The sequence below is a fragment of the Neofelis nebulosa genome, chromosome X (genome assembly GCF_028018385.1).
Source record: "Neofelis nebulosa isolate mNeoNeb1 chromosome X, mNeoNeb1.pri, whole genome shotgun sequence".
Taxonomy (NCBI): Eukaryota; Metazoa; Chordata; class Mammalia; order Carnivora; family Felidae; genus Neofelis; species Neofelis nebulosa.
The window spans coordinates 121601661-121664007 of NC_080800.1; the positions used below are offsets into that span (position 1 = coordinate 121601661).

The 62347-nt window shown below is 41.5% G+C and overlaps 1 protein-coding gene across 14 annotated transcripts; it reads left to right on the plus strand.

The window, feature by feature from the left end:
- Window positions 1-2560: 2560 nt before the first annotated feature.
- FMR1 (fragile X messenger ribonucleoprotein 1) lies at window positions 2561-49241 on the plus strand. 14 transcript variants are annotated; one of them, XM_058714534.1, is made up of 17 exons: window positions 2565-2855; window positions 12850-12902; window positions 16021-16114; window positions 18639-18710; window positions 18981-19129; window positions 19809-19902; window positions 19988-20104; window positions 22319-22489; window positions 22580-22658; window positions 26267-26376; window positions 27348-27482; window positions 28014-28076; window positions 30390-30476; window positions 32982-33177; window positions 34719-34901; window positions 35612-35694; window positions 48923-49241. In XM_058714534.1, the coding sequence occupies exons 1-17, from the start codon at window positions 2805-2807 to the stop codon at window positions 48959-48961; spliced, it is 1776 nt and encodes a 591-aa protein (XP_058570517.1). In that variant the 5' UTR covers window positions 2565-2804; the 3' UTR covers window positions 48962-49241. The 14 variants fall into 14 exon arrangements, with proteins under 14 accessions (XP_058570524.1, XP_058570512.1, XP_058570521.1 ...); XM_058714527.1 differs by lacking the exon at window positions 48923-49241 and adding an exon at window positions 38304-40713 and having other exon boundaries at window positions 2566-2855; XM_058714528.1 differs by lacking the exon at window positions 48923-49241 and adding an exon at window positions 38304-40713 and having other exon boundaries at window positions 2566-2855; window positions 34755-34901.
- Window positions 49242-62347: the final 13106 nt, after the last annotated feature.

A 62347-nucleotide genomic window follows, 5' to 3' on the forward strand; every position in this document is an offset into this window, starting at 1 on the left:
CACGTACAGGAAGTGAGGCTAGGCAGGTATTCAGTCATCAAACATTTCCTAAAATCAACCACTTTGTGTCAGGAATACAAAGAAAACTAAGACATCTTCCCTTCCTGGAAGGAACTCACAGTCCAGTGAGGGAAACTGAAATACAAATAAGTGATCATAGTACATCAAGCATCCCAGGAGGGGTATTTCAACATTTACCGAATCCCTGCAATGTGCCAAGCAGTGTGGTGAGGAAGCAGGAGATATGTACAAAGTTCTGCGAGAGCACAGACACACACAAATTCTTGCAAAGGTTCGTACACACATTCACAAGGGTTTTCACCACAGTGTGACAGCAGGGAGTCGGCAGTAACCAAGATGCCCGGCACTAGGGAAATGTATCAGTAAAACCTATGGAATACTCAGCAGCAGGAAGAAGCAAAAAACTAGGTGTACACACAGCAATGTGGATATAATTCGAGAACACAGGGTTGAGCGAAAGCAGTGAGAAAAACATTTCCAGTCCAATACCATCTCTGTAAATGTAAAAGCATACACAAAACACTGCAGGTCTTAAACTATCAAGGAACTATACCAACACATTGCAGTTGGTATCTAGAGGAAGAATGAAAGTGGGTATTAAGACGAGGGAAAATAATAATATAAAATAATGTAAATGGGACAGGGGCCTGGCAGGGACTGATGATGATAATGTGCTGCGAATTGAGGAGCAAAGTTAACTGAATTCCCTGCACCTGAGGTAAAATAACTGGCTAATAGGAATCCATCTGAAAACCCTAAGGAGAAGGGTGGTTCTGGAAAAGCAGAAGTGTGTGAGTAGAGACATGGAGGCATGAAAGTGAATCATAGGTTCAGGGAACAGCACCAGGTTTAGCATGGCTTGTAGAGGTTGTGAAGAGCCGGTAGCATTTGAAACTCCTGGGTGAACTGAATAACACCCTACACGTGCAGGGTATGACCATTCTAATCAATCTGTCCCCTTTCACTACATCGGGGTGAAAGAGCATATGCTCTGCCCCCGTCCAGCCGTCCTGCGGTCTTCACATCTTGTGACTATTCCAATGGGTCACTCCTGTGTACTGTGGCCTCAAGGAATGTGGCCCTTGATCCGCTGCTGTAAAACTGGAGCTCCACCCCAGTGACACTGCTGCTCTGGCTAGGAGTGGGGTGCGAAGGGAACCGGAGGCCCAGGCGTGCCTCTAATTCTGGGGCATCTGCCTGGGGTCCGTTCACCCCACCTCCACCAGCTCAGGGCTGCCAGTTAACTCTCTCTGGTCACATTCTAGCTGGAGTCATTTCCCAGCTCTGACCACCCCTCCCCCACCCCAGACTGGGTCCTGTCCCACTATTCTAGGGGTATCTAGTTCTTCATAGCCCTTATCACAGTTGCAACTCGACATTTACTTTTCTGATAATTTAGTTATGTCCACCTATGCCTCTGGGTTCCCAGTTAAATGCTGGCAATCTTTTTTTGTTTTTCTCTTCACCAATTTCTCACTAGTACTTATCACAATGCCCGGTATGTGGTAGGGGCTCAATAAACTTCTCAGTTGGATAAAAGCCTTCCAAAAGAAACCTAGGTCAAAGTGGATACAAGGACAGTGCAGAAACAGAAATGAGAAAAAGCTGGGGTTTGTTGTACTGTGGGGTGGGGGGGGGCGGGTAAAAGGGGAGAGCTGCAAGGAAACAGGTGCGCTGTCCCTGGTAGACAGGTCACCTGACTGCTGTACAAACGCCCACCCCGCCGCCCTGTACAGGGTGGGTATACAGTAGGGGCAAAATAGGAAAATAAACTGTAAAGGAATTAACAAGTGCTTAAGACATTCTTTTTTTTTTCTTTTTTAAACGTATGTCAAGTAAAAGTATGAAAGTGAATTGACGGAAGGGAAGCACGTGGGTCAGTGCCGGGTCTGAGGGAGGGCTAACATTTGCAGAGGTCCTGACACAATCCGCTGTGTCTCAGAGGACACAGGATGTATCCACAGGACAGACCAAAATCTCTTGGGGGAGGGGGCGGCGTTATTCTCACCTTGTGCCTCTAAGGGCCACACAAGCCTGGGTCACCGTGGTTGCCACTGTAACTAGTTCAAAGTCGTCTTCGATCTAATTCTTCACCTTTAAGCTTGACCCGTACTCCACCTCCAGCTCAATTAGACTGTGCCCCACTTAAAAAAAAAAAAAAAAAAGCCTCCAACCCAAGCCAGCCGAGACTTCGAATAAGTCAATACACTTGATCACTACAGGAGGATCTTTCCCACGCCTCCACCTGACCCTCTACAGGAATAGGCGCTCTGGCCCTCGCCAGGCGCCACGAAGCGGCGCGACCTCAGCCCGCGGTGCGACCTGTCACCGCCCTTCCCGCCTTCCCGCCTCCAACGAGCCCGCGCACGCCTAGCCCGCGCGCAGTACGTGTGGCCCGGCCCCCAGCCTGTTTCCAAGCAGCGCGCATGCGCGCGCTCCTGGGCCCGCGGGGAGAAAGAGGGCGGGGCCGAGGGGGGCCAAGCCCGCGGGGGGAGGGGCGGTGTCGGTCACGTGACGCTGTTTCACTGTTTACACGCGGAGCGGCCGGAGCTTTCGGCCTCAGTCAGGCGCTCGGCTCCGTTTCGGTTTCACTTCCGGTGAGGGGCCGCCTCCGAGCGGGCGGTGAGCCGACGGCGAGCGCGGGTGGCGGCGGTGACGGCGGCGCCGCTGCCGGGGGGCGTGCGGGAGCGCGGCGGCGGCGGCGGCGGCGGCGGCTGGGCCTCTTGCGCCCGCAGCCCACCTCTCGGGGGCGGGCTCCCGGCGCGAGCAGGGCTTTCGAGAAGATGGAGGAGCTGGTGGTGGAAGTGCGGGGCTCCAATGGCGCTTTCTACAAGGTACTTGGCTCCAGGGCAGGCCCCATCTTCGTCCTTCTTTCCCTCCCTTTTCTTCTCGGCCTCGGCGGGAGGCAGGCCTGGGGCCCTCTTCCCGAGCGCGGCGCCCGGGGGTCACGGTGCGCTCGTTGGGATGTTTGGGAGAGAAGAACCGGACTTGGGGCCTGTAGGAAGCCCCTCGAGCCCCGCTGCCTCTCCTATAAGAGGCCCCGGCGCCTATCGGAATGAGAGCGGGCAAGGAGAAGAGCGTGTCCTCTCGGGGGCCGAGGGAGAGCTGGGGATGGGCCAGGGCCGGCGGCAGGTACAAGATCCCGGCGGGAAGGGCCGGTATCCGCGCGAAGTGACGGCGACGGCTTATTTCCCTTTCCTAAATATCCTCTCACCGTGGGATCCGGGCCTGACGTGTGGGTAGTTGCTGAGTAGCTGGGGGCGCTTCCGTCGAGCCGCCTCCTGCCTCTCACTGAGGGTTTGAGATCTCTTTTGGCTTGTCTTTTCCGGTGGTCCAGCGTTGGGACTTCGGAGAGCTCCACTGTTCTGGGCAAGGGGTGTGAAGAAAGAGGAGTAAGAAGCTGTAGTCGGTACCGAATCACAATGGCAACTGATTTTTAGTGGCCTCGCTTTGTGGATTTCAGAAGAGATTTTTGAGATCCAAAAGTTTCAGGAAGACCCTGACATATCCGAGTAATGCATTAGAGAAGTTTGTAATCTTGAATATTGGCGGCCCCCTCCCTTGTTATAAATGCGGCCAGATTCAGGAATACAGATGCTTCAGCGTCTGAAAACATTATTAGCAACTCTGCTACTTAAGGAAACAATTTTTAACCCTCCAAAGGCCTGAATATATGCCATGAAACTTCAGGAAATTAACTGAGAGTACATTATTACTAGAGAATTTCAATTCGCAAATAGAAATAATTGTTTTGTGCTCCAAATACTTGACTATCTTTTCTCAATGTGTAATGTTGCAGTGGACAGTATTGTTGAGGTTTTAAATAGGCATGCATAGTAGTAATGTGGGGTTTTCTCTTTTAAGTTACATCATTGCAGATCTAATATCTTACATTTTCAAAAGGAGGATTTAAAACATTCTTAATGTATCAGTAGGGCATCTGTTGGTAGTAGTCACTGTAGATCTATAAATTCTTGTTTTCTCTTGAATGTTTCTCTATAACTCCTATAAGTAAAATTCCACTTTGGTATTTTGGCAATAGAAGGTACATATGGAAGGAAGTGTGGAAATTAGCTATTGTCATTGTCTAACACATTTCTTAAATTTATTATAGCATAACTGAAACATTTCAGAGAAGACTCAGTTGTCTATGGGAAAATTAACAAGTGACTTCATACGTGTGTATTTACCAATTCTGTGGAGATATTTGGGATCAACGTATTTCATAAGTGCATAAAGTATGTAGACACTTTTAGCCAAAAGATAAAGCCCAACTATGAAAGGAAAGGAAAAACCCAACATTTATATTGTTAGTCTCACCAATATAAAATTATTTATGTTGACTGTAGTCAAAATGTTGGTTTGCATTTATTTTAGTGATCCATAATAATTTCTGCTAGTTAGTGTGGAATCAGTCTGGTTCCTAGATGGGTAGTTTTGCTCACCAGATTTGTGGTGCTGACTGTAGTCAATATAAGCCAGGGGTTAATGGTTGGGCAGTGTTCTAATAGATCTCTGATATTAGCTTAGATTGGACACCACTCTTTACCGTCTTTCAGTGGAGTTTGCCTGCTATGAGAAGGCAAGTAGCACATCCTGGTCTTGAAGGATTTATTGTTCCCTTCCAGCAACCTATCATTTGCTGCGGTGATTTTGCTTGCAAGCTGATTGGACTATAATAAGAAATGCCCTCTATCTTTGCTCTTAATCCTCCGTTTTAGTTGTGTGTGTGTTTTTTTTAACGAATTTGCTTAATATGAAGGTAAATAAAAAGAATGGATTGTCCCTTAGTTTCTTGAAGGGAAATGTGAAACATCAAATACGTGTAGAGAAATTGCTATTACGTTTCCTTAATTAAGGTTTATTTTTAAGAAAACTTCAAATGGTCTGTGCTGGTACAAAAATAGTTTCTATAATGAAGAGGTTTAACTTTTCATAGGACTCAAAATATTGTCAAGAATTGTAAAGCAAAAAGTAAATCGAGTTGCTTGTCCAGTAAGATGGACAGAAAAGATGGGAAATAAAAGACCAATAAAAAATGAACTATTACGGAGAAACGTTACATTTATGAAAAAGATAGGAACCTGGTTCATCAAGAAAAGCCTTTAAAAACTGAACAACTCCAACAACTTCAGTATAAGTGAATTCACACTTCTATTTGCCTAACACAACCACCATATTGCAAGGGATGATTCTCTATCTTCTGAGCACATGGTCCAAGTTTACAATATAAACTGGATAGAGTATAGCTGCAAATATTTGGATTCTTTTCTCTGCAAAACAACTAAAGTTCAAGATTCAGAATTAACAGAATCATGAAACCGAAACTCTAAGATTGGAGAATTCATTTCTATTTTTCCCTCTAGTGTTTATTCTTAAGAACTTGAAAGTTACATTTAGTAGTTGTCAGAGCCACTACTTTTATGCTTACTTATTCCTTTGACTTGGAAAAAGTCTCATGTACAACTTAGAGTCTTATGTTAAGACATGAGGACACATGAACAAATGTCACAAAATCTTTCCAAAGCATCTCCTAAACAAATAATTTTGAAATAGGTTCTTTATTCTAGGGGCATCTACCTAAAATAGTGTAGTGGTGGCTTTTGTTTTGTTTTGATGTTAAGGGTTTCTTTGGGTGGGGGGATGAGAGTTCTAATGTATTGAGAATATAGAACGTATGTCATTCTGATATGAATGTACTAGTATATCCTAAAGTTCTTAGGTTTTGGATACTAGTATGAATATTACTAAAGATGGATAAATCATGTGTTCGAAACATAGTTTTCTGAAACTATAGTGACATCTGATTCAATATTGTAATACGGTGTGAATATGCTAAATTGTGTTCTTATTTTTAGATTTTAATTTAATACATCTTATGTTTTTAAGTTTGGTATCTGAGGACAGACTTTAATGTGGTAAGTAATACTGTTGAACTAGCAGCTATCTTATGACAAAATGTACAATCAGGAAGAGGTATTTTTAATGAAGACATTAGTGGCCCAACATGTCATGTTAGCTACATACATAGCCTGCTAGAAATCAGTGTTTTACTACAAATAAACTTGCAGAAGGCATTATTCATGTTTATTCTGAAGTCTCTACATCTAACTTTGCATTATAGGTGTTCTATACTTCAAGGAAGTGGGTTTTTCAGGTCAACCACATTTTTTTTCTTCCCTGAGTCTAGCCTTTTTAGGGTTTGATGTCTTTGTGGAAGCACCATTTTTCCCCTTTCGAAGTGTGCATTTTCCAACTTCATGCTCACACATTCTAGAAACCTCCAAATTATTACTCAAATACAAAACTCAGTACTATAATAATTGGGTTTCTGGTTCCTGTCCACTGTGGGAATGTGTTTTCTGAGATGGCTGTGATCATGATCATGACTGTTGAGAGGTACTGAGAGCTTTCTAGGTGCCAGGCACTATTCTAGACACTTTATATCTGTGAATAATTTATTTAATCCTCTCCCACAATCCTGAGGTGCTATTGTTATTCCCATTTTGTAGATGAGGACAGAGATGTACAAAGAGGTTAGGTAAGTGGTTTACTACTGAGCCTCATAGCTAGTAAGGGTTCTCAGGTTCGTGATCTGAGATCAGATAGCATCATTTCTGAAATGATGAAATTTAGCTTGAAGAAATGAACTGGACTTGATTTCCTGCCCTTTTTAAAATTTCATTATAACCTTCCGATTGTATCTTGTTAGTGTAACACCTCCTTAGTACCATTGTAAGAGTTGCAAGGTGATGTTACCACTTTTTACTGTTCATACAAAGATGCCATGACATATGCAGCTTCTGTATCAGCTTTTTATTAAATTACCTCTTGCATCTTGATATTTTACTATGTAATTCTTCCTGTGAATTCCTACTAAGGAAAGAGAAAGTTGGAAATCTTTGACCTCACTATGAAATTGCTTTCGTCGTATGGAGCATATAAGAACTGAAGCATTAAAAATTTGAATACATACGCACACGGGAAAGTTAATACTATTCTCTCTACCTGTGTGCTATCTTAGAGTCAAGATGAATCAGAAAGAGTGCATTTTTCTCAGAATTTGTGGTAAGTGCCCAAGTAAAGTCAAGTAATCCTGGACATGTGCTGTGGTTGGAGAAGGGTTGTTGATGAGGTTAATTGTGCTTTTCCCTTTCTGTTCATTCCTTTATGTTGTTAGGGCCCACATTCAAAGGGTGACAAAATGATAACCCCACTCTATATGTGAAGCCTTGGGTTTGAATTCTATATCCCTATGCTCTGGTCCTGAGGGCTTTCTTTAGGAGGGACATTTTGCCGTGCTCTACATTTTCTCTAACGAGAATTACCATCGCACTACATGTGCTGTCTTCAGTGATGGTGTAGTAGCTGTCTTCTGTGGGGGTCAGGGGCTAGCACTGAAGTACATACAGGTTGTCTATATGATAACCTGTCTATATGTCTATATGATAACTCTTCTGACTAGTGACTAGTGAGTTTACCAAGCGAAGACGTGTGAGTTGGAGGGTAAGAGTTCACCCAAATAGGGATGGACTTCTTAGCTTCATCAGTCCTGGTAGTGTAATGTTTGAATTGTCATTGCACACTTTTGGTAAGTATGATTTCTGTTACTGCTTCTTTGATCTAGTTGCCAGTTAAGTTGGGGATCCCATAATGACTTTTTGATTTCTTGTTTCTTCTCCTGATGAGGAGCCTGTGTCTGTCTTTAGCACTGCACTTTAGCATCTTTCTCAAACCCTAAAGGTTTTCATTACATCTTTTCTTCTCAGAGTCTAAATAACCTTTCAGTATTTAGTATCTTTGAGGAAATAGTCTTTTCTTTCTGTATCCCAATTTTTAAATCTTTTTTCTTTAGTGTGCTTTTGTTGAGATGTAACTTTCTGAACTGCAAGAGTATTTATGGTTCTGCATCTTTTTTTTTAAATTTTTTAACGTTTTATTTATTTATTTATTTATTTTTTTTTTGAGAGAGAGCACGAGCAGGGGAGGGGCAGAGAGAGAGGGAGACACAGAATTCAAAGCAAGCTCTAGGCTCCGAGCTGTCAGCACAGAGCCCGACGTGGGGCTTGAACCCACAAACCGTGAGATCATGACCAGAGCCGAAGTCGGACGCTTAACCGACTGAGCTACCCAGACGCCCCTATGGTTCTGCATCTTTCATAAAATACACCCCTCTCTGCTTTACCTCTCATTTATTTAGTGCCAACTGTGTGCCAGGCAGGCATTGTGGTAGGCACTAGACATGTGCGATTTCATTACAACACCCTTATAAGGCAGATCCAGTTCCCCTGTATCCATTTGTTACTAGCAGTTGAGGAGTCTGAGGCACAAAGACCACTTGGAGACTTTCACAGCTTATCTGGTAGAACCAAAATTTGGAGCCTAGGTCTCCTTCACAGCAAAACTTTTTTTTTAATTTTTTTTTATGTTTTATTTAATTTTGAGAGAGAGAGAGAACACACAGGAGGGACAGAGAGAGAGAGAGGGAGACACAGAATCCGAAGCAGGCTCCAAGCTGTCAGCACAGAGCCCGATGCGGGGCTTGAACTCATGAGCTGTGACTGTGAGATCATGACCTGAGCCGAAGTCGGATGCTCAACCCACTGAGCTACCCAGGCGCGCCCTCTTCACGGCAAAACTCTTAACCACTAAGTTTCCTGAGTCCCGTAAGAGCCCTGGCTCTCAGTACAGTGCAGCTCCCTTTGTGCATTCTGTTCAAACCCCTTCCGTCTGTCGTCTTTGTAACCTCAGGGATCCCCCTGAACCTATCTTCTTCCCTGATACCAACTTTGTTTGGTGTAGATAGGTGAGGATTACTAGTTTTCCAGGTTGGTGGTGGGTAGGGTGGTAATGCTCCGGACGTGTCCACGGAACGAGGGTGTATGAGTGTTGGGGTAAGGGAAGGGTGGCCCAAAGAACGGTTACTGGAGAATGTTGAGCCGCAGGAAGATGGGACCCTGGTTGGACGTGAACAGGTTAGTAAAAGGCCTCAGAAGTCAAGGAGATGTTTCTCCTGGGTGTGAGAGCAGGCCAGATGCAACCAATAGTTTCTTCTATTCAGCTTGTTACAGCAGCAACAAGAAGGTATTCCGTGCCTTCTGTATTTACTTAATATGCAAACAATGACTAAAAATGACTGATTTTGGAATAATCCTACAAACATCCACATACAAATAAGCCTCATTAACTAGAAAGCCAAGGGCTAGTAGGCTGTGATGATTATTCAAATCATTTCTGACACTCTACATCCAGAATTGCTTTCAAAGCCTTTGAAAGCTTTTGGTTGTTAATAGTCACAACAGTTGCAGATCTTCCTGCTTTGAGGGAACGTTTGATTTTTAGGAACTAGGCACATGTGGTGAATGAGTATGATTAAACTGTGCAATAACTTTTTGGCAAAGAGAAAAATAAAAATAACAGCAATAAAGCAATGAGACTGACCTTTAGAGTCAGTAAGGTGGATTTGAAAACAGTCCCCAACATTTGTAAAAAAAATGCTTTTAAATCAGTGCCATCCAGTGGAATTTTCTGCGATGTCGGAACTGATGTCTACCTGTGCTGCTCACTACAACAGACACTAAGGCATGTGTGGCAATTGAGCATTTGAAATGTGGCAAGTATGACTGGGAGACTGATATTTTATTTTATTTAATTGTAATTAATTTAAATATAAATAGTCACATATGGCCTGTGGCTGCTATGGTAGACAGCATAGTTTTAGAATAGAGCAATGGTATTGGAAAGATGCCTAATTAAGTGAGAACAGTTTTTCATTCAGCTGTAACAAGGTTCTCTTGCCTGACTAAAGGACTTAACATTTTCTGCATAGTATACAGTAAGGAACTAATGTTAATTACTGCTGCGGCGACATGCAAACATAAAACTTGAGACAAGAATGAAAACAGAAGCAGGACACCTGGGTGGCTCAGTCAGTTGAATGTCTGAGTCTTTTTCTTTTTTTAAGTTTATTTATTTGAGAGAATGAGCGAGCAGGAGAGGAGCAGAGAGAGGGAAAGAGGAATCCCAAGCAGGCCCCGTGCTGTCTGCGCAGAGCCGGAATCGGGGCTTGATCCCACGAACCACAGGATCATGACCTGAAACGAAATCAGTAGTCATAGGCTTAACTGACTGAGCCACCCAGGTGCCTGGAGCATCCGACTCCTACTTTCGGCTCAGCTTATGATCCCAGGGTCATGGAATTGAGCCCCATATCGGGCTCCGCATGGAGCATCGAGCCTGTTTAAGAATCTCTTACTGTCCCTTTGCCCCTCTCCCCCAGCTCATGTGTGCTCATGCTCGCGCATTCTGTCACAAATAAAAAAAAACATTTTTTGTAAATGAAAACAAATCATGCCCCTTCTTGGTGAATAAGGGATCACCTCGTAATAAGAATCTTGATTTGAGTCTTTGATGGATTCCCTCCCCTCAAAAGTGGATTGTATTGACTATCAGGTAAAGAGAAAGCAGGAATGGGGGGGGGGTCTGCTATTCCCATTCTAAACTAAAACATCATGGTTAGTATTAAACTAGAGTTTTCAAAAGATGCTGTAGAAAGTGCTCATGATTTAAATATAGCTGAGGAAACATGATGGGAAGAAAATATGGATTCCTCCCCACCTTTAAATCAGCATCTATAGAAATATATGTGCATGCTGAATTTAGAAATAATAACTTAGCCATGTTGGGTATAGCAGAACACTTGGATTCCATTTTATAGTCCCTTTTGATCTTATAAGGGAACTTTTTTTTAGCATAGCTTTGCTTTTATTCTTTTCAACATAATTGCAGAAGACTGGTGTCTCTGTTTATGTAGCTTCCATATAAAAGTTTTTTAGGGCCCTGCTTCACCTGCCATTGTTTTTCTTAAGAGCAACTAATTGATACTTGACTGATACATTTTAATTTTGTATCTGGAGAAGTGTAAGTTTTTGATTAAGCCTTTAGCTGCAAGCCTTGGAAGACTTTTACCAAGACATTTGCCTTGGATCACTTGTTTGTTTATAGTTTTAGGTCTTACATTTTGGTTTCATACATTTTTAGTTTTTTGTATGTGGTCTAAGAGTCAAAAACTTATTGTTCTGCACATGGATATCCAGTTGTCCTGGCAGCGTTTGTTGAAAACGCTATTCTTTTTCCCTATTAAGTTGTGTTTGCTTCCATGTCCACAGAGGATTTCTTTCTATCACACCCCACGCTGTTTCTCCAGCTCAGAGTCTTTGTTCCTATTTTCCGTTAGGCCTGGCATGCTTCTTCCATCTTCCGCTCCCGCTCCCTTTTGTGTTGCGGAGTCTTCCTCAGTCTTCCAAGTTTGATAAGAAAACTCACCTTTACTTTGTCTTCCCTGATGAACACAACACACACACACACACACACACACACACACACACAATCTTTTCTCTATGGGTAGGATAGGAACATCTTGGGCAATGATCCATTTCATTGAGTTCTTAGTAGGTCCTCTGAAGTCTGAGAGTAAATAAAGTAAGACCTTAGGAAGCTTACCGTTAGTGGGGAGACGAGCAATAGTAATATAGTGGGGTGAGTTTATAGTAGGGGTGAGCATAGGATATGCTGTAAGAATACAAGGACGGAATGTAACCTAGTCTGGGTTTGCGCATAAGCGGTGGCATCTGAACCAAGACCTAAGAGACTAATAGAGGTAGCTAGATGAAAAGAGGGGAAGAACAGTGGGTAAGAAGGAACAGCATTTACTGAGAAGCCCAACTAGTTTCGCACTGCTGGATCCACAGCCTCCAGGGATGTGAAAGATGAAGCTTGGAGAGGTGAGGGGTGGGGCCAGGTCACGCAGGGCCTTTTACAGCCAAAAAAGGAGTTTGGCCATAATCCCACAGGCAGGGAGAAAGCATGGAAGGAGAGAAACGTGTACAGAACAAATTTGAGTAAGAAGCTTAAATCTCTCAAGCCATTATAAAATGAATTAAGATATAAAGCCCCTTTGGGTTTCTTTATGCTTTATCCTACTCCTCTAATGGTCAAAACAAAAACAACAACCTTTCCTGCACCTATTAAAAACTTAATTTTATAGAATTACGGACAGCATGCTGCTTAAAGAATTCTTGATAATTAGTTAGCTATTACTTTAGTTATGTCATTTTATAGAATTAAAGAACAGGCATGCTGATTAAAGAATTCTTGATAATTAGTTAGCTATTACTTTTGTTATGTCTTTCTGCAGATTACTAGCAATTGCGTCATCAGATTTAAAAGATTTAAACCTCTACTTTATATTACTGTGTTTCCTCCAAGTGCCTATGAGATTGAGAATTTAATTAAACTCTGGTAATTGGACTTTTTAGTGGCATTAGCAGCATATTGCCGTTCAGGAAAATTTAGTGTGCTTGTATATACCTAGATTTGAGATTATACTTAGTCATTTGCTATTGTAGTCTCCTAAAATTGTATTAAAGAGAAGAAGATAGGTTACAAGAGATCTATACTGGCTGGCATGTGGTGCTGGATCAAATTTCTTAGTTTTCAATAATTTTAGCCTGAAGTGCACCTCGAGGTACGTACTCAGTACCTGCATTGTAATTTCCAATTACTTCACTCCTTAGATGCTGACCTCTGGAAGAAGCAGTTTTGTTTTCATGTTTTGTTTTAACTAATCCATATTCCTAGGACCTAGCACATAGTAGGTGGCCAACTAATAGATGTGATCCATGAATGAGTCATCCTCACAAACTGAAGCTTTCATTTGAAGCTCCATTTTATTCTTAAACAGAAAATGTTTGGTATCTCTATAAAATTTAACTAAAAACAAATGATCTTTAAGCATACAAGTTAATGTAACTGGTGTCTTTCTTACAGGCTTTTGTAAAGGATGTTCATGAAGATTCAATAACAGTTGCATTTGAAAACAAGTAAGTGTCTTATTTTAAGGTTCAGGTTCCTTAATATTTCATACTAATTATTCTTTTTGCTCCTCATTTTAAAAAAATTTGAGTCTAGTTTGAGTGTTTTTCAGGAATGGATCTTCATGTTACTCACCAGGAAGATCCTGAACAACTCAATATTAAAACCAATGGAATGACTGTTCCTGCTGTTAACCTCAAAGATCCCTTTTGTTTAACCTTGATCCCTACATCCCAGTCCCCTTGAATGTAAGGAAAGAAACCAGATTCTTCTGTATTAGTAACTTTGAGTTTGGATAGAAATATTTGTGATTGTTACAACATGAAAATGGATTCATGGGTATTGGTAAAATTGATGAGGGTTTTATAAAGTTAAATGTAAAATCGATGGTCTAATTGTCTAGTATATGTTATGAGGAATAATCATGTTTACTCATGAACTTATATCTGTTTCATCATGTATTTATAATCAATAGTAGCAGTGACCAATCTTTTCTGCTAGAAGAGTAAACAGAAATACTTAGGGGCCTAGGAACATTAGCTATACGAAGGTAACTGTGGTATAGATGTTGGCATTTTATAGGAAGAGACAAGTCTCTTGACTGAGTTTTTTTTTAATACTAATAAAGGGTATTTTCAGAGTAGCCATTCAAGATTCTAAAGTACATATGAACTCTGTAGCCAGAATGTAGATGTGGTCATGATTTTAGGATTATGTTGAACTCTGAAGAATGGTCCACAATTACAACATTTTGGCTTCTGTGTGCCAAGAGAATTGATAGCGTCTCAAAAGCAGTTTGTAGATCCATAGAGAAAAAGATGAGTGGTTGCTTAGGGCTGGAGGGGATGGGGAGTCCTAACTAAAGGGCATGGGATTACCTTTTGACGTGAAGAAAATACTGTAATATTGACTGGTAATGGTTGCACATACATGTGAATATACTGAAAACCGTTGAATTGTACATACACTTAAGTGGATGGATAATTTGGTATGTGAGTTATATCGGTAAATCTGTTAAAATGTATCTGACCCAGACATACTGCAATTTTATCGTTAGCAGATTCTTTGAGCTACCAACAGGACAAAGTAGTAGTAGTCTCAGATGCCTGCAACACATTTAGGGGGACAGGGATAAAAGGATTTAGAATATTGAACCCTATTCTCAGCTCTAGACACTAACCTCAGTCCAGAATATAAATTTGAATAACAGAGTAACTTTTTCTGAAGGCATAGAGCCAAAAGCTCCAGAATTTGCCTCTGCTGCTTCAAGTATCCATGGATTTGCATGGTTATACACTAGACAGCAGCATCACACTTTTAACAGAAGAATCTTTGATAACATGAGAGTAATTTTTTTGTAATTATACTCTTATCTGCTTGCTCCAATCACTAGAGAAACACTGTTTCCCATAAAGGAAGAGTTATCTTTATTTGCCACTCTTTTAATTTCTCCTGTAGTCTTTAATCTAAGTGTTAAACAAACACTCGTTTCCTCTCTGCATTCAAGAATGTGTCTGGTTAATGCACTGTCTTATTAGATCAGTTCTCTTTTGTTTTTAATCAGATTTCTATTATAAATCTAAAATTACTCTACATTTGGACCTCCTTATTTTCTTCTATACTATATAGCTGCATAAAAGTTTTTCTTCAAACTGTCATTCTGGGGATTTGAAATAAATCAGCTGTATTCTTTGTGTTCATGGAATATGTTTGAGATTCACCGCTGGGTTTGAGCACATCACTAGGGTTTGATAGGTCCCTACCAAAGTAGTCTCTGCCCATCCTTGGGTGTTTCCTTTTTGTTTTTCTGTTTAAGAAAAACTAATGTTTTATAGAACTTCAGACTATATCTACTCTTTCTTTTCCTTTCAATCATAAAGAAAGTCCTATTGCCATAATACCAGCTTATTTTAGATGTTATGTTTTTACTTTCCGTATTTCACATTTTTGGATAAAGAATTTGAATTTTTATCTCGGTACATTTAGGATTTAAGATAATTCTTCCTTCTTTGGAACCAAGAAAACTATATTTTGTATTATATGTTTTTGAAAACACACTTAGCAATGAATTTGTGACATGTTAAAAGTCATTAATTTTCAGTATATATAAAAAGGCTTTTCTGAAGTAAAGACAGCGTTTTCTAAAGTGTCATAATTTTCAAATGTGTATAATTCAGAGAAAGGGTTCAGTCTAATATAGACCTAATCAGATTTCCATAAATTCTAACTTAATTACCTACCCTCCTATCTTCTATATGGCTCTTCTTTTTTTTTTTTAATTAGCACTTTTCTCAGTAGGATTTTACTAAGAAAGCTTAACAACAACAACAAAAAAACCAGAAATGACTGCAACAGTTGAATCCCTCCAGTGTTTCTGCAAAGTTTGTCTTTTAATATTTTATATCATTTTGGATATAAAAGAATAACCTGGTGTTTTTCAAAATTGTTCCATATCATCTTAAATTTAAAGACATAGGCAAGTTACCAAACTCCTGTAGGCTGTCTTCATCGGGTTTCTGTGGTTTAGCAGACCTTACCAGGCCATGCTGATCAGCAGCCAGCTATCCATGGCAAGAATTGACCACCTCGTGGGATCTAAAATTTAAAGGGGGAAAAGTGAGTTGTGAATTGCTAATGTGCTGACTGCCCCATTTTGCTTGGGAATTAGAGGGCATTTAGGACCAGTTCCTGTGGTCCTTAGAATGTGGTTAAAATTCCTTTGCAAGTAGAAGTATGGTGATGATGTTAATAACACTTACGTATACTAACATTTAATTTAAGCATCAAAAGAAATTGCTGTTGTGGCCTTGCATTTAGCACTCTTAGAGGTTGAAATTACTGGAAGAAAGACTTGTTTGGAAAATTGTAATGTTGATCTGTTGTGTTTAGAGGAGTATTCCAAGTAGAACTACGAGGCTGCTGTGCTGCATGCAGACTTTGTTGAAATGTCTCTACGTTGCCATTAGGCCCTACTCAGCAAAATACTGACTATTTTAAAAGCATTTGCTTCTTTACACTGGAAAAACAGAGGTTCACATTTGGCCAAGAGTTGATGGCAGTGTGGTGGTCATTGTTTCCATTAAACCAGAAAGCGTGTAAAATAATTATGTGTTTGCTTATTTGCAGCTGGCAGCCAGAGAGGCAGATTCCATTCCATGATGTGAGATTCCCACCACCCGTAGGTTATAATAAAGATATAAATGAAAGTGACGAAGTTGAGGTAAGTTTCCCCTGCCTTTGAGGAGTGGGAGCATTTAATTTGCCGGAGCCTTTTGCACCCCTTCTCTTTAACACTGTTTAAAACTACCTTGAAAATTACAGCTGCGATGGACATGTGCTTTTGACAGCCGAGTTGAAACACTATGTGATGCTTAACTGGCTGCTTGAGCAGCATTCGAGGCGCATCTTTAGAAGTCACCACTAATTTCCTTTGCCTGCTAGTACTTCTTTTGTCCCTTCCTTCAATCTCTGAATCTTTATTGAAATAATACATTGTTAGCTGACAACTTTGTCTCCATTTTAAGCAAAATGGATTAGGAAAATTAGTAGTACAAAGGAAAAAAAGTCATGCCTTGTAGTAGAGCAGCATTCTAGAATTTCTTTAAGTAGCAGCGAATCCTCCCAGTGTATTATTAAAAGCCTATCTATGAGTTTTAGTATAAACACATATAGGGAAAAAATCTTTTCACTGAGCATGCTGTGAACCTTGTGTTCACGTGCCATTCATGTCTTTGACTAAAATGTGCTCTGGAGATATACCACGTTAACAAAAACATTGTGTTTATAATTTCTCTAGCCACTGAAAATGCTTTTGGGACTTACAGCACTTGGAGTCTGCTTTATGTTGTAGTTAGTCTGTGTTGTTTCCTTCCTCCCTCTCACACCATTTTAAGCTGCTTCTCTTTATTCTCTACCATGCCTTGTTAATACTTGCAACTTCGTGAATATTTGTGGTATGAAGGCAGCGGCTAAATAGACATTTATATACAGGTAAGGTGAAGTGTACTAGGTCCTTGAATTCTTATTTCCTGTGCCAGGTACAGGTGGTACACGAAAACTGAAGAGTCTCCTGCCTTTGAGGTTGCATTCTAGTCAGAGTAGCTAATAATTATGGCAGATTAAGTTCTAGAGAAAAAATTAAGAGGATGGAAGGTGATATGGGGCAGTAATTTTACAGAATATTCAGGGAAGGTCTCTGGATGTCTAGGCCCGTGTTCTTTTCTCCTTCTAAAGTGGAAATAGAATCAAGTACTATTTATTTGCCAAAAATGTACTCAGTATCTACCAGGTATAAGGAGCTGAGCTTGGTTTTGTGAGGTGTCCTAGTAGGAAACACTAACACCATCAGTACCTGAGGACCTTTAGCTGTCCACTTCCCCCAGGAGATTACAAGCTTCCTGAAGGCTAGGACATTTGGTCTCTCTGTATCAGAAGTGCTCTAATAAAGTTTAGAGGGACAAAGGAGACTTTTTTTTTTCCAACTGAGTCACATGACAGGTGGTGACCAATAAGATACTGTAGCCTCATTGTGTTGCCCAACACTGATACATACCTGACTATATTGTATAACCATTAACTTAGGTTGTAAAAGGGACACAAGACCACTGGGTCTTTTCGTGTGTGTGTATAAGGAATGCTTGAAATAGTGATGGATTAAGGGAACTTTTCTCCCCAACTTAGTCACATGGCTCGTGGGGACCAATGAGGTGCTGTTCTCAGGATGACCTCACTGCATTATATAACAATTAACTGAGGTTATTCCTCTGGCTAGAGCAGAACTGTGAAGAAGTGATGGGGGCAAAAGAGAAAGGTAGGTTGAGTTAACTTGTCACTGCATTGTGTCACTATTAAATTCAGTTGCAAAAGGGAGACGAGTTGGAGCCTTGAGTTACTCATTAGCCTTAGGCTCTATACCTCTCCTCACCTGTCCTCTCCTTCCTATCCCCCTCGTCCTCCCTGTTTGTTCCTTCTGCCTCTGAGTATTTGTCTTTCTCTCTTTTCATGTATACTGTGCTGTCTCTTTTCCTGTTAACCTTGATTTGCTAGTGTCATCACCAAAGCTTTCATGCTGCACATTGTAAGTGAACTTTGAGATCACTAGAGAGATGGGTTAGAAGAGCTATCCGGTATGTGAGAGCAGGAAAATGGTATCCAGAGGATTGCCAGCATAGAGTTGTCCAATTTTTGGAGTTCAGGGAGAGGGAGGGGACAGGAGACCAGAGAGTGACCCAGGTTCTGTTTGCTTCGGCCTCAGGAGACATGACTGCCAGGGTGGTATCCTTAGCGGGCTGAGTGGTCAGAGGCCTCACTCATTTAGTGACCATGCAGCCGGCAGCAGTCCAGGGCCAATAACTTCCAATCACTTAGGTACTTATTAGAGTAAAACAAAAACAAGTTTGTACATTTTTAGATACGTTTTTGTAGCTCACAAAGTACCCAAGGAAAGCATGCCCAGGTTTATGAACAGCCAGCTTTTCTTGAGTATTCATATGCAGAGAACTGATGATTACTGCCATAGAACAAAGAAAATAGGAAGGCGCTTTGTACAGGGCTTTCCCCAGTTAATCAAGTAGTTTCTGATTATGTATCTATGTCTAGATGTAAGGTTGCAGTCTACTTTGAGGCATAAAACATGCGGGTTTGAAAGACACCTGGCTCATTTTAATAATTTTTTTCATTGTCTGATAATCTGTAGATTTCTGAATGTTAATTATGAAATAATCTATGTTGTAATTTTTGTGTAGGTTTATTCCAGAGCAAATGAAAAAGAGCCTTGCTGTTGGTGGTTAGCTAAAGTGAGGATGATAAAGGGTGAGGTAGGAAAATGCATATTTAAAATTTTTTATACTATTTTCCTTTTCTCAACTCATGTATTCTATTTCAGTGTGGATTTCTATTTTAAAGTGATATGTAACTTGTCATTTCATTAAAATGTTTTCTCCACATGTTCAGTATGTTTCATGTGTGTTAGTTGATCAAATACAATTTTTTCCCTCTAGAGAGCTTAAAGATAACTGAATTAGGTATAGCCTATTGTTCTTACTTCAAACATTATGACCAAGCATGACTTTATCTATTTCTCTCAGTTTTATGTAATAGAATATGCAGCATGTGATGCTACATACAATGAAATTGTCACAATCGAACGTCTACGATCAGTTAATCCCAACAAACCTGCCACAAAAGATACTTTTCATAAAATCAAACTGGACGTGCCAGAAGACTTACGACAAATGTAAGTTGGTATGCAAGAAATGCTGAGGACTTACAGGTGATATGCAATTAATTTAAAAGAATATAAAGTTTAAAATAATAGAATTCAAGTTTTAAATTCAGTGAACTTGGGGAAAAAATGGCTTGCATTTGTGTGTAAATTTTTGTGCTTTCCGATTCATATACATTTCCTTCTCGCCTGTAAGTTAGTCAGCAGTTTTTCTTACAGAAAAGAAGCAGCCAAACAAAATTGGGTACCCTGCAGCTATCCTCAAAAGTTTTCAACAGTTAACTCAAGAAAATTACTGACTAATCCTACATAACTGAAATAAGAAAGCTTGGCAGAGGAGAGTAACTCCCCTAAATAATGTCACCTTTGGTAATCTAAGACCACAATTAATCTCTTAAGAGCATAACTGGTGTTTTCCTTTCTCTAATCTCAAATGCTTGATTCGGCTGAGTATTACAGAGATGTACAGCAAAGGAACCTTTCTCTTTAATCTCAATTATTGGAGTGGACTAAGTATTTCAGAGATGTACGACAAAGGGACTAAACTTTTAAATGGATACAGCATATTTTGCATGCATTATGTTTCCCATGATTTCACAGTTGTACTAGGTGCAAATCTCTGCTCGTATTTATGCTAGTAGTTGCTAATCCTACATCTTAGCTTCACAGTGGATATTCTTTTTATTTCTAGGTGTGCCAAAGAATCGGCACATAAGGACTTTAAAAAGGCAGTTGGTGCCTTTTCTGTAACTTACGATCCAGAGAATTATCAGCTTGTCATTTTGGTGAGTGTTTTTGACTTGGCTATTTTGGTATATTTCATTTGGAGTATTTGCTTTGATAATAATGGTATTGATTTATATCCGTTAGTCTATCAATGAAGTCACCTCAAAACGAGCACACATGCTAATTGACATGCACTTTCGGAGTCTGCGCACTAAGCTGTCTCTGATACTGAGGAATGAGGAAGCCAGTAAGCAGCTAGAGGTATGTGGCTTTCCCTAGCGCTGCTTGTAAGGCTATCTAGAAATGATAACTGTGGAGTCATAAAACTTGAATATGGGCAGGTTGTCCTTTATTTACTGTTTCTTAGCAATTCCCTATATTTTATATTTGGAAAAATTAAATTCTACAAAGCCTAATCATACTAAAGTTTTTCATGCCTGAGGCTTCAGAGTTAAGTAGCAGTTGATGTATATTAAGGAACTTCTGGTCAACTCACTTTGTCTAGAAGTTCATCAAAGCTGCTAATAAAATGAGGCAATGCTTCTTCCATATAACATGTTATCATATAAGTACTAGAGAATATTTAAATATCTAATCATATTCCTTTCATTATGTATGTTTATCTCTGTTTAAAAGGGTATAGAACTTCTTCATTCTAATTGGTTGTCACTCTTTAAAACTCCTGTCTTCAGATTCCTGCCAGAGGCTATTTCCCTAACTTACTATTGCGTCTCTTCAGGTGCATTTTATCTACTTTTATTAATCCTCCAGTAATTTCCATCACCATACATTTATTTTCATTGATAACTATCTAGTATTTCCATTCATTACCATAGAAACTAAATGGATTTTAATGTCCCAATTCGAGGTATTGTCAGATTCCAGAGTTCCTCATCATTATTCATTTCATTAGAGGGAAAACACCATGCAGTTAAAACAATAAAGAAAAAGAGTTCCAAATTGCATTTTAAGAGAGAAGGTAGTTAAGGCTGTATTCTTGTAAATAGCCTGTGAAACTTGCCACCTTCCCACTTGATGTGTGATTGCTGAACTCTTACAGGAGAGGAGACGTTCCTGTCTCCTCTTGCTACTTTGTTGTTCTTATGGCCATGGAGGTCTGTTTAATTGGTTTTTACTCTCATTCTTTATTAATGTCCCTGTGTTCACCCATTTGTGGTTTCTTTAGCAATTCTCTCATAACTTTTAGGCAAGAAAAGCCTCCTTATTTTCATTGTGAGTATTATGGAAAACATACTCCTGCCTCTTCTTAAACATCTAATTCTTCTTAAATGATCTGTTACGATACCTTTGGCTTACCATTTATCAGAAAATTATCAGTGAAAAGAATGAACCAGGTGAATGAACCAGGACTCAGAAACAAGACTTCTTGAAAAGCCCTAGGAATATTTGATACATTTTGTTACTTTTAATCTACAAAATGGATATTATACTTTTAAAATTGTTTACAGTAGTTACACTCATACATTCAACTTAGCAGGTACGTTGAATCCTGAGAAATTCGTGTGCATGCCTATCTTTCCTCACTACTAATATTAAAGAGATCCACATATTCAGATACGAAATTTCCATTTTTCAACATGAGCCACTAATATGTTTGGTTTTCATTAATGGCATGCTAGAAATAAACATTAAATTTTGATAATGCTGTTTAAAGAGAGCAATTATCCACAAGTTTGGGGTCTCCGTGTAAGTTCAGTCATGACTGAAGATTTGAAAGAATTCATCATACTTGTGGATCCAGATCACAAGGTCTTACAGACTCTGATCTCTTTTTAGGTTGCACGTGCATATTGCAAGATAAGTTGTAAATCTTTGACATTCTACAATCATTTGATACAATTTTTTATGATTCTTTTCCTCAGGTTGGGGAGGTGGGGGTAGGAGAGTATTGTTTTAATGTCATCACTTCATCAGAGGGATATCTAGACCACAGTATTTAATGATAAGTTACAGAAATGGCGCAGTTGCCAGGGAAAAAAAGAACAAAAAAATATGTATATGTACTGATATCCTTCAATAAAAATGAAGTGAATACAATTTTCTGAAAAGATGTTAAAACATCTTTTTTTACTTAAATAACATTGAGTCTGTCAGATCCAGTGAGCTGGTTTTTATTTGGGAACATTTGATCTGCTTCTTAAGTATAACATGGTTGATGTCATTGGTTAACTAAGGCAGCCCTGCAAAAGGTTTTCAAAAGTTACCTTGGAAACTTGTCAACAAGCCCTTTGCTATTAACAAAAATCTCTCAGATGGCATTGACCTTCAGTAACCCAAAAAGTATTTATGCTGTTGCGGGGAGGGCGGGGTGGTTCTCAAACCTTGAAAGTTTACAACTGAAAGTAATTTATAGGCCCCTGATACGTAGAGTCAAGATAATTTACATGGCTGACCTAAATACAGTTGTCTTAATAGTTGATAAAGCATATTAATCAAATGTGCATTTCTCTTCAGAGTTCAAGGCAACTTGCCTCGAGGTTTCATGAGCAGTTTATCGTACGAGAAGATTTGATGGGTCTGGCTATTGGTACTCATGGTGCTAATATTCAGCAAGCTAGAAAGGTACCCGGGGTCACTGCTATCGATTTAGATGAAGATACCTGCACATTTCACATTTATGGAGAGGTAAAATTTTACTAAGTAGTTTTTTTCTAAAATAAACAATATTTCATGTGGCTCATCTTTTGTCTTAAATCTGTTCCCCTTTGCTGTTAGGATCAGGATGCAGTGAAAAAGGCTAGAAGCTTTCTGGAATTTGCTGAAGATGTAATACAGGTTCCAAGGAACTTAGTTGGTGAGTCAGAAATTACGTTGACATACGCTACAAAAGCAACAGTTAAACAATTTAGTTATACCGATAGAATTCCATGTTCACCCACTTGGAGAGTCATTTAATTGAAGCTTTATCTTTGAAGTATGATCTGTTGTTACAGTGTACAGAAAACATTTGATAAATACGCTCAAAACTGAGAAGGTGTACAAAAGATACTGCTTTGCTAATTCAAACTACTAGTGCCTGGAAGGATAAATTTTGCATAGCCTCTTCGGTGTATATCTTCTATATCTTAAAATTAAATATATTTCCTTAAAACAAATGATATTTGAGGACTTTACAATTTGGAGGAGATTGGTATTTGATCTCTGATGGGCTATGAAATGATGGCATTCTTAATTATCTCTGGGTTGAAGATCTGAATGTAGGTTACTTAAATCTAGTAAGTTGCAAAGCTAAAAGTAACTCCGAAGGTCTCCGGGGCTTTTTGCAACATTAACAGTAATTCTCCATTTTGGGTTTGAGTGCTATTGTTTGATTACTATCACCATCACAAGTACCAGCAAATACCAGAAACTCTTCACCAGTGCTCTCAAATGCTGCAAATGTCTTTAGCAGAACATAATCAAAATAAGGTGCAGTTTTTATCAAGAGCACTACCTACGTTTTTAATTTATACGTAAAATTGGGACATACTGCCTATACATTTTTTATTTTCTGAACTTGATATCACAACCGATTATAAAAAGCAATGCCAGGTCTTTGGAAAGTTTAAAAAAGTAGAAAATAAGGATTTCCTATGCATTTTGTTCTCATAGTTTCAGTCCTGCTTAGCCTGCTTTTATTTTTTGTCAGCATAGAATTATAAACATCTTCCTATGCCATTAAAAACACTGGGAATAATATTCTTCTCCTGAAGAAAATTTGTTAAAGGGTAAAGACTGGTAAAATTAATGCAGAATTATTAATTCAACTGTGTTGGACAGACAGCTAAAGAATGTGATGTTATCGAGATAACTTGGACACCAGTTTTATGGATAGCACTGTCCTGATTTCCTAAGAATAAGTAGGGTTTTTAATGATACTTCTTTTCCTTTTGTTTACAGTTTTTCAAGCAATTGCATACCTTTTGTAATTAGAAAAGTTCTCTTAAATTTAGGAATTCTTATAAAATATAGCCAATAGACTGCTTTTTCAATAATTACCAAACAAAAACTTAGGTGTCAGATTCATTGAAGTTCATTTGGGGAATGGCATGATGCCTGTAGGGGGAAAGTTCTCAGGTGTTGGATTTAGATTTCGGTCCCTCCTTCACTTTTTGGTACCTATTTAACCTTATAACTAATTCAGCCCCCTTGACTCTTATTTTCCTTACCTCTAAAAATGTCATAATAGTGTCCACCTCACAGGGTTGCTTTGATAACTAAACAGGAAGTTGTAGGAAGAAAGCTAGAGATAGATATACATTACCTTATAAGGTCTGCACGTAGTAGGGAACTCTGTAAATATTACCTCTCATTGAGAACAATTCCATCCAGTTCAGTAGAGCAGAATCGTAGTAAGCTGTCAGTTGGTATTTGGAAATAACTGTGTGATGCAGAATTGCATTATCTGCTATTAAAAGTAGGTTCTACCTGTGGTCTTACCTAAAGAGAAGAGGGTCCCAGAACTGACCTTTCAACAGAAAGAAAGCCTGCTGAAGTATGATCAGCCTGGGTTTTGTTTAGTTTCTAGTGAGTACAATAAGACAGTTCTGTTTTAGAGATTGTCTACTACAATACTGGGAATGTTGAGAGTTTTCAGAAAGCATTTTTGTAAAAGATTTGGCAAGGCAGATCTTTAGGGAGATGTCTAATTAGTACTGAATGAGTTTTCTTGGAGTCACACTGTATATGATTTATGATCTCTATTTTTCACAAACTCTAGTATGTACACGGATTGTCAATTCTTTTCTGAAAATTTGCTTGTTTTTCACCCCACTTTGACAGTGAATTCGTTTAATTATTTTGTTAGCTATAGTTAACACACAATACTCAGGATGGTTAAGATATTAATAGCAACATGTGACAAACTCATTTTTCTTTCCTAACTCGTTTAGATATTTATTAAAATCAGCATTCATTCACGAAAATCCAAATTTTCTAGATTAAAAATGAACTGTGGGATGACTCCATACAACTTCTCTCTCCCCGCCCGCCCCCCCCACCTCTTTCATTTGAAGAGAAGAGAAGCAGAAATAATTGATGAAAGGACCTACCTATGTCAGGAATCCTGATTTAGTGTCAGTTTTGTTCCCTGACCACTGACCAATCAAAAGAGGTTATGAGGGTGAGTGAGGCTGCAAGATACGGCTAGAGGGCCAAGGTTATGCTGATCAGATGAACCACAAGATCCTACTGTGAGGCCTTTTCCCTAGGTTCTGATATCTAGGATTAACTCCAAGCAAATTTGGGCTTCCAGTTTTTCCCCTATTCCTGCCTTTGCTAAGGTGGTAGAGCAAGCACGTGATGGACCTGGCCAGTGTAGGGGTGCCTTAGGTGCCTTGGGAGGGCCGGCTCTTAGAATCCCAGGTAATTCACATGTCAAATTCGAAAACCAGTACTTCTTTTATTTGTAGTGTCTTGCTTTACACTAATGCATGCTGATGGCTATGAAAGCAGTCATTTCCCAGTTAAGGCTATGATTGATTCAGTTTTACAAAATGAGGGGAAGAGTGCCTGTTAATTACTGATATTTGACGTCTTTGGAGTTTTAACAGATGTTATTGAACAATAGTTAATCTCAAACTGGTTTAAGTTTTCTCGTTGTGATTTTGAGTTATCTTAAAGTGCGACTTCCTAATCTTTCATTCTGTGACTAATAAAAGATTAAGAAATCGTACCTCACCTTTTAATATACTGATAAAATCTATGAGCGATGCACAGAAGTAATATCATGTTAACACATTGGCCTCAAGAATGTGCACTTCTTTTAGGTGTTTGTATAGCTGCTTAAATCACTTTGAGACTTGGAGTATCTTTTATAAATGTGCCATACGAAACTCTAAAAATATTTACCATGGGCAGAAAAGCAGATTTAAATCAGGTACAGATAGAACTGAAATTGTTGAATGAATAAGCAAATGTATTTTCTAGTATGGGTCCTTTCCCTTAATTCCTTTCACAGAATTTTGCAGAGTGATACATGCCACTGTAGCAAGTTTCAAGTATACCCTTTTATGCAAAATAGGACCCTATCTTTGAACTTCCTTAAAGATGCAAAATTACCCCATCAGTTCATGAGATGTAAATACCTCTGACACTTTACCAAAACAGTTTAAACAGTGACAAGTTAACGAAACAAACCAGTTGAACTCTTTTTGAAAAGAGTTTCTGTTTTGGTTCGCTTTTGAAATCTTACACTTTTTTAAGTTTATTTATTTAGAGAGAGCCGACATGGGGCTTGGACCCACGAGCCGGGAGATCGTGACCTGAACCGAAATCCAGAGCTGGATGTTCAACTGACTGAGCCACCCAGGCGCCCTGAAATCTTACAGTTTTATATATAATGTGATAGTTTACAGTGGAGAGTGCTTACTGGTTTGAGATCGATTGTAAAACCAAACATGAATTATTCACTTCTTCACTTAGGCAAAGTAATAGGAAAAAATGGAAAACTGATTCAGGAAATTGTGGACAAGTCAGGAGTCGTGAGGGTGAGAATTGAGGCTGAAAATGAGAAAAGTGTTCCCCAAGAAGAGGTATGTTGTAGTGCATGTGTTTCTAGTCTGTCTGATAAAAGGTTTCTTTTTAAGTGCATTTACTTTGAGAGAGAGAGAGAGAATGAGCAGGGGAGGGGTAGAGAGAGAGTGAGAGTGAGAGAGAGAATCCCAAGCAGGCTTCTCACTGTCAGTACGGAGATCGACTCGGGGACTCAATCTCACAAACCACAAGACTATGACCTGAGCCAAAAGCAGGATACTTAACCGACTGAGCCACCTAGGAGCGCTGTCTGATAAAAGTTTCTTAATGTTTTATTCAACATGTAAATTTGAGGCCTCTGTAATATGCACATACTGGGAATGTAAGAATTCTGACAATTAACCATGCCAGTCATTGTCATAGTTGGAGAGTGACTTGGGACTAGTTACTTGAATCCCTTGAAATCTTCTTAATCTTTAAAATGGATGGTCATAAAATATGAAAAAAAAAAAGAATATGAGGCACTTTTCAAATATTACTTAATGTTGCTGACAGAGACCAAGCTGGGACACTGGTTAGGTTTTCTGGCTTTCATCCTTTGGCTTTTTGAGTTTGTGTGTATGTGTGTTTATTTTGTGTGCTTTAAATTTTTATCTGGGCGTAGCATCTCTTCCCAGTCTTTAAATGTTATAATCCTCACTTTTATCTTCATGAATATATGCTTTTTGGTAAAAGTACTTGTGTGGGTTGGGGGAGGCAAGGACATACTCTTCTGTACAACAATACTGTTTGAAATCCCCCCAGATTGCCATAATTTTCTCATATTGTCGAATCTTCTTTTGTGAAAGGTTCTTTTACCTGATGCTAAATCTTTTGGGCGTTTTACTGCATAATACTTGCATTCTGTAATTTTTTCTGCCAAAAGTGTTTATGATAATTTATATTTGTAAAACATGGTCATTGATACAAAAATGGAGCTAAATACAGTCTTTTAAATTGGTCATTTTTTCCTTTTGTGTTTTTTACCAAGGAAATTATGCCACCAAATTCCCTACCTTCCAGTAACTCAAGGGTTGGACCTACTCCCTCAGAAGAAAAAAAACATATAGATATAAAGGAAAACAGCTCTCATTTTTCTCAACCTAACAGTACAAAAGTCCAGAGGGTAAGAAATATTTATCACTTTGAATTATACTCAAAGTAATTTCTTTGACCCAGATGTCACAATTGGTGTTTTAGGTGTTTTCTCTGGTTAGGCTTATAAGGCTACATCTGGTTTTTTTTTGTTTTTTGTTTTTTGTTTTGTTTTTGAAATCCAAGTGCCAGCTTATATGAGAGATTACAAACCAAAGTGTTACCTACTTCTCAGTTTATTCACAGTGACAAATGTGATGCTATAAACATAAAATATGGGGTTACATTTAGTGATCACATTTTTCTTTTGAGGGTGGTCTTTCATTTTTTCATGCTGTATCTCTTGAGATTTTACAGGTTGTGGTAGCTCAAAATGTACCTTCTGTTAGATGCATTAGTTACTACTTAGAGGCATATTTTAGAAACTGGTTTTCAATATTTGAACTAACCTAACTGTTTAGAAATGGGTTTAGAAGTCCTACAGTGAAAGTCCTGCGTTCAGGCTTCTGTGTATCATTTGTTATAGTTAATGACATCACTTGCATTCCTTATACTGCTTTAGGTGTTAGTGGTTTCATCAATTGTAGCAGGGGAATCCCAGAAACCTGAACTCAAGGCTTGGCAGGTAGGAAAACATTCCTTGAAAAATACATTTTAATTTTATATTTCAATGTTTATGCCCCTTGTTAAGAGAGACTACAAATGATCATCAGGGTTGGGGGATGGTGGAAGAGTGTTTGGGGGTATGTTCATCCATTGCCCTGGGGTGAGAGCTCAAATTCCTTCCTGTTGCTTGTAAGGCCTTGCTTTGACGCCCACCTGTCCACTGTCACCTCTTATCGTTCCTCCCATTTGCCCTCCAGAGCGGCTTGGGCCATACTGAAGTAGAGTTCTCTGAACACTGTTCTCTCTCTCTATGTGTTTGTTTCCTCTGCCAGAGCGCTCTTTCCCCTTCCAACTCGCCACCTTGCTTTGACCTTTTTCCTTGTGCAGCTTTCTTTTGTGTACTTGCCACAGGTCCCCTCCCTCCAGAGCCTTGCCCCCTTCTGTGTTCCAGTGTGCTCATCCCTCTCGCAGCACATACTACATAGACATTGACTGGTGAATCTCTTTGGCCACATCATGAGTTCCTTGAGGACAGGGCTCCCTAAGTGGCCAGAGAGACCTGTTTATGGGGAAAATGTTATGACTTACCAGAGATTAAAAGCAAAAATGCCATTTTATAAAGGGACATATAACCACAAGTGGATCGGATATTCCTCTCTGCTGGGGAGCCCAGTTCTTACGCCAGTCAGGGAGTCCCTTTCTCCGGGTGTCTATATTGAAGGCCACCATTGTGCTCTTGCCCATCTTTGTTTTAATTTACTATTCTGGTCCACTAGTGATGTGCTCAAATTAGAGTGGCACTTGGGTACAACTTGGGGACAACATGTCCCCATTTGGACATGGGGAAAAGGGAAAACGTTGTAAAATTATTTGCTGCAAAGTTGATCAGACTAAATCTGTGGCATAAGGTTTTAAGGTTTATTTTGGTCATACATGATCCAGAGGGAAGAGTGTAGCATTTCATTATATGACATTTTGGAAAATAATAAGATTTAACTGCTTCTGTAACGACATCAGTCGGGGAAAAAAACAGTCAAAAGTGTTTGTGAGGAAAGGAGATCTGATTCATAGTCCTGATTATTTCAGTAGTCTATGTGTTACTCAATGCAAACAAAAACCCATATGAAGCCCATGGGTCTTCTGTGGCACCTGACTCTTAGGTGATCGTTGCTACTAGGAAGCGGTGCCTTGCCTACCAAATGGTCATTCTACAAGCAGTATTTCCTAATTGTTCAGTTTTGTTCCCCGTCAACAGCCAGGTTCATGTGGAAGGGAAAAGAAAAAAACCTGTTCCAGCCTCACATACATTTAAGATGCTGTCTACTGAGCAGGCAAGCAAAAGCAGTCACACCTATCAAATGAATGCTCTTTTTCAAAGAGTGATACTTACTAAAGAGACAGCGTCTTGGCTTTTCATACTTAGAAACTTTGCCTAGAAAATTATATCCTCGTCAAAGCCACCGTATGGTTTACTATAGTCATGTGTGAATATCAGCAATCATATGTATTTCTTCAGTAGTAAAATGAAGTATCGTCAAACTTTGAATGTCATAACTGCCAGGTATTAGTTTGCACAACACCTATAACTTGTGACTAGAAAAAATTTTTTTCTCATTTGTACTGATGGGCTAGCAGTATAAAATTTTAATATACTCCTTTTTAAAAATATATCTCTATATGAAAGTAGTACCATTGAGAAAAGATCAAATTTTCCATATGATTCTACCTTTTACTATTTTTAGAGTACAGTATTAAAATGTATCGAAATGCTAAATTTTGTGCTCATCAATCTGCCTCTGCCCCTCCCCATCCCACACAGAATAATTAGTTCCTTTTAATTTATTCTAATTCTTTTTGTTTGTGTTTTGTTGGTACTCTTGACTTGGTTAGCAAGATTGATTTAGTTTTTACTTCTGTGCCCTAGTATTTAACTTTGAATTTCTCTTTAAAGAATCTGATCTAGATAAAACCTGTAGTATATTAATTATTTTATTTTATTTTATTTTAAAGTATCTGTTTTGTTTATGCATCTCCTGTCAGAGCTTGTATACTTTGGAATTACATAATTTGTGATTTTGCCAACATTTAATAGTAGTCTTTAAAACACAATAATCAGTTGCACTCAAGAGGTTGCCATATTGATTTATCATTACAGTAGATGTGTAAAATATACCGACTACTTTTGTTTCTAGATGTTGCTTTATATTTTCAACAAACATTTACGTGCCTACTGTTTGTCAGGCCCTGTGCTAGGAATTTAGTCATTATTTGCATTTTTTCAGATTAATCCATTATTAATATTATAGGATCATTGTTGCCATTTATTTTTCAGGGTATGGTACCATTTGTTTTTGTGGGAACAAAGGACAGCATTGCTAATGCCACTGTTCTTCTGGATTATCACCTGAACTATTTAAAGGTGAGAACAAGAAGAATTTTAACTTCTGATCCTTTTGTGCTAACATATAAAAACTCCACAGTCTATCTTTCATCAGTGAAGGTTCATTCTAGCCTATACATTACAATGAATGACCTGTAAAAGGTAATAGAGAAAATACTCGCTTTGTTTTGCTTATTATATTATATTCTTTCTGAAAACAAAAGTCAGTTTTCTGTCATTATAAATCTAAGGACCGGTATCCCAGTTCTCAATGAATTCCCTTATTTCCCATTATTCTTCTGTTTAACCCTTACACTCAATTTAGATACTCCTGTACATAGCCTTTTCATTCAGTTGATCCTTTCTAGCCTTTGTGACTTTTTTCCAAGCCAAATTTTGTGTCTGTAACACTTGGCTTTGTTTGTCCCTTTTATGTCATTTATCAAGGAAATCCCAGTGTTTTATGAAGTCCTATGTTTAAACGTTTACCCCTTGTATTTTTCTCTATGCTCCGTTATACAGAATGTAAACAATTTGTGTCTTGTTGATGCTCGTTGTAGTTAGTATTTGTACAGTTATGCCTCCTAGATTGCCAACTGGAAATCAGGAAGTAGGAGACCACAAGGTATAGTGGAAAGAGCACTTTAATTGGCAGTGTAGTGATTTGCTTCTAGTCTGTCTTCTGCCGTGAACTAGCTTATGTGACTTTAGGCAAGTCACTTCTCCCTATACCTGATGGTTTTTAAAATTTCTTTTGGCCTGAATGTTCTATAATTCAATGAAATGGAGTCTTACCCATGTCACTGTTCTAATTTCTTCTTTATATCCATATACATCAAAATTACAAGTGACTGGTACTAAATAGTATTTTAAAAATAATCTAACTCCCTATTTTATTTATGATGCTATCTTAACATTTCTGCTGATTTCTTGAAAGAAAGAAACAGTTTTGACTTGGATGCAAATAAGGAAGGAAAAAGTGCAATAGCTAGGCATTGCATTCCTCCTTCTGGTGGTCAGTTACTAATTGAAAATGGGAAGGTTTCATCCAGCAAGGTTTGCATGGGTAGGGTACCCCGTTGGTTTGCTTCTTTGTTTTTGTTTTAAAGTGTGTTTTATTTGTAATCTGTTGTATGTGTTTCTTCATATTCTTAGCTTACAGAATTCCAATGACCTGGAGAGTTAGGGTTGCACTGTAACCAATCCCTTGTTCTTTTGACTAATGTTCTTTTTTAGATCTTTTTACTTACTCTTCACAATTGAATATCTTTGGTTATCAGCAGCTGTCCTGTTGCCATTCTTTCCATCACCAGATCTTCCCTTGATTGGGCCTGGCATCTCTCACCAAAAGGTGACTGCTTTGCCCCAGTGGGATAACCTGGACCACCATTCTGTTTTGCAAGATACACCCACCCATTCCATGAGCTATAACTATACTCTTGGAGTAAGCCACTCACGCAGTCTCTCCTTTGCTCAGGTCCTTCGTAAAACAGAAATTCTGGTTCAGAGCACAGATCAAACTATCTGCCCTTTCCTTTCCAGAAGCTTCCACAAGCAAGAGTAAGAACTTAGCTTAACACAGGGGCTTATCCAGTGACTGTCCACGTAGACAGTCCCTGTGATGGCCTGTGCTTTACTCAGACACCCGGTACCACTAGAGTTACAGATCCAGTTCCCTAAAGCCAGTAAAGGAGATGTGTATGGGTAGATTGAAGGACAAGGGTTAGAATTGGGACTTTATCTGGATATGACAGAACCCAGCATATCCGAAGCCCTGTGTGTAATGGTCACACATGGTCAGTGGACCCCGGGTGTATATTTTGATCGACATCAATACTGTTCATTGTACTCGTTCTAGCAGGGCTGCAGTCTTTAAGAGGTTTCAAGGCATGATGTTAAGACCGAACTTGTTTGGTCAGCTCTTAAATAGTCGTCCCCCCGCCCACCATATAAGGCATGTGAGCATTTTTCAGTTCATTGGAAATAACTTTTCCTTAATTGTACAATTGCATCCAAAGATGTACCATAGGATATTTTCTTTGAAAGCAGACGATAGCTCAAACTCAGTGCTTCATAAATTAAGATATTAACTGGCAGATATATTTCAATTAAGATTATTTACAGTGTGTGATTTTTAAGGTTAGCTGGGTAAGCCTTAACTGTCATTTGCCTGTATTTTAGAGTTGCTTTATTCGATATCCTGTCATCAAGAAGTCCCCAAACTAGCGTATCTGTGCGTTAAGAGATTCTATTGGATTGTAGCGCCAAATCAAACAACGTCAAATTCTATTCAGTAGAATTTTAATGCTGAGTATTTTTGTTATATCTCTAATCATGGTCATCAATAATCTGTTATCTATAGTAATTTTTCTTTGTAAGGAGACCATTCAATTTCCTGATAATTCTGTGTAACAGTGTTTACTATAAATTTAGAGCTGAAATTGAAATATTTCCAGTATATTTTTTTATCTGATGAAAAGGAGAAAGGTATTATTAAGTAAAATGTCAAATTATTTTTACTGTTATCTTGTATATTTTAAATAGGAAGTAGACCAGTTGCGTTTGGAGAGATTACAAATTGATGAGCAGTTGCGACAGATTGGAGCTAGTTCTAGACCACCACCAAATCGTACAGATAAGGAAAAAGGCTATGTGACTGATGATGGTCAAGGAATGGGTCGAGGTAGTAGACCTTACAGAAATAGGGGGCACGGCAGACGCGGTCCTGGATATACTTCAGGTACAAACTAAGCATTTTACTCAGTAACTTTATCTGTTCCTAGACTTAATAGCTGCTAATCTCTAATATTCATTAGAACCCCATTATAACGGTTTCTCACTACATGGTTTCCAATTCACAGTGGGTCAAATTGTGTTGCAAGAGACCTAGACTTAAAAACTGATGATACCACACACAGTTTACAGGGCAGGTGTGAGTTCTGTCCACGTTCTGACTGGGGATAAATCTGCTTTAAGCCCTTGTGTGTTGATGACTTTCTTAAGGCCTTTCCTGATTTTATTACTGTATAGCCCAAATTTTTTTCATTTGTGTACTGTGGCTCATTTTTTGTCAGGCATGTGCTGGTCATACTTGCTGGATGGACTGTGTAAATCAGGGCTCTGCATCCTATGGCTCATAAGGGGATTTTGAGTGTCATGGCCAAAGTCAGCCCTAGGCACAGTCAAGAAGCAGGCAGAGTTTCTCTTTGCCTTCCCAGCTCTTCTGTCAGTGCTTCTTTCTTCTCTCCCAGTACCTTTCACTGAACAACACTGTCCCCACCTGCCAGTGCCTACTGTCTTTCTTGCTCAACTGTGTATCTACTATGTAACTTGCTAATAATGGTATAAGGTATAATCCATCTCACAAATATTTGCATTTCAAAAAGGAACTCTTTAAGATGGAAAAGCCTTCAAGATCCACAGGAAAGAAGCTATAATGGTGAAGCTATAATTGGTCATTAGCTCCAACAGAGGAAGAGAGAGAGGTAGTAGAGTTGATATTCTGGAGTGGGGGAGAGAGACACCTACTCCTAAGGCCAACCTTGAACCTAACCCCTAACCCCTCTCCCAACAGTGTGTTCTTTTTGCTGTTGGAGTCCCACCTCACCGTGGAGCTCTTTTCCCCCACTCCCATCCCCTATATCATTAACCCACCCCTCACGCATAATGAGTTTATCTTAATAATGCCTTTATTAATGATAAATTATTCCAGTGGGAGTGGGAGGGAAGGTTGTGGACCAGGTGAGCACATCCCCCTTGAGCTAAGTTCAATCCCTGATTCCACAAAAGACCCTTCCCTGAGACAGTTGCCATGGTGGTCTTTGCCACCCTCTCAGAGGTGAGCAAAATGTATGCGTTCCCCTCTGTCCCTGGGCCAAACCTTGTTAAAAGGAACTCTCTTTATAGAGGTTTTGCTTATCAAGGTATTGCATTTAACTGTTGTAGACAACTTTTCCTCCAGAGAGCGCAGATGTTTAAAGGAGCACAGCTGTTTAATGATGTGGCATACTCAGGTTTGAACTTAGATGGTTAATAAAATACCTTTTATTCTTCTTAACGAGAACCAAAAATGTTTAAAACCAAAATTACGTCAAACATTGTGAAACCCTTCATTTTGAATTTAAGATAATTTGTTTTACAAAATGGAAGGTGATCATACTCTTTGGGCTTATAAATTTGGGAAGAGTATTGGATTACCCCTGAAACGTCTCTGGAAGCTTCTGTTAACCTAACTTTTTTTTTTAAGTCGGACAACGGTATATAACTTTTAACTCTCGATAGGAACTAATTCTGAAGCATCAAATGCTTCTGAAACAGAATCTGACCACAGAGATGAACTCAGTGATTGGTCATTAGCTCCAACAGAGGAAGAGAGGGAGAACTTTCTGCGCAGAGGAGACGGTCGACGGCGTGGTGGTGGAGGAAGAGGACAGGGAGGAAGAGGACGCGGAGGTGGCTTCAAAGGTACAGAGGTTTCCATTTCCTTTCTTGTAATTTTTTTTCATTTATTTATTTCAAGCGGGAGACGCGGCCAGGGTGGGGCAGAGAGAAAGAGGGAGAAAGGATCCCGAGCAGGCTCCACGGTGTCAGCACAGAGCCCGATGCGGAGCTCAACCCACGAACTACAAGATCATGACCTGAGCTGAAACCAAGTCAGACGCTCAACTGATGGAGCCACCCAGACTCCTCAGTTTTCATTTCTTAATAAATAAAGGTGAATTGTCACAACTGTCTGAAGTTCTGTGAGAAACCTTGCTTATTCAAGGACATGTCACTGAAACCCCATTTCTCCTGTTTTGTACTACTGGTCACCTGACGAAAGGCTCAGCAGTGATCGACAGAACATTAGACAGCCTTCCTATGGCTTGGGTGGCATAAATATATGAACAAACACTGGTAACTAGTTCAGCTTCTTTGGGGATTCTACACATAACATCTGATCGTTAGCACTGGTTGACCAATAACACAGTGGATGCAGAATTGTAATGCCTTTGAAATATCGTCTCCTGGGTAGCATGCTAGATTTCTAAGCATTGTGTGGCTGGAATCACTAGGTTGTTGATTATATATTTTCGATTCCGGGGTCTGAATAAGTTGAGAACATAGGGATAAAGAACTTCCAATAAGCATGCCAAAGTCAGTAACTGTTGATCCTTTTGAAAATGACCCTATAGGAAACGACGATCACTCCCGAACCGATAATCGCCCGCGTAATCCAAGAGAGGCTAAAGGAAGAACAGGAGATGGATCCCTCCAGGTAAAGCTGTGCGTCTCTTTACCTCTAAATTATTTGAATTGCTGCAGTTTGACATGTAGAAGTTGGTTTTGCTTGATTTTTAAACATGTTCAAAAGTTGCAATACTGGTACACGTGAAGTATTTTCCTTTCAACATCACAACTGTGGGCAATCTTAGATCTTTGTGACAAGTGTTCAAAGAAGATTTCTCTAGAGAATATGCAGTCTTAAGCATTTGTGAAGACTTTGAGAGCCCATTAGGACCACATTACCACATTGGTGGTTCCTCCCAATTCCCCTGAGCAAAGGAACATCCTGGAATGTAATGAGAGAGAAACCAGGCAAGCCCTGTGGATCCCTCCTCCCCTGAGGTGCAGGGCTAGGGGGTCCTCTCTAGAAAGTGAGGAAAAGAAGGTGTCTGTCTCCTAGGTAATAATCGTGACAGACAGGGCTGATCATGTTCAGCTAGTACATGCTGAATCTGTCAGCTGCTTGTTCATAGCCAGCCTCTATCCTGAGAATCCCACCTCAGTGGGTCATCACCTACGCTGAACCCATTGTTAAATAATTTTTAAAATTACCCGAGCTTGTCTGGCACCGTTCCTGAGTGCTTTGTGTGTGTGTTATCTCCTTTAATCTTACAGCAGCCCCCTGAGGTAGTTTCATTTGTCTATTCTATAGGCGAGTAAACTTGAAGCTTAGAAAGATTCAGTCCTTTGCCAAGAGGTCCCCTAGTTAGCGTACAGTGGAGTGATATTTGAACCCTGGTGTCTGATTTCCAGAACCCATATTCTCCTCTACTTCTTTAACTCCTAATTCATCTTTTTTTTTTTTTAAGTTTGTTTATTTATTTTGAGAGAGACTGAGACAGCACCCAGCAGGGTAAGGGCAGAGAGAGAGGGAGAGAGAAAACCCCAAGCAGGCTCTGCACTGTCAGCACAGAACCTGACGTCAGGCACAAACTCACGAACCGTGGGATCATGACCTGAGCCGAAACTGAGAGTCGGATGCTCAACTGACTGAGCCACTCAGATGCCCACTTTAACTCTTAATTCTTAATCCAAGTAGTTACGGTTCCTTATTGACTACGGATTGGTTTGGGAGCAACACCCAAAATTAGTGAGATGCTTTTTAACAGCAGAAACTTCATGACAGAATAAGACCTAAGTAGGTGTTAACTATTGGCAAGTACTTAAGGAGCAGCATAGAAAAGACCTTAGGCCTAGATAAAGAGGTTGCTGGAATAGTGTACATACGTGGGCTTTACAAAGATGTAAGGCATTTATGTGCCAATCTTGTCATTACCCACTTAAAGTGACATGTTGGATGAAGTTGGCAATCTGATCGTATGAGTTAAAAAGGGTGCATATTCATAATTATACTTCAGAGTAAAACAGAGCATCAAATAAAAAGGTTGCATTTTTGTGTAGGGGAATAGATCCAAATCAAAGCACTAAACCCTTGACAACCACACACTTCAAAATATACACTGAGGGGCACCTGGGTGGTTCCGTCGGTTAAGCGTCTGACTTCGGCTCAGGTCATGATCTGACGGTTTGTGGGTTCGAGCCCGGAGTTGGGCTCTCTGCTGTCAGCACAGAGCTTGCTTGGGATGCTCTGTCTTCCTCACTCTGCCCCTCCCCAATGCTCGAGTGTGCGCGTGTGCTCGCTCGCTCACGTGCACGCACTCTTTCTCTCTCATAAATCAACATTAAAAAAATACACACCGTAACCAACAGTTAAATGCACTTTGAAATTACGGCAAGCCATTCTGACATATGTAGCATTTGCACTTGAAACAGATCGATATTTCTAGTTGTTTTAAGCCCATTGGTCAATATTATCTTCTTTTTATACAGCATCTGGAATTCTGTTAGCAGTGTTTTAAGTGTTCCGTGTTGCTACTTAAACTGTTATACAAATCTTAGAATATCATTTCTGAATTACCTTCCTCTTTACATGCATCTTGGGAGTCCAGTCCTTCCACGCGTTAGTGTTATCAGATTTCCCTGTACCGTTACTATTCTTCAGACAGAGTTCAAATTGTACGATCATCTGCCCTGCCTTACTGAACAAGCTATAAGAAACCAACACAGATTTTTCTACTGTAAGACAGTGGGAGCCTCAGTAGAGAAAGTTGATCAGACCCATGGTAGATAATTAAGGTGTAAACTAAGGCTAGTTACCACCTTCGTCGAGTTCTGCCCTTGGTAAAGGTGAAATAGGAAGGCATCACTTTGTGTCCCTCTTGGGTTCCACAAACCCATTCTTTTGAACTCTGGTATTATAAGTATGTATTATCGTAATTGGTAATAGTAATTCATTTTAATTATTTCTTTCTCACTGTTTTCTTCTGCTTAGAAGAAGACACGGTAGGATTGTGAGTTTTTGTCTAACTTTGGACGCAGTGAGATGACCAGTGTGTTCCAGTTAAAGAAGAAGAGTGTTTTAAAATCATAAACTAAATAAAGCTCCTACCTGACCTTAATTTCTTGCACTTCTTCTATTCTCACCCACATTTCCCCTTTTAACACGTGGAACTTACACTTCAGGCTTAAATTTCTTGTCAGGCCAATTACAGATTACAATAGGATATGGTCTGTGTATATAACAACTATAACTTGTTTTAGATCAGAGTTGACTGCAATAATGAAAGGAGTGTCCACACTAAAACATTACAGAATACCTCCAGTGAAGGTAATCGGCTGCGCACGGGTAAAGACCGTAACCAGAAGAAGGAAAAGCCAGACAACGTGGATGGTCAGCAACCGCTTGTGAATGGAGTACCCTAAACTGCATCATTCTGAAGTTACATTTCCTATACCATTTCCATAACTCTTATTCCATATTAGAAAACTTTGTTAGGCCAAAGACAAATAGTAGGCAAGATGGCACAGGGCATGAAATGAACACAAATTCTGTTAAGAATCTTATTTTTTTTTTTTTTTTTGGTATTGGCCATAAGCAACAATTTCCAGATTTGCACAAAAAGATACCTTGAAATTTTGAAACGTTGCTTTTAAGTATACTTCAGCACTTCAGGGCAGGATTTTAGTTTGGTTTATTTTTTAAAGTACTGAGCAGTGATTTTTTTTTTTTTGTTAATTTGGACCATTTTCCTGCATTGGGTGAGAACTCGCCAGTACATTTCAGTTTTTCAGAATAAATAGCTTTTTTGGTAATAACTTCCGTTTTCAATCTCCTATAGAAGTCCATGAAATACTATGTCATTTCATGTCCTGTGTCAGTTTATGTTTGGTCCACTTTTCCAGTATTTTAGTGGACCCTGAGATGTGTGTGATGTGACGTTTGTCATTTTCATTAGCAAAAAAAAAAAAAAAAAAAAAAAAAAAAGTTGTATGATCTGTGCCTTTTTTATATCTTGGCAGGTAGGAATATTATATTTGGATGCAGAGTTCAGGGAAGATAAGTTGGAAACACTAAATGTTAAAGATGTAGCAAACCCTGTCAAACATTAGTACTTTATAGAAGAATGCATGCTTTCCATATTTTTTTCCTTACAGAAACATCAGGTTAGGCAGTATAAAGAATAGAACTTGTTTCTGTTTTTGTTTTGTTGCACTGAAGTTTGACAAATAGTGTTATTGAGAGGGATGTGTAATTTTTCTGTATAGACAGGAGAAGAAATAACTATCTTTTCATTTGAGAGGCTAAAATGTTTTCAGCTAGGAACAAATCTTCCTGGTCGAAAGGTAGTAGGATATGCCTGCTCTTTGGCCTGATGACCAATTTTACCTTAGCCTTTTTATTTTGTCCTCCCCAAGTTTTGTGAAGTTTTTCATATTTTAATTTCAAGCTTATTTGGGGGAGATAGAAAGGTCATTTTCGTGTGTGCATAATAATCCTGTGAAGTACAGGTACTTTGTCTAAGAAACATTGGAAGCAGGTTAAATGTTTGTAAACTTTGAGATATTAGGTCTAATGTATAAGAGGATTTGGAAAGCAGACTAGAATTGGTTAACAAATACTTTTCTTTAGTTTTTTTTTTCTTTTGTTTTTTGATGTGTTGGGTTTTGGTTGTTTTTGAGTCATTTTTATGAATGAAATTTACTGAGGAAAAATACGTGAAGGACCTTCACTCTTAAGATGTTATATTTTTCTTAAAAAATAACTCCAAGTAGGGGTACCACTGAATCTGTACAGAGCCGTGCAAACCGAAGTTCTGCCTCTGATGTCTTTTGTGAGTTTGTTTCTTTGAATTTTCATTTTACAGTTACTTTTCCTTGCATACAAATAAGCATATAAAATGGCAACAAACTGCACATGAGTTCAAGAATATTAAAAAGTCTTTTAAAAGTATTGCCAAACATTAATGTTGATTTTTAGTTATTTATTCTGGGAATGTATAGTATTTGAAAACAGAAATTGGTACCTTGCACACATCATCTGTAAGCTGTTTGGTTTAAAATACTGTAGATAATTAACCAAGGTAGAATGACCTTGTAATGTAACTGCTCTTGGGCAATATTCTCTGTACATATTAGCGACAACAGATTGGATTTTATGTTGACATTTGTTTGGTTATAGTGCAATATATTTTGTATGCAAGCAGTTTCAATAAAGTTTGATCTTCCTCTGCTAAATTGATGTTGATGCAATCCTTACAAATGATTGCTTTTAAAATTTTAAGATAGGAAAAGAAATCTATAGAAAGTGTTGTAACAAAATGTAACTGTTACCACTGGAAGTTTCACATGTCATAGGAAGTTAGCTGTTCTCTACCAACATTCAAGAACTTGATCTTGTTCAATAAGGTGGAAAAAAAATCAAAATGGTACAAAAGCACATTGTGCCATTACAATATGCACTAAGTCTCTTTTTTTACAAAGGCTGAATTCAGCAAGGCGCTAACTTGCTTAAATGTGAATTAACTAACTTCTATAACTGTAATTTGATTCACATGTTTTCAAATGGAGTTGGAGTTGATTCGTATTACAATATTTGTGTGCTAAACGTGTATGTTTTTCAGTTCTAAGTCCTGATGTTTTTAAAATCTTATTAAAGTTTCAAAAATCTGAAGATTGTTTATCTAGATGTAAATTTTTATTAAAAAGTTGCACTTATGAAAAAGCAAAAAATTAGTCTGACAGATGTTTGCTCCTGGTCTTAAATTTCTAAATATAACAAAACTTAGCACTGTCGGGGCGGGGGGAGTTATTTATCATGCAAAGCATATATGCCTTGCAAATAATGTTTTATGTGCCCTTAAAAGGCAGAAGCATGGCTATTGGAAAATGGTTCTCCATATTCCCAGTTAAAGATTTCAACACATTAATTACATAGGGTACCACCAAACCATATTAAACACATACTCCTGTCTGTGCACGCATAAATATATCCTTCCACTTGGGAAATACTAAATGTGTCTATGTCGTTTAAGAAAGAAAGCAAAACTTTGGATGTCAGTATCTCCATAATAAATGACAGGTTTGTAGGTAGAATGTGCCTGAATTGCCTATTATGGTCACTTCAAAAAACTGGCACAGCCTAGAAAATAGGGTAGAAATGGAGAGGTGATAGAGTCAAATCCAAAAATGATTTAATAATGCAGGACCGTGCCTACAGTGATGTCCTGCCTCTCCCCCTCACCCCCCCGCTCCCCTCTGAAAAATCTTGGTTTTCTGCCTCTCTGGTTCTCTGCTACCTGTGCTGCCCAGTTCTGGGCTCTTCCAGGGCCAGAAGAGCTGAACACAGTACATTAGATGTGGTGTAGGCATAAACAATCCATGAGTGATTTCATTGGGATTTTCTGGTTTCACCGTGGTTTTCAGTGCTACCTTATGAATAGCCTGTTTACGGCATCAGCCTTGAGACTCAACTTGGCTCACTCAGGCATTTCTCTCATCTGGTCATGATCTTAGAGCTCCTGGTGGGTAGCAGTACAGTGCCCTTTAGAGTCAGTATATTGACTTGATCCCTGTTGAGTCCATTTGTCCCTCATGCCTCCGGTAACCAGTTATTTTGAAATCGCCATTAGCAGATGCTAGTCTTAATTTCTCAGAAGGCTTAACAGGTACCAGTATTTAAATCTTGAACATCTTTTCCACTGTATGTTTGTTTCGGACTGTTTAAAAATTTTATTTGGGGCTATTTAGAAATTTTCTCTGCCATTTCTTTCTGAGAACTTGCCATGAAGAAATGGGGAAATCCTTTTTTTTTTATGCTAAGGAATTTTGTTCATGGGAGAGGCATTAAAACTTTGCAAGTTGCACCTGCTAAATGATTAAAGCGTAAGCTTCAAAATTTAGCGCTTGAAGGTTTTCCCACCAATTTGTGTATACCATACACTGGATTGCAGGGATAGGTTGAAAATTGGGAGGAAGACTGAGCGTCAACAGAATATGATTACACAGAATCCTGGGAATTGGGGCGTGTGATGATCATTCAGTGTAGTTTGGAACTTGGATGGCTTATGCGGAGAGGAAAAAAATTCCAGTGTTACTTCTTCAGGTATAAAGTCACTTTGGTAAATACTCAGGGCGTCTTTGTCAGATTTCCCTGGAAATCAAAACCTGTAAGATACTGCATCAAAGAACAGAGTACGTGTACATGATAGCAATGGACATAGGCAGTTATTTTGTGGAAAAGGGAATTGCTGGATAGATTCCACACTTAATCAGGGCATAGACTAACTCTGTGATAACTGAGTAAGCCATTTCATGTTCATGTTTCAGTTTTTCCGTGGGCTAAATAAATGGTTGCAGCAAAGTTGTACATGCATTAATAAGGATTCGTGTTTTATACGGAGAAAGCTACAGAGTCAGTGGTAATGAACCACCCACCAGATTTCATCTGGTTCTCATTAAATAGTTCCTGAGTAATTACTATATAGCAGGCATTTCACAGGCTTCTTGGGGATACAGGAATAATTTCTCGGACCTTCAAGAAGCTCACTGTCCAGTGGGAGAGCTTGAATGAATGGGCAGTTTCAGCATATGGTACATTAAGTGCTAAAATGCACAGCCCGAGGTGGGAGCACATAGGGGGACCTGCCCAAATTGGGGTGGTGTGGAGCCTTAGTAAAGAGCTTCTCGGGTGAAGTGAAATATTTTTATTTTTATTTTTTTTAATTTACATCCAAGTTAGCATCTAGTGCAACAATGATTTCAGGAGCAGATTCCTTAATGCCCCTGACCCATTTAGCCCATCCCCCCTCCCACAACCCCTCCAGTGTATATACTACATCTTCTTTATCCATTCATCCATCCATGGACATTTGGGCTCTTTCCATACTTTGGCTATTGTCGATAGTGCTGCATGAACATGGGGGTGCATGTGTCCCTTCGAAACGGCACACCTGTATCCCTTGGATAAATACCTAGTAGTGTAATTGCTGGGTCATAGGGTAGTTCTATTTTTATTTTCTGAGGAACCTCCATCCTGTTTTCCAGAGTGGCTGCAGCAGCTTGCATTCCCACCAACAAGGCAAACGAGATCCTCTTTCTCCGCATCCTCGCCACACCTGTCGTTGCCTGAGTTGTTCACGTTAGCCATTCTGACAGGGGTGAGGTGTTTTCTCATTGCGGTTTTGATTTGTATTTCCCTGATGATGAGTGATGTGGAGCATTTTGAAGTGAAATCTTCCTTAAAACAGATTGGAGGAGGAGTTAGCCAGATATAAGGGTGCTGTGGGCATTAATCTAGGCATGAGAAAGTCTGTGTTCGGAAAGCTTCCAAGAGTTCTGTGTGGCTAGGACACAGAATTTGAGGGAGAGAGAGGTGAGACGAGGTATTGTCAGGGACGCTTGTGATGCCACGTTACAGGTTGGACTTTAGGGAGCCTTGGAAGAGTCTTAAATGTTCAGATTTCCACTTGAAGTGTGGGACAGACAGGATTGCCCCATGGCTCCGGGAGCCCCTGCCAAGTTACCTTGTAACCAGCTAGCGGGAGGGACTGGACCCAAATAACTTCCAGGAGGCTCCTCTGCCCCACAGCCCAAATCCAGCTTCCCACAAGGTCACGGGCGCTAGCGGTGTGTGTTCCCAGACACCTCCCCTGACAGCTGGCAGTTTTAAGCCCCGATTTGATCCTCTGCGGACAAAGCCGTTGTTATCAGGCTTGCCCTGTGAAAGGGTAGACTCCCAGAGAAGAAATAACCTTCCCTCGGAGTACAGCCCCAAGGTGCAGCCAGCAACGCCGTGACCTTTACATGTCACTGCATCAGAAAATGGGCATCCGTGTGCCTCTTCTGGCTGGTAATTTTCCCTTCGTAAAACTTCTTCCTTCTGCGTGGTGTTGTGCCGTGTGCCTTCACCCGCTGTTTCACAGATGGTGCCCGGCATGAGGCAAACACCGCTTATTCCAGCTCTGGCTTTTTGGAAACTGCAAAAGGGATCATCTCAGCCGTACCCGGGTAGAGACAACCTTCCCAGGGCTAGCAGTGGGAAGCCTGGCTGAGCAGAAAGCACTGGTGAACGTGGCATTGCCGTGCTCACTTAGGCCGTTCCGTGTGCCTCACGGGCCCTGGAATGTCCTCCGTGCAAGGCGGGTTGAAACCATTTGGTCCCTCTGCATTCCCAAGGCCGCCAGCCCCGTGAGCCGGAAGAAGAAAGAAATCGGGGGGAAAGAGCCCTTGGCTCCATATGCCATTAGAATAGTTGGTGAGGCATCTGACTCTGGTTTCCACTCAGGTCGTGATCTCGCGGATCGTGGGTTCCAGCCCCATGTCCCGCTCCGTGCTGACAGTGCAGAACCTGCTTCGGGTTCTCTCTCTGCCCCTCCCCTGTGCATTCTCGTTTCTCTCTCTCCCTTATACTATTTTAACAAAAAGAATAGTAGATGCAATCTGACCTCCTAGACGTGACACCTGTCACTGTGCAGTGTACCACCCAGGGGCTTGTGGGGGGTGGGCCTGAGGTACACTGACAGGCAAATGGACTTGCGCCAACAGTCATCCCTTGAGGCTTGTGCCGCTTACATGGTGAAGAAGCTGCACCCATGCGGTAAGTGACACTGAGTGGCCGGCATTTGGGGTTTACCGCAGGATTCCCTTTTGCCGAGTGAATTGGCTGGTCTGACCGATGGGGAGAGAGCAAGCGTGCCTGCCCTGTGCTTGAATCGGATGCTCATAGAAATCAGTTTCACACAGCCACAAAGAGGAGACATTCCTGAGGCGCTAAATGCAAAGTGAGACCCCTGCTGAGGTCACAGGGCTTCGAGGCGCTTTGCTATCCTAGCATGGTTATATGAAAACCCTGGGCACCCGTGGTAACTGGTGACCAAATGACTTTAATTCAGGGAGTGCTGGAAAAGCTGGTGGCGTCTTACCCCAGGAAGACCTCCCTAATTTTACTCCTGCCAGGGATAGTCCTCTGGGGTCTGAAGTAGGCCCCATCCAAAGCGGGGGAGATGAGATAAGGGGCCCTGAAGGGGCCCCAGGTCTCAGCAAAAGTGGAAAGGCCGGAGAAGAGCACTCTTTTCGGAGTCTCCCTCAGGCCGCTTGTGATGGCTCTGGGTCTGGATCAAAGGGGTCCCTAGATAAGGACATAGATGGGAAAAGCAGAGGCTAGTGGGCTGATAAGTAACCCACATCACTCTGAGGAGGTTACAGAGAGAACCTGGGGAGGCGTGCAGCAAACAGTAACTGATCTGAGATGGGGCATTAAAGAGGACCCTATGGAGTAGAGAGCTGATGCAAGGAGGTCCTAGGTGGGGGGATTCCTTTTGGAGACGCAGGCCATTCGTTTTCCCCACTGGCTGGCTAGCAAATCTGCAAAGCCTCTCATGCGTGTCCTTGGAGAAGCCTCCAGAGGACGACGCTAAGTGGTGAGTCCCATCTTCATGCTGCTGAAAGAGACCCTCAAAGACTCCCCATCTCCCACAGGCCTCTGTGCCACCCCAGAAACTGATTTCCTAGTCCAACTTCTCGAGGACCCTTCAAATCAGATTTGAGTTCATTCAAAAGCAAACTTGGCCCCAGGCCCGGTCCTCTGCCCTCTTCAAGGGGATTGTTGAATTTCTGTCCTGGTCCAGGTAGCGCGGAGCAGAGGTATGGGGAGGATTCAGCAGACAGGGACCTACCAGACACTGGAGGCCGAGGATAATTGTTTTGGGACCGGATAAGGGCACGGTAAATGAATTTCCCCGGCAGGATTTAAGATTGGTTGCACTTACAGCCCAGAGACTCAGCACAATCCCTGCAGATGCCACCGGTCCCTGTGTCACCCTGCATAATAGGTATGGGTATGCTGGTGCGCCGACCGGCGGAGTGGGTGTGAGTACTGCCATCTTTCCGCGTGAAGGCAGGGCCTCTCGTATCCCAAAGCCTGCCAGGATCGTGCAGTTGAAAGAGTATCACATAACACTAGGTGAGAAAGAAAACACAAGGCTTCTCCATTGCCAGGAGGGAGCGGGAGTCCACACCGTCTTCCAATTCCCAGCCCTCTCTAGCCAGTGAGGAAATCCAGTGTCAGTGGCCGCTGATTGCAGATCGTTGTGGTCTTAATAGCGGCCACCGTGGCACTCAAAGCATCTGATATGCCAACGGGTGGCTGAACTGAGTGTGGCCATTGCTGGCAATCTGTGTGTGGCCTTAGAGCTGCACTGTCTAGGTCTTTGGCCACTAGCCACATGTGGCAGCTTCGTTGAGTGCTTGAAACATTGCTGGTCTGAATTGAGAGGTTCTGTTCAGTGTAAAATATACAATGGATTTTGAAGACTTAGTCTGAAAATTATGTTACTAATTTTTTATATTTAAATACGGAATTGTTAATATTTTGGATCTATTGGGCTAACTAAACTATCTCCCTAACATTAGTTATACCTGTCTCTTTTTATTTTTATTTTATTTTTTTTTGAGTTTATTTATTTATTTTGAGAGAGAGAGCAAATGGCGTTGGGGCAGAGAGAGGAGAGAGAATCCCAAGCAGGCTCCGCACTGGCAGCACAGAGCCTGACTCTGGGCTCCCAACTCACCAACTGTAAGATTATGACCTGAGCTGAAATCAAGAGTCCGATGCTTAACCAACTGAGCCACCCAGGCACCCTTCTTTTTATTTTTAAAAATAGGACTACTAGAGGGGCGCCTGGGTGGCTCGGTTGGGTGTCCAACTCTTGATTTCAGTTCAGGTCATGATCTCACAGTTCATGGATTGGAGCCCCACATCAGACTCTCCCCTGGCAGTGCCAAGCCTGCTTGGGATTCTCCATCTCCCTCTCTCTCTGCCCCTCCCCCACTTGTGTGCACATGCTGTCTCTCTCTCTCTCTCAAAATAAATATATAAACATTTCCAAAATAAATAAATAAAAATTAAAATAGGACTACTAGAAAACTTTAAATTACATATGTGGCTCATTATTTTTGGGCGGGATGCCTTAGACATTGCGAATATCCTCTTCTCCAGATCTCTCTAGGAAGAAGGGAAGTTATTTTGCTTTTACCTGGCAGAGCATGAAGTTTACCTTTACTGTCCTGCCTCAGGTATTTTGAACTTCCCCAGTAATACTTAAAAATTGCAATATATCAGTAATGAGTTGGGCAGGTCCGTTCCATTATATTGATGAGTTTTTTACGGTGGCCCTCACAGCTCTCTATGCATGCTCTCTAAGCACAGCTGTTCACAAAGGCAAGGCCTTAAGTGAGAACGGAGACCAGGACCAGGCCACTTGAGTGAGCAGCTTGGGGGCTTGAGCGGCTTTCCAAAGAGCTATTCCACAGCCTAATAAGGAACAACTGTTGGCCTTGCAAACACTAGCAATGCAAAAGGAGCCCTTATCACCTGTTTGGCCCCTTTGGGTATTAGAAACAGCACATCCTGCACCCAGGAATGGTATTTCAGAACCTGTACTAAGCCATCAGACTGGGAGCCAGATTACATTGGAGACCCCTTGCAGTAAAGCCACAGAAGCAATACAGGCAGCACTAAAACAGTACCTGCCCCTACCCCACCCCGAACTCATTCTGATTCCATAGAGTTTTAAGTATCTGTGGCCTGTCTCACATCTGATGCCCCTGGCAGTAAGACTCTGCCAATACATATAGATGGGTCATCTCTCCACTACTGAATGGTCCGTGCCTTTTGAATGACAGTTATTGGGTCTGGTGGAGACAAATTGTCTCACTGAAGAAAAAAAGTGTGATTCTAAGCTCCAACATTCCCATCCTGTGATGGGCTGTCACTACACCAAATTCCATCAGATTAGGGGCATCAGCGAAGGTCCAGTGGGAAAAATAGAAATCACAGCGGTGCTTTTAACAGAAAATTTAATACAGAGCATGGTTAAGCAGACATTAAAGGACTGAAAATTCAAAACAGTACCATTAAGGTGACACAGAGGTGGGGTCTGTAGGCCTGGGGGAAGGTGATGAGGCTCAAAGGAAAGGCCCACAGAATTGAAACCCAGACCTCTAGGAATGGGTGCTGTTGGTTGGTTCTGGTACCTTGGTAACTCACCGGAAGACCCCCATGGGGCTGGGACCTAGAGCACTGAGGAGGGAGTGCCAGCCAACTGGTTGACGCTGGTGTCTCTGAGGAGATGTGATGATACCGGTTCTGAGAGAGGAGGGAAATCTGGAAATGGAATTCAGCTGCTGCTAGTGGAGCAAGCCGTTCCTGCCAGAGGGAAGACCCGTGAACCGTGGGCTTCCAGTCTCCCTCTAGAGCCTCTTATCGGCCGAACCTAATAGGCAGTACTGGCAACAGAGAAATGTGGTATGCAGGGCCCCGGCCCCAGGCTCACGGAGCAGAGCAGAGCAGAGAACGGAAGGATAGTTTGGAACTGAAAGACAGTAGCTCGATGATCGCTAAAGTACAACAAGCTGAAAAAATGTGAAATGGAAATGATACATCTGATTGGGGGTTAAACCAACTCAAGAAAAGGTGGCCACCCACTCGATAGGTACTGAGATGCCCCCATTATCTGCTTTGCCCGAGTTACTGGCTTCATAGAGACCTCCATTTTGAGACTTGGTACCATCCAAGGAGACGTGTTTTGCTGATGGCTGAACAAGTTCAGGAAAATACTAAGCCATCGGTTATAGTGACGGTAAGTGTGGACCACCCGTGGCATTAGTTGTTCTGCGCAATGGGTGGAACTGGAAAGCACTGCTTTCAATGAATTCTCCTCAATGAATGGAATATACCTTTTCATAGACTTACAGGCTGTGGCTCATGGCCTCACTCGAGTCAGGCCATTAGGCGACCCAGGATGAGACTGGTAAAGTCATACCCGATGAAAAATACAAATCACCCACAAGCTCAATAAGTCACATATGTATTTGTCTCCTAGGAAGGGCCACATCCCGAGAAAAGCAAAGCATCTGCATGAAGTACGTCAACTGAGCCGGTGAGACATCAGTCAAATCCGTGATGACCTACCAGATCTATGTCCAGACCCACCACAGTAACAAAACCACCATGAAGGGCTTTCACTTGCCTTACAAAGAAGCTACTGACACTCCCAGAGCCTGCACACCCTGGCAGCTTCGTAAGCATTTAATTCAGGGTGAACTCGGTCGTACTGCAGAAGACAGGACTGATTCATGCTGGAAGATACATCCCATAGGCCTCCTGCCCTTACATCGTTTGAACATGCTCTCTAGGTATAAGGTTGCATTTCACATCCTCCAGTCAGATAGCCCTCATGGATTTAAGGCTGTGACAGACTACCTTTGCCACATGCCAGAGAAGGTCAAGAGAGACTTCAGACCATGATGCAGATCTGACATTTAAGATAGAAGAGGAAGGAAGGAGGGTTGGGTAGGAAGGATCTTAGACTGTAATACAGTTCCAAACAAGCTTCAACCAGGCTGATGGGAAGTTCTTGAGCCAGAGTCACCTGTTCCGGGGATTCTTCCACTCATAGGAATGGATCTGCATTAGTACCTCCACTGTGCTCAATTATTGGCTGGAAATTATCTACAGGAAACATGACCTTGGCACAAACAGCAGTGGCTCCAGAAGGGTAGCAACTGGGGCTGTCAGGCAATTAAGCTCGTCACAACAGATTGAAGTGGCATACTTGTGGTGGCACCACACTACATAATAATAACCACCCCCCTTGTTTCAGACCTGCATTGACCGTAGTGAGTAGCTGGAAAGTTTTTACTGAAGAGATCGTGGAAATGTCGATGAATACAAATTTGAAATGGGATCCAGTATCCTTTTCCCACTGGGGAGACAGCTTTGACACTGGGTTTGTCACATACCTCTTCAAGCTCAGTACACTCCTGTGGTTCTTATCCTCATGCAATAAGTCCCCTTTGCACTGTAGCCATCTTCCTTGATTTCAAGAGATCGCCTTTGGTAAGGGAATCGTTAGCCCTGGGTCTGTCTGGAGCTTTTCACTCCAGGATGTAAAATAAGGCCTGGTTCTTTCCTGAGGGGAGTTCATGGACCCCAACTGGTTGGGCGTGGACAGGTCCAACCCTGGGAAGCAAGTAGAAGATCGAGGGGCAAAGGACTTCTCTTTTCCTAGTCCAGATATGGACAGACTACACCTGTCTGGGGCAGTGATCACAGCGCCAACTATCACAACCCTAGATATGTCACCCTCAATTTGATTTGGCTATGAGGGATCTTACCAGCCCCTCACTATCAAGCAAGGCCTCTGCTATTACTTCTACCGGGCAAGGGGACTCAGCCACTCTTTGCCTCAGCTTTCTATACACATGTGTCCATGGCCTGTGATGTCCGTGCTAAATGGGTGCAGAGATTCACCTTGGACCCAACTCAAAGCAGCGTTTGTGTTCTTCTCGCCCGCTGTCGGGACTACTTTTTCTGTGTAGTAAGACAGCCTCCTGTTTGGATCCAGGGTTACCTGCTTCCTGAGAATAGCCATGCAACTCTTCAGTAATCAAAGATCCACTGGGCACAGGCTATATATGCCCAGCTTCTGGTGCCATTAGCAGGATCTACCTGGGGGCTTTGGGGGGCACAGTTTATCACCACCTTACATGGGTTGTCCTCCCACCAAGAGATGTTTCTAAGGCTCACCTGAGGAGATTACCAATGAGTTAGCTGGGGTTTCGCTCCTAAAGATATTCTTGATTCCCTACCTCTGCTTGTGTTGGATACCTGCATAACTTTGTGTTATTTACTGACTAGGCAGTGTGCACTGTGGCCGCCAGCTCCTGCTGTTTCTGGCTGAATACCTCACTGCAAGTGAAGCTGTCCAACATTAACTATAGGAGCTCTATACCTATACATTAGCCACAGGGCTCTAAACCACCGCCTCCCATCTAAGGCCTCCAGTTCTCATGCTGAACTTTGTATTATTATTTAGGACCCTCTTCATTTTACAACGTCTTCTTTGCCACTGTCACCAACTCCAGAAACCCCATTGACAAATCCAATTGGTTTCTGGGCCCAATGGGAAGGCAGGTTTCACTGTGGGATAATGACAGATCATGAGATCGCGTGCTCATCTTGCTAACACTTAGGCTCGTAAGTTATCCCAATCAAACCTATTCTTGTGCCCGTTGTACATGACTCGTGCTTTCTTTCACTCACCTTTCAAAGATGGATTAAAGGAAACAAGACTAGGGGCAGGGAGGCCAGGCTGTTGGAATAATGAGCCAATGCAGTGACAGTGAGAATGGAGAGGGTAGGATCCCTAGCATAGTTAGGAGATAGGATCAGTGAGACTTGGTGTTTGTCATGTGTGGGGAAAGAGAAAGGGAGGAAACTAGGGTTATGATTCACACAGTTTGGGCTTAATAGTTTTCTTTTAGAGGAATGAGGATTTATTCATTCAACTAACGTTGTTTAAACATACGCCATGAGTCGAGCCGTGTATTTGATGCGGGAGATGCAGAAGAAAATGACACTGGGAAAAGAAAAATTAGCATAAAATAATAGATAATTACAGGAACAAATGGATATCGTGCCTCATCATATGATGCACTGAGAAGGGCACAATTCACTCGATGGTGTTCCTATTTACAAAATTACTAAGCTTCATCTAATAACGTGGAAACATCAGACAAGCTCAAACTGATGGACACGTTACAAAATAAAAGGCTCGTACTTGTCACCATTATTGAGGTCATAAAGGACAAAGAAATACTGAGGCACTGTTTCCAATCAAAGCATACTAAAAAGACATGACAGTTAAGCGCAACATGTGGTCCGGCACTGGATCTTGAACCAGAAAGTACCGTCATCTTCTGTTACAAAGGACATTATTGGGAAACTGGGCTATGAATAGGGTCTGCAGATTACGTAATAGGACAATGCTACTTTCCCATTTCTTATCATTGTACTGTGATTGTATAAGAGAGTGTTCTTGTTTTTAGGAAATACAGGAAGTATTTAGAAGCAAAGGGGTAAGGTATGAACTGAAAGAAGTTTCAAGCAGCAGCACAGCAGCTAAGCACGCTTGGACTCTGAGGTTAGACTGCGGGAGTTCTAATTCCAGCACCGTTGTTTACTACCCATGAGGCTTTGGGTAAGTTACTGAACATTCCTAGAGATGGCGTGAGAGTGGAAGGAGCACATGTAAAGCACTCAGACCTGTGTCTGGCACGTATGCGTAATCAATGCTGGCTGCATTTAAGCTATTTTGTCTCTGTCCTGTAACTACAGAGAGAAATGGGGCCTGGCTCCCTAGTTCAAGGAGCCACGGTCTAGTGGAAGAAATAAGAAGGTTAACAGATAAAAACAAATGCATGCAGTGCGTGCTCTGCTAGGGATTTGAGCGGAGGGTAACTGAGGCTGGGCAACGAATTCTGCAGGAGGAAGTCAGGAGAAGTTTCACAGGGGGGCTTGTGGTTTGAAACGGATCACCAGGGGCGAACAAAGAGTTTGGCAAGGATGCACTTTTCCCACTTTTGTCAGGCCAAGGGCCTCATCGGTGCAAAAGCACAGAGTTGTGGAAAGGGCATTATGTACTAGGGTGTTGTGTGTGATGCGGAAGGGCCAGCACTGACTGCCAGTGAGTTGACACAGGTTCAGATCCCAGCTTCAATAGCACCTGCAGCCTCGCACAAATCACACAATCTCTCTGAGCCTCAGTTGCCCCGAAATACGGAAATATTAACATTCACCTTGGGCCTGTTAGGAGGGTTAATGTCATGTGCTTAGCACAGTACCCCGTACATAAAGGATAGCTGTTAGTATTAATGCTAGTGTTAGGCATTTCTAGGGTTCACCACCTTTCCTGATTCCTCCTTCCCTCCGGGCACAGGCCTCCTCTGAGTGAAGGCCGGCCCTGTTACTTCCTTTGGCCGCTGAGGTGAAAGCAGAAAGATACGTGTCCTTTCTGGGCTGAAGCGTTGAAGAGCCAGGATGCTGTGATTCTCCACGCTCTGTTCCCCTGACACACTGTTACCCGTGTCGGGCACGTAGTGTGAGCAGGCAATAAACCTTTGTTCTTTAAGGTACCACAACTTTGGCATCTTGTTATCTCTAGCCACCCTCATAAACCTTGAAGAATCAGACTTTTCGAGACCCTTTGGTGTTCCATGCCAATTCCAGTTAGGGGAAAATAGGCATTCTTGGTGCACCACCTTGGTGCCGGGATGATAAAAATGGATAGAAGATTCAGAAGCATGTGTGTTTAACAGGAGAACTGAAACTCAGTGTAAACAAAGAAAACTCATCCTATCTTGCAAAAGCTCAAACAGTGAGTGGAGGAGGTGTTTCACATTCACGCACCATAGGATTAATGGCGTTGTGACCTGATCTTATAGGAAAGTTTCAGAAGGGGATATAAGCTGGTCCGTCAGGAAAAGTCTCATGAAGAAGTGATATTTAAGCCGAGGCGCAAAGGAAGAAGAGCACAGGATGGAAAAGCATGTGCAAAGGCGGCAGACAGCATCGGGCGTCTGGGCAAGTTAGGTGTGGTCCTAACGTGAAGGAAAAAGTACAAGAGCTGAGGCTGGGGTGGCCAGCGAGGTGCGGAGCAGGTGAGCGCTCAGGAACCATGAACCAAGGAAAGGAATTTGGGTTGTCAGACAATAAGCAGCTGTTGAAAGGTTTACTAAGCAGGAGAGTGACACGATCCGCTTTCTGTCCCTACAAGTACGCAGTGGTCACAGTGTGGTGAATGGATCGGCGCGGGCAAGACTACAGGTAAGAGAGACGAGTTGAGACTATCCAGGAGTCCAGAGGTGACGAGGGGGAAGCAGTGGAAACAAGAGCATTGTGGATCTGTCAGGGTCCCCAGAGAAACAAAAGCCATGAAAAATACGTACAAGGTACAGATTTATTTTAAGGAATTGACTCATGTGATTGCGGGAGCCGGCCAGTTCAACATTCATAGGGCAAGGCCAGCAGGGTGAAAATTCAGGCCGGAGTTGATGTTGCCATCTTGAGGCAGAATTTCTTCTTCAGAGACACTTCAAATTCGCTCTCAGTGTCTTCCAACTAACTGAATAAGGCTCACCCAGATTATTGAGGGTAATGTCCTTGACCAAAAGTCAATTGACTGTAGATGCTAACCCACAGTTATGAAGTACGTTCACAGGGACACCTAGAGTAGCGCTTGATGGAATAACTGGGTTCTATAGCCTGTGGCCAAGTTGACACAGAAAACTAACCGTCACGCATAGTTTCAGAGTTAGAGGAGAGAGCTTTTCTGGATCGAATGAATGGGGATTGAAAAATATGGAGGACTCAAAGAAGACTCCCAGATTTCCCACTTAAGCAACTGGATAGAAGGCAGTACTGCTGACTGAGACAGCATATAGCGGAGAAGGTGCAAGTTCGTGATGGATAATCATTCAGTTTTGGACGTGAGAAGTTTTAAGTGCTGTATGTTAGCCAGACAGAGATGCCTAAGTGGGATTCAGAGGAGAGATCTAAACTGTAGTTTTGTAAATAATCAGGACATGATGGCAAGTCAGTTGTAGGAGTGTATGTGATCATTGGGGGTGGGGTGGGGGTGGGCAGTGTAGAGTGAGGAAGGAAAGAGAAGGCCTAGCAGAGGGCTCTGAGGAGGGCCCAGAAGAGAAGGATCCAGCATAGTAAATGAAAAACAGCAGTCAGACAGGTAGGAAAGTGAGGAGGCAGAAATCTGGGAGCTCCAGAGCTCCAGAGCCTGCTTCCTGAAGGAGGGAACCGACATATGGCCATCATTTATACTGTAGCCAGGTATCTCAGTAGGAAGAATCATTCGACTGCAGTGAGTTGTGGGTTAGAACCATGAGACCGTATTGGTTGAGAGAACTCTTAGGAAACTTTTGCTGGTTAAGGGAAGAAGTCATGCGGGTCAAAGCTAGGACTGTTTAAGTAGAAATAGAAGGGAGGAAAGGGACTGAGCAGTATTTTGAAGCAAAATCAACAGGCCTCTCATCAGGACATGAGGAATAAAGAATCCAAGATAACCCAGAGACTGTAAATCGAAGGAATCGGAAGAAGGATGAGAACATGCACAGGCAAAAGGAAGTCAGGTGGAGGCATTGGTTTGGGAGAAAAAGATCTAAAGGTCAGGTTTGTACATACTTCTAGGTGCGGCAGGATATTTATCCCGGACTCGCAACATACTGTATCTCTCGTATTCGCCCATTCCTCGGAGCCTCTGTTTGGGCTCCTCCACGAAAACAATCTTTCACATCTTGTTTGCCTGAACATTTTCTATTCAATCTTCAAAACCTAAATTAAATGTCACTTTTCAGTTGCTTTCACTGACAACTTTAGGCTGAATTACTTGCCCTCTCTTCTGTGTTCCTATAACACTCTGTTCACACTTTGGTTTTTAAGAGCATTCATCGCACTGTGTTATACTTGTATTTTACATGCCTGCTTCCCACGCTAGAGTGGGGCTCCCAGAGCCCAGGGCCTCTGACTTACCCCATCTGGTTGTCCTAGAAGCAACAACATTGAACTTGCTTCGTTGATCTCCACTTTGGAGCTCAGGACAGAGGTGAGGCTGGATATCTGAAAGTTAAAACATCACTGGCACAGAGTGATCACCAAAGAAATGAGAAGAAGTAGATCACTCAGGAAAAAACCCAGCACAAATAGGTAGCAGTGGGCTAAATCTCGGGGGATGCCTACATTTAGCCAATGGGATAAGGATTAGAAGGACATGAGAGTTGTGCTTTGTCACAGCAATTATCCAGGAAAATATATTTATTCAGTGGATACTATGTGCCACGCACTGTTTAGGCACTAAAAATACATCAGTAGACAAGATAAGCGAGATTCCTGCTCCCATAGAGCTTATTGTACCGTAGGGACACATGGCTTCCCTCAGAGAAGGAGGAAAGTTAACAGTTTCAAATGTTGCAAAGTGTTTGAGGAAGACAAATACTTCAATGGCCTTCGGAAGGCAACGGAGCCATGTAGCCAGTTCCATTCCAAGGGTAATGGCCAAGAGTTGTGATGGAATGGAAGTCAGAGAAGTAGAGGAGAGAATTTTCTGAAATTTCGTAGGCCCCTGAGATGCAGAAAGTGAAACAGGTGGTATAATCAGATGATGGGCGCTCCAAAACAGAGGAGATTGACCACAAGCATTGAAACCGAGGTCTGAGGTAGCACAGGGATCTGAGGAGTTTACTGGCTCCTTCTCTTCACCCGGAAATGGAAGGAACAGTACCTACCACAGAGGGTTTCCAGGCCAGCGATGAACCCAGGAAGGCTTAATCAGTAGGAAGCCGAACTTCAGCTAATTCAAGGGGAAGGAAAGCAGTGAAAAGGAAAAGTGGGAGGATTCAGAGTAGTTTCTCTGTGTCAGGACGGAGGTGAGCGGAGAGGCGCAGGAGGGCCTACGTGCCGAGGCACAGCGGAAGGAGCTGGTAGCGTGCCGGTCGGCAGTGGGAAGTGCCTGGGCGCTGGAAGTCCCGATCGGCTGGATGTGAGGCCATTGAAGGTGGTAGTGCCTTGATCAACATCCAACGTGTGCGGATGTGCCTTCCCACACGACAGGAACCAGAAAGCTAAAAACCACATTTCCCAGATTCCCTTGTAGACGGGGTTTTGGATGTGATTTAGGTATGACCGATTAGACAAAATTATGTTGCGCTTGAATTCCGGACTGAGCCGGATGGGGAGCAAAGTGGCATGCAGGGCACCCATTTTGCTGGTGAGGGTCTGGAGTCAACAGTTGTGGCAGCAAGTTCCTGATCCCCAGATCCCACCTAAAGTAGTGTTTTCCTAGAACCAACAGTTCTGGAAGAGACTTCCTGAGGCCCGATGTCTCAACTAGAGGAAAGGTAGCAGTTCCTTTCATTGGATGACAAACATATCTCACACCAGATATGCTGGAGTAGGTCACTTTTTTCCCCTAACACTTCTCTCCTCTTTATTTTTTTAAATGTTTGTTTATTTATTTATTTTGAGAGAGAGAGAGAGAGAGAGAGAGAGAGAGCAGAGCAGGGGAGGGGCAGAGAGAGAGAGAGGGAGAGACAGAGAATGCCAAGCAGGCTCCGTGCTGTCAGCGCAGATCCCAATGTGGGGCTCGATCCCAGGAACTGTGAGATCACGACCTGAGCCAAAATCAAGAGTAGGACCGTTAACTGACTGAGCCCCCCAGGTGCCCCAACACTTCTCTCTTCTATATGACACAATTACTTTCAGTAATAATCATTAAATGAAATGAAAACCATAAATGGCCAGGAAACAAATGCAGGAAGTGTGAAAAATTTCTTTTATTGAACTTCATATCTATAATCAGGCCAGAAAAATTAATAAATTATAAACTAAATATTAGAATTCGAGTGCAAAAAAGAGAGAAGAAAAAATAGGTTAATACCTCTTAATTACATTAATAACTTTTTTGGAGACAAAGGGGAACAAACTTACATATATATATTGGCCTGTTGCAGTAAGGAATAATAGCATTCTAGTTTAACAAAAATTGAGTAACAAGGAACAGCAGTGCACAAAAAAGGATGCATGTCAATTGTAAAGATTTTCAAATTCAGTAAAGTCGTTCAAGAATGAAGTGTTATTTCATTTATGAGCTAACATTTCCACCTACTAAACAACCCCATTGTATCTCCCAGTTGATATTCTATTTCAGTATTATAAATTTTAAATACACTTAAAACTTCCAAGTAGTAAGGGCATCTGGGTGACTCAGTCTGTTAAGCATCACACTCTTGATTTCCACTCAGGTCATGATCTGACGGTTCCTGGGATTGAGCCCTGCGCTGAGCTCTGCTCTGGCAGTGAGGAGCCTGGTTGGGATTCTCTCTCCCTCTCTCTTTCTCTATCCCTCCCCAGCTTTCTCTCTCTCTCAGAATAAATAAATATTAAAAAAAAAAAACACCTCTGAATGGTATCACAAATGACAGAAACAAAAGAAACTCAACTTCTGTGTTCCTAAAACTTTTTTAAAAAAATGTTTTATTTACTTTTGAGAGAGTGCAAGTGGGGGAGGGGCAGAGAGAGAGAGGGACAGAGGATCTGAAGCAGACTCAGGGCTGACAGTGGGGAGCCCTATTTGGGGCTTGAACTCAGGAACCGCAAGATCATGACCTGAGCCAAAGTCAAACGCTCAACTGACCGAGCCACCTAGGCGCCCCTGTGTCTTTGTGTTTACAGTCACTGGGCTATCATTGCTTAAACACACAAGTATTGGAGACATGGACTGTACCTGAAGTGAACTTGAATGATTTTAAACTGTGATGAACTCATTCTCAAAAATGAGCATATGTTGTTGGGTCCAAGAGGTGTTAGGGATTGCCTAACTGAAAGTTCTCCAAATTAACTTCCATGTAAATACAATGTTGATTAAAGGATATGTAATGAAAATGTGCCCAATTGGAGCTTACATATTCATTATTACAACTCAACAGTAGTCACAACAATTTGTTTAGAATATAGTCCAATAAGTGATTTTTTTTTCCAGAAAATAAGCCAGACAGAGAAAGTAAATACTTTGTGGTATCATTTATATATGGAATCTCAAATTTCTAAAAAAAAAATGTCAAACTCATAGAAAAGAAACAGAGAGAGAAAAGTTATTGGCAGGAGCTGGGAGGCGGGGGAATTAGGGAGAGGTTGGTAAAAGGATATAAACTTTCAGCCATAAGATGAATAAAGTCTGAGGATCTAATGTAAAACATGGCAACTATACTTGATAACACTGTATCATCTAATTGAAATTTGCCAGGCGAGTAGAACTTAAATGTCCTCACCAAAAAAGAAGAGGAAAGAGAAGAGAAATATATAAGGTAATAGGTGTCTTAATTAACTAGATAGAGGGAATCCTCACAGAGTATATCAAATCACCATGTGTACATTTTAAATATCTTAAGTTTTATCAATTGTACCTTAATACAGCTGAAAAAGAAGAAGTTTGGCCTAATAGAACAATGAAATCATTTCCTGAAAACCCAGTATGACACCAGCTAGGAGAAAGCGCCCTGAAAGTTTGAGGTACTTACTGCCTTCAAGGATGTGTTGTACACTCTGAACTAGGGCCAGTAAGCAACATACTACAGTGTGGTTTCACCCGTAACCAGACGCGGGGGGCTAAGAACTAAGGGGTGGTGGCGAGACGTACCTAACGACCCACTTGCAAAAATTTTGCGCTTTGCTTCTCATTCCCACAATTCTGGTTTCAGCTCTTTTAGAAACTCGTTATCTAAGCGAGGGCTATTTCTTCCAGGGAACCCAATCGTGGTTCCACTGAACTAGAAGGTGGGGCTGCCACTTCATGCCACTAGGCAAAGCAGCAGAACAGGAGAAAGACTATGTTGGCTCAGGTGATTTATCCTGACCATCGGTAAGTACTATATACTAGTATACTATATACTAGTATACTCCATGCATAGTGTACAATGTATACTACGTTATAGGAATGACCCGCCCCGTGTTTCCATTTGCCTAGTGAGACATCATTTACGTTGCTTTCACTGTAACAATGAACGTCTTTGTACATGTCTCCTTCTCCTTTTACACGTGGATGGCGGGACAGATACCTCAAAGTGGAATTTCCGCATCACAGACTATGTGGATACTTAACTCTACAAAGTGTGGTCAAATTGCACTCCAGTGTGGTTGTAACCCACTTCTCTGCCAGCAATGACCGAGTTTCTATTTCTGCATATTCTTATGAATATTTATTAATTTTGCCAATCTGATGAGCGTAAAATGATACCTCATTGTTGATTCATTTGCATTCCCCTGATTGCCCGAGGTTGAGCATCTTTTCGTGTCTGTCTGTGGTGATATTTAAAAAATAGTGTCAATTCTCAATTTTCCGCAAGAACAGTAGCCACATTCTGAGCAGTGCTATGTACCATCGCATGAAGCAGTTCTTGTATTCATGCCCATGCAACAGATTTTCCTCCCTAATTAGGTCTGGGTTGACTAGTATCAAATTTAGCTCCCTTGAGATTATAGAATGAAAAAGGAAAGCCAGTGCAGAATTTTAAGTCTCCATCTGATAATCTTCAAAATGGACACTTCACATGGCTTTTTGTGTCCCCAATCTTGAATTAGTGTTATGTAATCCAGGGATCGCTCAGGCATAATCTTGGGGATTTTGTCCCTCTGAGTTGTTAGTAATTTGGGTTCCTTTTTTTTTTTAATGTTTCTTTCTTTTTGAAGGGGGGAGGGGCAGAGAGAGGGAGAGACAGAGGATCTGAAGCAAGCTCTGTGCTGACAGCAGAGAGCCCCACGTGGGGCTCAAACTCACCAGCCGTGAGATCATGACATAAGCCTAAATTAGACGCTTAACTGACTGGGCCACCCAGGCACCCCAGTAATTTGGGTTTCTAATGGTATAATGTGGCATGCTTAGGAGTATTGCCCTGTTGTAGAACTGCCACGTCTCCCCAAATGCTACTGTCAAGGACGAGTCACATGAAGCCAGAGCCGGAAGGAATCTTCACGATCAGGCTGCCCATAGCCCATAATCTGCAGGCGGGGAAACCAAGGCACAACCTGTGAAGCGGTCAAGAGCTGAGTGCCCAACCCATATGCTCTAACCGAATCCCCTGAGCCCTCCGGGTGGCTGTGTGGTGCCCGGTCACACGGTCACTTTCCACATGTGCTGTGACGTGAACAGGGCTGCTGTGGGAAGCAACTGTTCATGGGTCTCTCAAGTTGCTGCATCTCAGGGAAGCCTTCGTCTTTTGTCTCTGACCCAGTTGTCTTGCACCTTCTGCCAGCGTCTATGAAACTGCAGCAGGCTACCTCGTTACTCCCAAGTAGGGTAAAAGCTCAGATACTTCACAGTTTCTCAGAGTTGCAAGCAGTAGTTTCAGAAGCTCTTCATAGTGTTGTGGGGGACAGGTGTCTTCTGGTTAAATTAGTTTGGGAAAAGCTGAGGCAAAAAAAAAAAAATTATAAGAAATACAAGGAAGGAAAAGCAGGTTCTTTTCCTGTCAGATCCTTTAATAAACTAAAGAGCCTTAGAAGTCACTCGTGGATGTGGGGGTGGGGTGGAGCAGGCTAAGTTTCAAGAATTATTTGCATAGAAACCTTCCTCCCTCTTTCCCCGTATGGAATGCCTATTAACATTGGAGAGAACAGTAAGAACAATAGAATAAAATCCGTAGAAAACCATTTGGAAAGCCCAAGTAAAATATTGTAAGAATAAGGGTGGAAATGCAGTTGAGAGGGGCAGTTTTCACATCCCTTGAAAACTCGAATGAGGTAAGCCAACAGGTACCAGCCTCAGCTACGTGGTCCTTTTGCAGGTGGACCGAAACCTTGCAAGCCACTGGGATTTTGTCTGAGGGTGAGATTTTAGCGTCAGAGGGGGGCTTAGAGACCATGCTAACTCATTTGCACATTGCAGCACCGGCCGGCAGGAAGGCACTTAGGGCCGCCCAATTCATTAGTGGCAAATGATGGGAATAAAATCTAAGTGCTCTGAGGCACTCTTTAGTGTTCCTCACACAGTCTTTGTTGTCATTTTGTCCTGTTCCATTTATTTGTAACTAAACCTTAAAGTCTCTGAAGGCAGATATCATTTTGTTCCACGTAAAAGCTCCTACTACAATGCAACAGCCTATGGAATGTCTACCACGTTCCCTATAGTCGCTATGCACAGCCCGCTCTGCCAGTCCAGCTTTCTGCCATGAAAGGAATGCTCCATATTGGCACTGTCCAATATGGTCACTAGAAGCTACGCGTGGTTACTGAGCACTTGATACGTGTGTGACTGAGGAACTGGTTTCTTATTCCACTTTTATTTTTTTTTAATTTTTTTAGTGTTTATTTTTGACACAGAGAGAGACAGAGCATGAACGGGGGAGGGTCAGAGAGAGACGGAGACGCAGAATCCGAAGCAGGCTCCAGGCTCTGAGCTGTCAGCCCAGAGCCTGATGCGGGGCTCGAACTCACGGACCGCGAGATCACGACCTGAGCCGAAGTCGGACGCTTCACCGACTGAACCACCCAGGCGCCCCTATTCCACTTTTCTTAAAGAAATTTTATTTTGGGGGGGGGGGGAGCCTGGGTGGTTCAGTTAAGCGCCGGACTTCAGTTCAGGTCATGATCTCACAGTTCGTGAGTTTGAGTCCCACGTCTGGCTCTGGGCTAACAGCACAGAGCCCGCTTCGGATCCTCTCTCTCTCTCTCTCTCTCTGAGAAATAAACACTAACAAGTTATAAAAAGTTAAAGCAAAAACAAAAAGAAATTTTATTTTTTAAAAGGTTTAGTGCACACACGCATGGGGGAGGGACAGAGAGGGAGGGGAGAGAGCATCCCAAGCAGGCTCCCCGCTGTCAGTGCAGAGGCAGGGCTCGAGCTCACCAACCCGTGAGATCAGGACCTGAGCTACCGCGGCCCCCCTGTTCGGTTTAATGTTAA

What these genes read in the sequence shown, in the direction of transcription:
- FMR1 (XM_058714527.1), top strand. Translation starts at nt 2,805, where the DNA reads ATGGAGGAGCTGGTGGTGGAAGTGCGGGGCTCCAATGGCGCTTTCTAC. An exon ending in ATTATCAGCTTGTCATTTTG is followed by an intron (nt 19,903 to 19,987) that starts GTGAGTGTTTTT and finishes TATATCCGTTAG; the next exon opens with TCTATCAATGAAGTCACCTC. An exon ending in CATTTCACATTTATGGAGAG is followed by an intron (nt 22,490 to 22,579) that starts GTAAAATTTTAC and finishes CTTTGCTGTTAG; the next exon opens with GATCAGGATGCAGTGAAAAA.